Source organism: Vombatus ursinus, unplaced genomic scaffold (genome assembly GCF_900497805.2).
Source record: "Vombatus ursinus unplaced genomic scaffold, bare-nosed wombat genome assembly UNPS02014826.1, whole genome shotgun sequence".
Taxonomy (NCBI): Eukaryota; Metazoa; Chordata; class Mammalia; order Diprotodontia; family Vombatidae; genus Vombatus; species Vombatus ursinus.
Window position 1 is genome coordinate 4722286 of NW_020954604.1, and position 72089 is coordinate 4794374.

Here is a 72089-nt window from a genome sequence, read left to right on the forward strand (position 1 = left end):
GAGCCATATAAACATGAACTATTGTTAATAAAGCTGAAAGAGTGGTCTCTACCCAATATAGTACCCTCTGCTTTTTTTTTTTTTTGGTCCAGATTTGTGATTTTGTTGAGGTATAGACATCTGGGGATGAAAACTCTTTTTTCACTTGTACAGGTCAGCAACTCATCTCTAGGCTTAGAACATTAACCAGGACATTTAGAGGTTAAGTCACTTGCCCAAGGTCACACAGTTAAAATATAGGTATGACCTGAACCCAGGTGTTCCTGTCTTCAAGTTTGGCCCTCTATTGTTTACTGCATGTTGCTTTGGCTTTTGCTTGCAGTAGGTGCCTATAAATATTCAACAAATTCAATTGGATTTAGAGACCATCTAGTCATCAGATGTTAGAGCTGGAAATGACCCTAGAGATGACCCAGAACAATTTTCCTCCTTTTGTAGGTGAACAGAATGAGGACCAGACAGGTGTGATAACTTGTTCAAGATAATAGGCTAGTTCCTGGCTGAGAACTGAATATGAAGTCCAGGTTTCATGCCATATATTACAGTTCTTCTGGGATCCTAGATATTGTCTATGAAATCCTTATCCTGAATGCAGGTAGTTTTCCATTTTTCAACAATGTAGAAGAATATAATTTCATTAAAACTGAATGAAATTGGTCCTCCAAATTCATAAATAAACTGATGGAGTTGAGAGGCTAATAGCCTGCCTCATTTTCTAGACTATCCAAATCAGCTATCGGAAACCCCTTCGCCTGAAGCAGACATAAACCCATTGTGAATCATTAACTAATATAGATTTTTTGCACTTTATCAATGACTACTGATTGATGGTTGACTCTTTGGATGAAATATTCTTATTCAATAAGCACAAAGCTAGCCATCGATATGACCCTGGAAATCTACCACCATCATGACACCTGCTCCATGTTGTCCTCATCTGCTCTGGTCTGGGCAGCTTTTTAATCAAAATATCTATGTATTATTGTACTTCTTTCTTGGCACCATATCTTAAAAAGGAACACTGGAAAACTGAAGTATGTCCAGCTGGAAGATGACCAAGCTGGTGATGGGAGGGACTTGTGCCAAGTCATAATGAAATGGCCAAAGAAGTTGGAAATGTTTATCTGAGAGAGAAAAAGACCAACATTTGAAGGAATGTCATGTGGAAGAAGGAGTAAAAATGTTGTAATCCCAGAGGTCAGGACTAAGAGGAAATTAAAGGCAGGAAGATTTTAGTTAGACACAAAAAACAACATTCTAAAAGTAGAATGGGCTGCTTTGAAATGTAATGATAATGACAGCTTACATTTCTTCAAAGCTGTAATATTTATAGTTTTTTTTAAATGGCCCTGTGAGTGGTCTTCATAGGATGATCTAGAGTTAAAGGGACCCCAGAGGCCATTAGGTTCAGCATCCTCACTTTACAGAGGAGGAAACTGAGGCCCAGGGAGTTGAATAACTTGCCCAAGGTCACACAAGTAACCAGAAGCAGAATATGAACCCAGGTCTTCTAATTCCTAAGATGTATGGTTCTTTCCAGTATACCATTCCTCACATACATTTCACCAATCAGAACCCTGAAGGTCAGAGATGAAAAGTGATTGCCCAAGGTGGAAATGTCAGAGGCGAGACTTGAAAACAGGCTTTCTCTCTTTATGTCCTATATTCTCTCTACCACACCACACCACCCCTTACAACAGTGCCTTCAATTGCTTATCCTTGAAGGTTTTCAAACAAGGGCTTGTTGGCTGCTTGACAAAAAGTTGGTGTCAAAGGGCTCCATGTTTCGGGTAACAGTTGGATTCAATGACCTCTGAAGTTCTTTGAGATTCCCAGCTCTGGCATTCTAGGATTCTCTGCAGGAAGTTGTAGTGTTCTCAACAGTTCAGTCCCAGTATGATAACAAAGGTTCAGCAAAACTCAATGTCCCAACTGATTTTTATTATTAATGGGGAAAGGAAGGGAATGGAGGAAGGGAATAAGCATTTATATAGTGCCTACTATGTGCCAGGCACTGTGCTAAGAGCTTTACAAATACTACCTCATTTGATCATTTGAAGCAAATGTTACAAAACCTTGCTTGCCTTTTGAGGCTCTATAAAGTCAAAAAGCAAGATTTGCATTATTGAGCTGACCAGGGTGACCCCTTTGAGTCAACTCTATCTCACATCTTACCCAACAATCTCAGTGGAATCACAATTTAATTCACATCTGTTTCATTCTTCATAATAGACATCTCTTGCTTAGGAGTTTCACAAAGTTGACTACTCCATTATTTATCTACTGCATATCCTATCCAAACAATCCCAGATCACTTCTGAAATGTTTTTTTGTTCTGCTTATCTTGTCATTTGAAGCTCATAGACTCATAGACTGAGAGTCAGAAGGAACTTCAGAGTCCATCCAGCACAACTGTCTCATTTTATAGATGAGGAAAATGAGGCCCAGAGAAGTTAAGTGACTTGCCCAAGGTCATACAGGTCATCAGAAATAGGGTCTGAACCCAGGTTCTCTAACTCTAGAGCAGGGGTTCTTTCCATTATATTATATTTTCTTCTCCTACAGAGGAAGGCTCTTTTTGAGTGTTTGACTAACCTAAGGATAAGATTATAAAGTAAACTTTGACCAAACCAAACTTCCTGAACTTCTGAAATTACCATTCTTACCCAACTTCTTGAACTTCTGAAGTTACTATTAAGAGGTTTGTACCTGGTCAATTCTCAATCAGTGCTCTGAAGAGACCTCTTTGCCCATGGGACACACTACCTTCCACGACTAAATAAGTTTTTCATTTTTGTTTGTTTTTGCTTTTTGCTTTGGCAATCAGGGTTGAGTTACTTGCCCAGGGTCACACAGCTAGTAAGTGTTATGTATCTGAGACTGGATTTGAACTCAGGTCTTCCTGACTCCAAGACCAGAGCTCTATCCATTGAGCCACTTAGCTGCCCAATGATTAAATAAGTTTGATTGAGAGTATCCTTCAAAGCAAACTAACAGTAGTGATAACTAACATTTATGTAGGTTTTTAAGATTTTCCAAATGTTTTACATCAATTACCTCATTGTATTATCACAATTGCTAAAAGTTGTGTTATTATTAACCTCATTTTACAGATGAGAAAATTGAGGTTGGCTAAGTGATTTACCCAGAATCACATAACTTGCAAGTATGTGAGGTAAGATTCAAACTAATGTCTTACTTATTCCCTAGTCCAGCAGTCTCCCTTTTATACCACCTACCTGACCGCATGATATCCAAGTTTATCATTTAACAAGTATGAGGACCTACCCACTTTCAAAAAATCTGCACTCAAATTCTGGTCAGTTTCCACCTACAACTAAACTAGGCACTTATACTCAGGCTAAAACCATAATTTCTCCAGAGACAAACTTGAATCAGTCCTGCCAGTTAGTAAAGAAGGTGCCTTCATCATTCATTCTATTTAAGGATCTGGAGGAAAAAAATGTCTTAGTCTAATTGGGTTCCATTGTAACATGACTTGAACAAGGAAGGGAAGAGGTTCCGACCCAAGACCTGAGTGACCAAGAATCTCTTCTCCATTTTCTAGTCATAGGTAAGGATCAGGTAAGGAAGAAAAGGTATATAATAATAGCCAGCATTTATAGAGTAGTTTTAAGGCCTATAGAACATTTTATAAATATTATCTCATTGGATCCTCACAACAACCAGAAAAAATAGGTACTATCATTATCCTCAATTTACAGATGAAGAAATGGACACAACAGAACTTAAACACACTGGTTAACACAACTAGTAAGTGCTTGAGGCAAGTTTTGAACTTAAATCTTCCTGACTCCAAGTCTAATACTCTAACTACAACATCCATTCAATCCTGTACAGGAGGGAGGGATTCCATACCAGTTGTCTTTGGAGTACATCTTCAGGGAAAAAAGATTGTTATTAAATTTTGAGGGTTTCTTCTACTTATGCCATCTCCGTTCTACAGCTAGTATTGCATTCAAGGATGGGCTCCCCCCCCCCATTCAAAGGTAATGAATTCAAACACACTAGATCTGAGACTTATTTGAGATTCATAACGTTAAAGGTTTTCCCACCCATATCCACCAATTCAGGCCTTTTACTCACCCTTGTCACAGAAGGTAAAGTGGAAATAAAATTCTGTAAGGTGATAACATTTTTACTCGAATGTCTATCACTTAGAACCACAGAACTCAACTGAAGAAAGCTCAGAAGACAATATCAATTTAAAACTGCCTTGGAGTAGCAGTCTGCTTGGTGTTAATAATTTTCATTTTCATTGAAAATCATTAGTGTTGAATGATAAACTGTGTTAATTAATGGTCATGTTAAATAATGACCAAAAAAATCTTCAAGGAAAGTAAGACTGTAAATTGCTGAATATGGAATAAATGATTCCTTTCTCTCTCTCTCTCTCTCTCTCTCTCTCTCTATTTCTCTGTCTCTGTCTCTGTTTCTCTATCTCTCTCTGTCTCTATTTCTCTATTTCTCTGTCTCTGTCTCTGTCTCTCTCTCCCTCTCTCCCCCTCCCTCCAGAGCCATACTTCACACCTCCCACAGCCAAATGCATTTCTCACTTTCAGAATTTTTATTCAAATATTTCTGCATGGCAAGTCTCAGCATGGAGCTGATGCCTAAGAAGTTCAAGGTGACTTAGAAGCAAATCCAGAGGTTTTGTGTGATTGGCTCAGTCTTGTACTGCTGACTTTCAGAAATAGGGGCCTTAAACACTTCTGGCATCTTCCTCTGCCAACGAAAAAATAAAATAAAATAAAACACACACTGGCCTTTTTTGTACTTTTAGAGGGGAAAAAAAAGCAATTTTGTTGTTGTTGTTGTTGTTACATGTTACAAGCCTTATATCAAGGTTTACCTGCCAATAGCTGCTGCTTGTCATCTGTCCACACACTTTCAACCTTAGTCAAGTGCTTCTAATTGCTTGTTCCCACCTGCAGGGTTCAGAGAAGCTGGAATTGGCTCCAAACAAGACCCAAATAGAAGCCTGGATACTGGGGCAATGAACTGATCATGTCCTTGACACTGGCCTGTTTCCAGGCTTGTTTTCTTTCCTCTTTGAGCTCCTCTAGAACCTCTGACTCTTGACTACCTGCTTTGGTTTTTTACCTCCCCCACTTTGACTTCAGTTCTTGCAGGCTTTGCCATCCTTCTGGTCTTCTGATCTACCCAACTGGCCCTACTTGAATAAATTCAATTCTGTTTTATTCTACAAACACATGCAAACATCTTCTATGTCTTAGACAATGAAGATACTAAAATGAAATCAGATATGGTCCCTTCCCTCAAAGAACTTACCATCTTGTCAATTCAGTTACTAGGCAAACCCTGCTATTTTTCCATAGTAGCCCTATTGCTTTCTCTTGGAAGGATCAGAATCCTGACACCTGTACCTGCTGCCTGACCACTTTTCCTACCTCTTTATTCAACCTGCCCCAGCTGGTGCAATCCCATGGTTCCCTTGAAACTGGCACACATTGAACTCCTTTGGCATCAATCCCTCTCCCTGATCAGTGATCCCTAAACCACCTACCCTGATACCTTATCTATTTTACCATATTAGAACACTGAAAAGGACTCATTTAGCAAGGATTTCTTTCTGTGCCACCTTTCATTTTATTCAACAGAATTCTTTAAATATTATTGATCAGGAAACAATGCTCTCCATTTTCCCAGACTCATGGCCTGATCCCAATACTGATCTGCTCTATTTAACCTGCTCTGTTAGTATGATCTGGGCCAGTTTACCCCTACTTAGGCAGGCTGGTAGCTTTCCTATGCCCCCCAGGGGCTCACCATCTTGACACTAGACTTAGTAAAGACACCTGATTGACTTTAGCCCTACTGCAACTCACAGTTCCTGAACTCAATTGATCCACGAGCCTTGCTTGCTTCTCCAGCAGCAGGGATTACAGGTAAATGTTCCCAGGTAAGTTCACTGAGTGGAAAAATAACATTGTTAAATAGAAAGAAAAAGTTCCATTCAAGCTTCTCTCAGAGCTTTAAGTACTTAAACTTTTAAGATTTTGGCCAAATATATTCCAATTAAAGAGTTAAGTGAGTTTAATAAAAAAAAAGTGGGGGTCCACATATTCTACTTTCACCAGCTTCTGTGCAATTTTAGTGCTAAACTATTATCTTTTAGTCAGATTTATACTGAAATCTTAGGATTCAGAGCAGGAAGGGACCCATGAACATCATCTAATCTAAACCTTTCATTTTGCAAAGAAGGAAAATGAATCACAGAGGGGGAAGTAATTTGCCCCAGTCACAAGTAACCACAGCCAGGATTCAGACGTCCATCTCCTGACTCTTGATCTTTCCATCCCCCATATATCCTTTCCTACTCCTTTTCTACTCTTTTTTTTCCCCTAGTATTCACATTCTGTCCACTTTTTTAAAAAATTATTATTTTCTTTTTTCTTCTTTTTTTTCTATCTGTTCCAATACATCCTTTTCTTTTCGAAAAATTCCCTACTGCCTATCTCATGAAGTAAATAACCCATTGGAATACAAATAGGATGCCATCAGGGCTAATCAGTCCTGATAATTCCATGCTTATTTTGTTCATCTAGCCTAACATACATCTTCTGATTACCTGTAGTTTTCATTTGAAAGCCAGAAGAGGAAATGGAAAGGGACTGAGACAGACAGAAAGACAGAGACAGCAAGTAAGAAAGACAGGGAGAACAATGATACCAACAATGATAGCAGGTAGAATTTGATGAGAAAAATTCACTGGCGTGAAATTATCTTTGGCAAGAATTGTCGCTGTCATCTGATTCTGGGATGAAAGTGAAGTCTCCAATTGCAAAGTTAAGACAGAACTAATTTCCCCTGAGAACTACTGAATACTTTGGAGAATGGTTGCCTCTTGAGTTTGGCCCTCCGCATTGGCATGAATAAAGTATTGGCTGAATGGATGTTAAGTGTCTAGAGAATGCAGAGTGGTGCTCTAAGTATTTCATCCCATAACTACCTCCTTGCCTCCCACCATGTAAATATATGACACCAAAAATTGAAAATATATGTTTAGCTTAGATCCTTTGTGGCATAGAACTATGCAATTAGTGTTTTCTGAAAATCAAGGCAATTTAAACTAAGCTTCTTAAAAAAGCTGATGTCACTGGTATCTACCCAAGTTTGGGAAATGCAAAAAGGAAGGAGCTGGGAAGCCTAGGTCCCTCCGTGCTGTTGCAGAGATGTCTTTCTCAGTTTCTGAGACTGACTAAAAAAGGTTCAGGCCCACTGACTTTTTCCCTGGAAAAGTTGATGTCAGCAATGACCACTGGGACAGATAGCCTCTAAAGTCCCTTAGAGTTTTAAATCCTACCACCTGTTTATCTTAAAGTCTGAGGGAAAGGAAATATACCAATAAAGACCTCAATAGTGAATGGCTATCCTAATACTATAACCCAACACAGAATCACATAATTCTTGTCTCCATACTCCACTGAAGCATCCTAGAACCCTCTGATTTGAGAAAAGATTGAATCTACAGAAACCTTATGCAGAACACAAGATAAAAAAGAAATACTTAAAGACAAAGAAAAATATGTTCACAACTGAAAATATTGGTGATGATGGATCAAAGAAGTAAATAAATGTCCATAGGAGCACTTTTGCATGCTGTATGTATATCTATCTTCATACCTCTTGATGGGTTTCAGACACCGATGATGATTTCCTGATGGTGGACACGGTATGCCTCCTATGATGGGGAAGAAAAATGAAATGGTATCTCATGAAACAGTCTTGATTAACAAGAAAGCTTCTTTCACAACATTTGGAACAGATAACCATGCAGTAATAGAATCAATCAATTGATCAACAAACATTTATTAAGCACCTACTATATGCTAGGCACTACACTGTATGTTGAACATTTGGAGACAAAAAAGCAAATCAGTCTCTGCTTTCAAAGAGTTCATATTCCAGTAAAATGACTGAAATAAAGCCTACAAATATAAGGAAGTCTTTGAACAACCCTCATGAAAGACATGCACTTGTTACTACTGCTGGAGTGTGGATGTCACAGAATTTCTTGGATTAGAGGGGAGCTCAGAAATCATTTGATCCAACCCTTACCTGAATAAAAATCCCCAGTGCAATATAACTGCCAATTGGCCACCCAGGCTATGCCCCGTATTCTTAAAATGTGAAATAAATTACAGTGATTCCTCCTATTCACCAGCCTGTACTATATCAATAACCTACTTCTGCTTTTGGAAAGGCTAAGAATTGTAGATCAAAATGCCCAAAGTTATAGTTATTCTATTGTTGCTATAATATGTGATCTTGTGCATTATTTCTTCCTACTGGACACCCTCTCCTCCCTAGGTTTTCATGATTCTGCTCTCTCCCGGTTCTCCTTCTATTTTTTCCGATGATTAAATGGTTCACTCTTCATCCATTTCATGACCATTAATCATGGGCCCTTTTCTTTCTCTATATTATCTTATTCAGTGATTTAATCAGATCCTATGGTTCAACTATCATCTCTATGTATATGATTCCCAGATCTTTATGTCCAGCCCTAGTCTCTGTCTGATATTACAGTCCTACATCACTAACTGCCTTTTGGATATACTGAACAGGATGTCCTGCAAGCATTTCAAACTCAACATGTCCAACAGAACTCTTTTACCCCAAACCCTTCCCTCTTCTAAATTCTGCTACCACTGTGAGTGGTAAAACCGCCTTCTTAATTACCCTGATTCTTGTGTCATTCTCATCCTTTTCAATCACCCCATATATCCAATCCATTGCCAGATCTTGTCATTTCTGCCTTCACAATGGCCTTGTATATATATATCCTCTCCTGGTCCCTTCCTACCTTTCCAGTCTTCTTACACTTTACTCTCTGCCAACCATTCTACAATCTAGCTACTCTAGTCCAGGGCTTCTTAACTTTTTCTACTCATAACTGCTTCAGCGCTTCTTAAACTGTGGGTTGTAACATGACCCACAGTTTGAGAAGTGCTGCCCTGCTTTCTGATTCTCAAATATAACATTCCATCTTAAATCTCTCTGTCTTACCACCGGCTATCCTCCTTGCCTAGAATGCTCTCCCTCCTCATATCCATTTCTGAGTTTCCCTGAATTCCATAAAGACTCAGCTCAAAGGGGTAGCTAGGTGGCACAATGGATAGAGCTCCGGCCTTGGAGTCAGGAGGACCTGAGTTCAAATCCAGCCTCACACACTTGACACTTACTGAGTGACCCTGGGCAAGTCATTTAACCTCGATTGCCTCACAAAAGAAAAAAAAGTACTTAGCTCAAATCCCACCTTCCAATGAAGGACCTTCCTGCCCCAACTCCCCCGTCTGTGAGGACCACTTATTGTCATTCCCATTAGAACTTAAGCTTTGAGAGCAAGAGCTGGTTTTTCCTTTTTTTTTTTTGGTATTCATAGCACTTAACAGTGTTCTTGGTATAGTAAACATTTAATAAATACTTATTTACTGACTGTACTGACCTTTAATTTTACATCTCTAATGTTTATGGAACATTTTTCTCCTCCAAAATTGGCCTAAAATATGAACATTTGAATCTGGTGGTTGTTCAGTTATTTTCAAGTCATGTCTGACTCTCCGTGACCCCATTTGGGGTTTTATTGGAAAAGAAACTGGAGTGGCTTGTCATTTTCTTCTCCAGTTCATTTTACAGATGAGGAAACTGAGGCAAACAGTTAAGTGACTTGCCCAAGGTCGCACAGCTAATAAATGTCTGAGGACAGATTTGAACTCATAAAGATGAGTCTTCCTGACCTCAGGCCCAGCTCTCTGTGCCACTAAGCTAACTAACCCTTCGTTTTACATCTCCACTATTTAGGGAACAAACTTTTACCCTCCACAATTGGCCAACAAATCTGAACATTTGAATCCAATTGTTGTTCAGTTGTTTCAGTCAGGTCTGACTCTCTGTGACCCCATTTGGGGTTTTCTTGGCAAAGATACTGGAGTGGGTTTGCCATCTTCTTCTCCAGCTCATTTTACAGATGAGGAAACTGAGGCAAACAAGGTTAAGGGTCACACAGCTAATAAGTGTCTGAGGCAAGATTTGAATTCAGGTCTTGCTGACTTCAGGTCTGATGCTTTATCTACTATACCACCAAGTAGCCCCACTTTAAAGCCAGGCATATGAGCATTTGTCATGGACACATGGTGATACAAATGCAAGACGTATCATTCTCTCTGGACACAAAGCCAAAGGGACCTCTATCACATCTTAAAGTGGTCATTGACAACATTCTGCTTTCCCAGTGGAATAGACAGCGCTGCTGCATCTTCTTTAGGCAGCCTCTGAAACTGAGAATGATGCCTGTGTGATAGCATGAAGTTAATAAATAAGAGACCTAGGCCTCCTAGCTCCTTCCTTTTTTTCTTCATTTCCCAAGCCTGGATATAGGTCAGTGATCCCAGTTTTTTTCCTGCCCTTCAGGAGAATCTCATTCCAAAAGTTTAGTATAATTATGTCAATCCACTGTTATTCTCACAGTTCACTCAGCAACACCCAATACTTATTGAGCACCTACTACATAATCAGTGATGAAGCAAATACAAAGATGAAACTAGACAGGGACTTTACCTTGTCCTGCGGACAATCTTACTAACCTAATTTACATGTTAAATTTTATTGCAATTCAAAATATTCACCAAAATGCTCTCTGATTTTAATCAAAGCTGAAGAACATGAAAAACTATGGCCAAGAAAGACATCAAATTACTCTTCAGTCTTTGGCTCATGTTCTTCTCTCCTTCTGAAATGTCCTTCTTTGCTAGTCAATCTATAGAGCAAGAGGGGGCCATCTCCAGTCGTCCTGATCTGTATCTCGCCACTGGACCCAGATGGCTCCAGAGAAGAAAGTAAAATTGGTGACCTTGCACAGCCTTCCCTCACTTAAATCCAATTCATTTGCAAGTCACAGCATCACCTTCCTGATGTCAAGGTCCTCTTGGAGAACAAAGGACAAACAGCATAGAGCAACAAGCATTCATTAATCACCTACTGTATGTCAGACACTATGGTAGGCCCTGAGGATACCAAGACAAAAGTGCAGCAGTCTCTATCCTCAAAAAGCTTATAGTCTAACATAAATATATACATATGTTTATAAAATAAATAAAAGATAATTTGGAGACAAAAGCACTAGAAACTGAGGGAAGTGTACTCCAGCCATGGGAGCCAGCCAGTAAAAAGGAACTTAAAAGGAGTTAAAATGGATACTACATATGAAGAACAGTAAAAGGGCCATTTTGACTAGATATGTGCATGCTCCATAAAAGCTACATTTACTTGTAATGAGGAGAAATGAATGATAACAGCTTAAGTTTCCCTTTAATTAAGCCTTTACTTAACTTTAAAATAATAATACTACCCTTTACATAGCAATTAAAAAAGAAAAATCCAACCTGAGAATCCATCAGCACAAGAAGCCCCTGTGAAGAGGTGGAGGGGTTTTGGGGCGCTGAACCCCAAGATCTTGACGTGGGTCTGCCTGAATGAATTCAACCCCAATCTTCTTCCAGCCAGAGAAATAGTTTATTAAAGATAAATCACATATAGGCCAGGTGACCCGTGAGGATGAGCAGACATGAGATTCTCAGCCTCTGGGCATGAGAGGTTCTCAGCATCTGAATGGGGGCTAGAGTGGATCCAGGTGATGCCAAGTGGGCATGAGGATCTCAGCTTCTAGGTGAGAACAGCTCGGCCTCAGAATGGGGGTATCTGAATGGGGGAGGACAGGTGATGCTCATGCGGGCATGAGATAGTCTCAGCCTTTTGCATGTGAGGAAAATTCAGCATCTGAATAGGGGAGGCCAGGTGGATCTTAAGCCAGGTGACATGAGAATCTCAGCCTCTAGGCATGAGAACAGCTCAGCATCTGAATGGGGGCAAAGGTGGATCTTAAGGACAGAAAGACTGTGGGGGGTATCTAGGAGTGGCCAAGTAATTTGGGGTGAGGGAGGAAGGGTCTAGGGAGATCTGGATGGGAGTGGCTAGTAAGCTGGGGTGAACAGAACTCCTGGGTCCTGGACCTTGTGGTGCCTAGCTAGGATTAAGGGTGAGAAATGGCCAGGGGTCATAGGAAGGCAAAACAATGGAAGGGAGATTGGGTGTAGCCACAATGAGAGGCCAGTTGAAGCTGGGAGGAGGGGCTGGTGATTGGAAAAAAAGGGTCCAGGTGAGAATTTCCTTGGAAGGTCTGAGAGATTTGAATAAACAATGAGAATAGATAATGAAGGGAACTGGACGGGGGAAGTTTGCTTTCAAATGGAGCTGGGACCGGTAGACAAACTTCTTCAAAGGTGCTTTCAAAGAGAGATAAAGTGAGTCTACAAGGAATCTAAAGTTTAGGGTTTTTCTGGGAATTGCAGACAAACTGGAGCCAGATTCTTTTTGGGGCCAGGAAGGAAAGTGCATCTGCATAAGATCAAAAGGTCCAGGCCGGCTTTGGAAGGGAGATAAGGGGAATCTCACAAAAGGGCTTAACAATAAAACCATTAGTGGCAAAGGTCTTGGCTTCTGAAACTGAATGAAACCCTTCACTTGGGTAGAAGCTCCCTCCACTGAGGCAGATGTCCCTACTCTGCAACTTAAGAGTCTCTGGGGACACTGCAGCAAAGTCACATGTCCCAACCCACCAGGATTTGAACTCATGTTTTCTTGTTCCCATCTCCCAGGCCAGTTCTCTATCCACTAAGGCAGGGGCAGAGAACCTGCAGCCTCAGGCCACGTGTGGCTTCTAGGTCCTCAAGTTCGGCCCTTTGAGCCTCGAGGCCGAAAGTTCCCCACCCCTGCACTAAGGTATGCTATCTCTTATCCTTACTTTACTTTCACAAAATACTCTTGCTCCTCTAGTATGGAATTTTCCAGTTTCTACTTTACTTGAACCTAACAACGACCCTGTGAAGCAAAAAGTTCAGCAAAGAGAACCAGAGAGAAAGAGGATGAGGCATCAGTGAAAGAGACAAGATAATATAATAATAATGATAATAATAGCTGGCATTTTTATGGCACTTTAAGGTTTGCAATGTTTTCTCATTTGCTCCTCACAACAATCCTGAGGGGGAAAAAGGGGGCAGGTAGGTAGAGCAGTGGATAGAGCACTGACCCTGGAGTCAGGAGAACCTGAGTTCAATCTGGCCTCAGACACTTGACACTTATTAGCTGTGTGACCCTGGGCAAGTCACTTAACCCCAAATGCCTCAAGAAAAAAAAAAACAATCCTGAGAAAAAAGGGCTATTATTCGTCCCATTTTACATATGAGAAAACTAAGGCACAAAAAGGTTAAGAGATTTGCCAGGGTCGCACAGCTAGTGAGTGTCTGAAGACAGATTTGAACTCCGGTCTTCAGGACTCCAGGACCAGCACTTCAAGTCAACCAAGTTAAGTATGGTGTCTACAGATAACGTAGGAAAGAGTATTCAATAAAAGCTACAGAATCAGTAGTGTCAAAGGCAGCAGGAAAGTCAGAGGGGATGAAGAGGCAGAAAGTCATTGGATTTAACAATTAAGAGATCTTCAGTGTCCTTTGAGAGAGGACTTTCAGCAGAAGCCAGATAAAGAGGGATTCAGGAAAGACTGATGGGTAAGGTGATGGAGGTGGTAATGATAGCTATTTCAAGAAATTTAACAGGGAAGGGGAGTATAGGGGCAGAGCAGAAACTAAAAAGGGAAAAAAAAAACATTTAAACTTTGTTTAAAGGATGGGAGAGACCAAAACAACTCTGTAAATAGTTGGGAAGGAGTCAAATGGAAAAGAAAGACTGGAGATGCCTAAGAGATAGAGAATAGTTATTGAGGGAAGGAAAATGAGATCCCATAAATATAGAGGTATGGTACCTCCTTTACCCAAATTATCATGTAACTGGCCACTAGGTGGCAAAATGGATAGAGTTCAGGCTTTGGACTTGGGAAGACTTGAGTTCAGGTCTCACACACTTACTAGATGTAGGACCCTAGATACATCATTTACCACTCTGGGCTTCAGCTTCCTTATCTGTAAAATGGGAATAATAATAAACAGCACCTACCTCATAGGAAAGATAAAGTTGTTCTGAGGTTGTTTTAGTGAGAAATATATAAAGCACTTTGCAAACCTTCAAGTGGTGTATAAATGCTGTTATTATTAATTTTGTATATATTTTGCATATATTTATATAAGCATATGTTATCTACCCAGTAGAATGTAAGCTCCTTGAGGTCAGAGGCCATTTTTAATACCTCCAATGCCAGGCACACAATAGGCAACATGCCTATTGATTGATTAATTCATTGACAGGCAGAAGAATTAGCCTTAGTGGGGAGTAGAAATACTTCTGTTCCTAGCAAGAAGGAGAACAGAATGAGCCATGATGCAGAAAAGAACAGAGGAAGGGTAAGGAGAATGCTGATCTTCTTGTTGAAGTAGGAGGCTAAGTCATCAGATGGAGACAGTTCTTTAGGGGGGTCGTAGATCGTAGGATCCTAAATTAGACCCTATATAATTCAATCCCTTAATTTTACAGATGAGGAAACTGGGGCCCAGAGAGGTTAAACGAGTTGGTCAAGGTCATTGCAATTGGAAGTCACAGAGACAGGATTTAAACCCAGGTGTTCTGATTCTATATCCAGGATTCTTACCCACAAAAGAGAAAAAAAAAGTCGCCATCAGGAATACTATAGGCAATTGATAAGAGTCTAGAGGTAGAATTATTGAATAGTGAAGGGCCACCTATGTATATATCATAAATGTATAAGTAAAATCTGGATTCCACTTTCTAGCTGAAAAAAAATTAGGTCTCAAAGAAGGTTCTATAGTTAAAGGTAGAAAGGGATTAAAATCCAGATTTTCTGACTATTCCCATTATTCTATGCTGCTTAAAGAAAAGATGATGTAAGGCGCTTTTATAGTAGCCATCTGGAGGGTATACTAGTCAGCAAGCGAGCAGAGTGTTTGGGAGAATAGAGGGGAGCAGTCCCCTACTACTCCTTTGCCAAAGGCCAATCCCGAAAGGTTCTGGAATACAATCCAGTCCTGCCCTCCCTCCAGAGACTAACAATTCTGAAGTCTTCTGAGACCCCCTGGGAGATGACATGAGAGTCCCCTTGATGAAGCTAAATAAAACAGGGCCAAAGCCTTCTTATCAATTACCTATGGTATTCCTGATCCCTGACTTAAAGCCTATCTCAGCCTCTTGACTAGCCTAGAGAGGTGAGTGCAGTGAATAGAGCACCGGGCCTAGAGTCAAGAAGATCTGAGTTCAAATCTGGCCTCAGACCCTTGGCAAGACCTGAACATGAAAAGACTTAAGGCTTATTTGCCTCAGTTTCTCATCTGTAAAATAGACACACTAGAACAGAAAATGGCAAACTACTCCAGTCTCTTTGTCAAGAAAATCCCATGGACTTTGTCCACATGGAGTCAGACATGACTGAGCAACAGAACAACGGCAACAAAAAGAAGAAAATTGGTGTGATTCCGTGAGTATAGGAAGCTGGGATAGCTATGTAGTGGCTGCTCAGAAAAGAGAAGAAAAAAAAAGACTTACATAGACTCTGGTGATCTGGGATCAAAAAATTGAATGTTACTCATCCTTTCTCCCCTCCCCCAATAAAAAACAACCTCACCTCCTTACATAAACATTGCCTGATGTGCTTGACTTAATGCTATTTGGTAAGTAGTAAGCAATACGCTCACATCAGCAGAACATTTTGTAAACCTAGAACATTGCCTAGCCTGTAGTAGTTACTTAACAATGACTTGGTTACTTGATGGCAAAAGAGTGTAATGGATAGAATCCTGGATTTAGATTCTGAAAGACTTAAGTTCAAATCCTGCTTCAGATAACTATATGACTCTAGGTAAGTCATTTGACCTCTAGGAACCTCTTTTTATTGATCCACTGATGTATTAAAGGAGAGTAATAATTGCATCTGCCTCACAGGTTACTGTGCACCTCAAGCAAAATAATGGATATAAAGCACCATGAATGCCTTAAAGGACTACAATAAATGAGAGCTAACATTATGTCATTTGAGCCTCACAGTTATATAAGGCAGATATTTCCCCATTTTATAGATAAAGGAACCAAGGCTCAGAAAAGATGTCCACACTCACTTCACTTCTAAATGGCAGAGCCAGGACTCAAAGCCAGGTTTTCTGGTACCAAGTTCAGAATTCTGTTCACTATACCTATAGTAGATGCCATCCTTTTTAGTTTGCAACTTGGCTATGTTGTTTCACCAAAAGACAACTCCAGCCCAGAGTGGCCTGATCCTATCTATTGGTTTCTGAGCAAAAATTTATCTTTGACTTAAGAGGATATAACGTAGACCTTGTCAGTGCTTTATAGAAGTTACCTGTAATCCCTCAAAGATTCCTTCTTGGCTGCTTTCTGCCTACCAGATTGGCAACAGGCAAATTTGCAGTCAATGACCTGGTAAATAATTGGGTTGTACATAGCTGCTGACTTCGCAAGCAAAGTTGGCACCACTGAAAACTGAACTGGGATGGAATCAGGCTGTCCAAAAGCTGACCACACTGACACCACGGCATAGGGGATCCAGGCAATCAGGAACCCTGCACAGATCAACATTGCCACCTGGTGAGAGAAGATAGCAAACGAGAGAATCAATTGGCAGATATGCAATACTATATATGAAACACAAGGGCCCAGAATATGGAAAACTATAAAATGATTAAAAGAAACAGATGAAAAACAATGACTACACACAACCTGGAAAATCTACCTAACATCCTCTTCCCCTCCCTCCAGATAACTAGACTTTATTTTGCATGTCCCCATAGAGTGCTTTAGCCATTAATATTTCATAAGAACACACACTTATAGTTGGAAAGAATATCCTAGACCATAAAGTCCAACCCATCTTATTTTGTAGATGAAGAAATTAAAACCTTAAGACGTGAAAAGATTCGCCAAGGTAGCACACGTAGTGAATAACAGACCCCAGATTGCAAACTAGGTCATGGGATCATAGATTTATAGCTGGAAGGGACTTTAAAGGCCATCTAGCCCAATATGCTCATTTTACTGAAGAGGCAACTGAGACCCAAGGAAGTTGAGTGACTTTTCTCTAATACTGGTGGTTTACAAGACAGTTATTGTTCAGTTGTTTCAATCCTGTCCAACTCTTCGTAGCCTTTGAGAATTCAGCGTCACCTCCATGCCACCACTTGGTAGAGGCTGGCCGAGTCATTACTAATCTCTTTATCCTATTTGCCATAAGTCGCTGCCCTCTCTATATCGCATTCTTCCAGGGATACAAATGCACCCAAAGTCTAAAATGAACTGAGATGTGCTCAGTTTGGGAGAAAAGAAACCATGCCAATAAGCACACGTCTTCCTGAGTCTGTCCTGATTACTCAGCCCACATCCACTTAAAACCTACTTGGGGGATTTGTTCACCTTAATGAAACTTTCAGTGACCCAGATTTGCCATTAGGGAAAACTTTGCCCTCGTTGAAATTTCAGTACGAATCTTCTTCGGGGACGCATGTTAATTCTTCATTGGATCATAGGATTTAAAGCTAAAACGAGGGACTCCATGACCTTTGAGATCCCTTCCAGCTCTTTGATCCCATCACAATTTCACAGAATTAGACCTAGACAAGAACTTAGAGGCCATCCAGCCCAACCCTTGATTTTATAGGTAAGGAAACTGAGGCCCAGAAAGGTTCAGATCCTTGCCTAGGTTCACACAAGTCACAGTATCTGAAGGAGAATTTAAACTGAAGTCTTCATCCATCCAAACTTAACACTCAACACTGTGGCACCTAGATGCCTCACCAGCCACTTTATTTCACAGATGAGTATGTGAAAGTAACTTGCCCAAGGTCACACAAGTAGTGGGGTAATGCCTCTGAGAATCAGATTTAGGCTTTCTAAAGCCAGTGTAAATTCTACATTCCCAAATTGCCTTTAAGTTAAGGACTGGGAGCTTAAGGAACGTGGCCCAGGTCTCAGAGTGAACCATGTAGGCCCAGTAGGGGCTTCCTCACATTCCAGCGCCTGCAATGCTCACCTGTGTTTTACCAAGAATTAGAACAAGCCTAATAATCACATGCAAATTTCCTGCTGGGCTTTGCTTGCCATCTTTCTCCAGAGACCTGTTGGGTTGAAGTTCTACTCTGTTTGCTCTGTGATGATTTTTTTTGTTTTCATATGGAATGGCTGCCTAGAGGCTCTGGAGTGAATGCATTTTTTCGAAATTCCCAAATAAATAATAAATATATAAATAAACATTGCTTCAGCAGATGTCTGGGGGTTTAACATTACTCTCATCCATTCTCCTTTGGTGACTCATATGCTGATTTCACAATATCTCAAAAGCCATTTTCTATGCTATATACTTGTGCACTCCTGCCAAAGTCATTGACAGAAAATAAATTAACACTTAGCAAATAATATTTCCTACATTTTATGTATTTTTTCCTTTTATGGGAGTTTGCAATGGAATTCAGGAAGTACTTAAAACATTTGTACTGTTTTCCCCCTTTGGAAAAGGCACATTGAAGAATTAGATCCCAGACAAAGGAAATGAGATAATTCTGCAATAAAGCCCCACTCTCCCCCAGACTGATGTAAAAGCCAAATGATGTCAAGTATATTTGATTGACTATAACACGACTCTAAGAGAAAGAGAAGAGGGATGGGGAATGGTGATTAAAAGTTTTGAATATATGTATATAAGCACATGCATACATAGATGTGATCTTGTGTATATTTGCATATATAAAATACATGTGTATATATAGATGAGTATGCATATATTACGTTCTATAGAAATATACATACATGCATATACATATAAATGTGTGTATGCATATATATACATTTAGAAAGAAAGGAAGGAAGGAAGGAAATGGATGGAAAGAAAGAAAGATAAATACATAGATGCTGTGGAACCCGGGGTCAGAAAAGACACGAGTTTGAATTCCAGCTCTGCCACTTACTAGTTAAGTGACCTTGGACAAGTTGTCTCTGTAATGCATGTCAGTGAAAGCTAATTAACTGCCTTAGCCCTCCTTCTCCATCCTCTTTCAAAGGGGAAAAAAGTAGTTATGAGATACTGAGTCAGAGGGTCATAGATTTAAAACTGAATGGCACCTTGGATATCATCTATTCTTGAATGTCAAGCCAAAATATTATGTATCAAGTAATGTATGTGGGTATTAACTAAAGGCTTATTGCCTTAACCCAAAGGAATGATGCTAAGGATGCAAAATTTAGATACTGTTATCACCTGGGAAATGCAGGTTGGGGACCAGAAGCATCCTAGATCAAAGGATCAAAGATTTAGAATTCAAAGGAATCTCAATGATCATCTAGTCTAATCCTTCACTTTACAGATAAGGAAACTGACACATAGGGAACGGAAGTGACTTGCCAAATGTCATACTGGGTAAGATCATAGATCGAGAAGTAGAAAGGACTTTAGAGTTCATCTAGTCCAACCCCTCATTTTACAAATGAGGAAACTGAGGCCCAAAGAAATGAAGTGACTTGTTTAACAATATAGAGACTAAACAGCAGATCAAAGATTTGAACCCCAGCCCTCTGACTCCAACTCTGTCTTTTCATGTGTTTGTTCATCCTGGAAATGGTCGAAGTAGATAATGTTGATTTTACTTTAAAAAAAAAAATCAAAATCTCTCCTGCAGCTAATTTCTGGTTGCAATTTTCTTCACACCCAAATTTTGAAACCAAAGTAAAAGCTATAGTTGAATAGCTGAAGAAGGGATACAAATCAGGTCAGATCTTTCCATGCATTTAGGTTATTCCCACATTAGTCAGGAAATGACTTATGGCACAGGAGCTAGATTTTAAATATTTAGGACAGTGCTCCCCACCATTCTACCGGAAAGCTTTGGCCATCTACTACAGTCCAACCAGGGTCCTCAGGCAATGACCAGCGCTGTTCTGAGCATAGACCAGGTAATGGGGGTTAGTAGAGTTGAAAGCAAGGCATAGTGCTGGGTAATTTTTGACAGAGCCATCCCAAAGTAGCCATATTCACATAAGGCTCTGTTCCAATCACCTACTATAAATAGCATTTGATGCAGAAGAAAGAGGGGTGGGGGAGAGGGGACTCATTAGAGGGGAAAACATGATTGCATGTTCAAACCTCAAAGAATCACAAAGGGAAGGAACAAAACAAATAAAAAAAAATAGAGCCCTCTGTAAGTAATGAATGTAGAGTATCTAAGGTGGAACAGAATTTTCATTCTTACAGCACAAGAGGATCATGCTGGGCTGAAGCCAAGAATCAAAGGGTCACAAAATATCCAAAATCCCGCATTCCTTGGTGTTATTAGGAAGAAATATGGCTCTCTTCAGGTGCTATAGTATTATGGCAAGAGCACCGGTTTGATAGTCAAAGAGCCTGGGTTCCAATATTGTCTCCCATATACTACAAAAACTCCTTGAAGCCAGGGACTATTTCATTTAGGTCTTAGTGCCTATCGTGGTATTGGGTACATTGTAGGTACTTAATAAATGTTTATTGATTTGTATAATTTTGGGTGTGTAATTTATGATCTTTGGCCTCAGTTTCCTCATTGCATTGAACAAAATGGCCTTTGAGATCATTTCCATCCCTTCACCAATGATCCTACCTCACTCTTCTCTCTGGGTCTATTTCTTCATCTGTGATGAGATTAGAGAGACTAGGTGACCTCTAAGAACCTGGCCAGCACTAAGAGTTGATGATTCAAGGTATCTATGCATATAATTCATAGTATCTACATATTTATCTTTTTTTTTTTTGAGGTAATAGGGGTTAAGTGACTTGCCCAGGGTCACACAGCTAGTAAGAGTCTGAGACCAGATTTGAACTCAAGTGCTTCTGACTCCAGGGCAAGTCAATCTATCCACTGCACCACCTAGATGCCCCTTAGAGTAGCTGTATATTTAGCAAAATCCTCACTAACACGAGGGAAGCCCTGACTGAATTGTGGAAAGAAAAAAGAGTTTTAATATTTCTGAGTTCAGAAAGTAACAAGAACAAAGCAAAACAAATATTTCCTAATAGTCCTTTGGGGAACTGCCTTCATGAATTGATATACCTCAGTTCCTCATCTGTAAAATGAGCTAGAGAAGGAAATGGCAAACCAATATCTTTGCTGAGAAAATCCCAAATGGGGTCATGAAAAGTCAGACACAGCTAAAAAATGACTGAAAACACTGTGTGTGTGTGTGTGTGTGTGTGTGTGTGTGTGTGTGTAGGGATGTATGTATATACATATATATTATGTATACTAAGTAAATATAAGAATATACATGGAATTAGCACATACACATATATACACTTAAAACTGCATTAATGTGGGCATATGTATGTGTATATATGTATGTATGTGTACACACACACAGAGGTCTGTTGTTGTTCAATTGTTTCAGTCATGTTCGACTCTTCATGACCCTATTTGGGGTTTTCTTGGCAAAAATACTGGGATGGTTTGCCATTTCCTTCTCCAGCTCATTTTACAGATGAGGAAACTGAGACAAACAGGGTAAAGTGACACTGCCCAGGGCACAGATCTAGTAAGTGTCCAAGGCCAGATTTTAACTCAGGAAAATGAGTCTCCCTGACTCCAGGTCTGTCACTTTATCTACTGTAACATCTACATACCTGTGCTAGTCATACCTGATTTTATTAGTATAAGAAATTCTTCATAGATATAGGTATAGATCTATTGTATACGTAAGAGGGAGTCTTTAAAGACTTTTAAAGTTCTACACAATCATTTGTCCTCTTAAGTAGTTTTAAACATTTTCCTAGTCCATCTTGTGTAGACCATTAATATGTTTAGCAAATCCTTTTTTTTTTCTATGTATAGTACAAAGATCAAATTCAGCCTAGTTCCAGTCTAAATTATCTCAGCTTTCTAATTAGTGGCATCTGAATTAATGAGGTTTAACTGTACTATCCTGGACAGATGCCCAGAAAATAGCTGTTTAAGGTAACCAACCATAAAAAAGCTGGTTTGGATGGTATGCTCTTTGCCTTCATCAACCCTAATTACAATGATCCATCAAAGAAGCAATGGTGGAGGAACCTGGCTAGAAGAGTATAGGATTTGTAGCTGGAAAGGACTTCAAGGATCATCAAGTGAAATCCACCCCCTTCCTTTCACAGAGAAGGAAAATGAAGCCTACAGCTATGAGATGACTTATCAAAGGGTACACAGCTAATAAGTTGTAGGGCCAGGACCCAAACTCAGGTCTTTTGATCTCCAAACAAAACACCACCATATAACCCTGTGGCCTAAAGACCCTTTTCTGAGGACTATTAAGGCCCAAATCAATAGCATTAGCTGTTTAAAAATCATTCTTTGTCAACATGCATTTAAAATATAAAGAGGAAAAAAAATAAGAATTTAATGTCAGAAAAACAAGTCCAAATAGACACCTGCAGAAGCTGAAAAATTTGAAAGTGCTAAAGGCAACATTATTTGGAATCAATGAGATAAAGTCATAGTTGTCAAGAATTTTTTTTTCCTTATTGGGAAGAGCTTCTCTGCAGGTTTACTCCAACTCAGAGAGTCTTCCTGGAGCATTATATTTCTCTTTCTCTCTGCTTTACCATGAAGGGAAGAGTAATCCAAAAAAGATGAATGGGGTTAAACTGCCAACCTGAGGACTTTATATGCAATTTGGAGGCTGAGTGTTCCCTTGGGAAAAAAAAATTAGCAAGATACAGGTGCAGATAAGGTCTTAATGGTGGTTGTAGTAAGTACAAATGCTTCAGACACACGAATCAGAGCAAACTGGCCAAAGCAGGGTGCCAAGCCACAACAAAGCACGGAAATACCAAAATGAACTGACCCAATATAAAGGAGCTCAGTTCTATTTAGAGTTAATAACTTGAAGGCTTCTGGCTATATGGAAAGGAAAGACCTAGCATAATTTTGCCTTCATCTTAACACTGGTATGATAAAATGAGGTTAAATAATGACTGAAAAATAATTGCAGTTGAATCATTCAGGTAAGAGATTTAGTTGTAGTTAGGATTAAGGAATGCCAAGGTAAGGAAATTCCCTCTCCCGATACATGTTGGCACCTTTTCTGCGATGTGTAGTTTTAGAGAATTGGCTTGAGCAGTGAAAAGTTCAGTGCCTTGCCCAGAGTCACACAGCAAATATGCATCAGAGGGAGGACTTCTTTGCTTTGAGGGCAGCTGTCTAGACATAATGCCACACTGCCACCTATGAGGTATGCTAAGAGGTATACATCTTTTATGGAGTGTTTACGGTACCTTATTGTAAAATTTGGGTTAAGTATTTGGTCATAGGTTCTGTGTTAACTGCTGGCCTTCACATGTCATCTACAGCTTTTGCAAAACTCCCCCCCATCCAAATTCCCATTTAATTTCTTATGCTGACACTCAATATATTGAAATTGGGATGGAGAAAGGATAACTGAGGTATACATCTCCAGAATTGTTGCTTGCCAATTTTGAAAGACTTAGGAATTCTAATGAATGTAATGATAAACTATGAATCCAGAGGACTAAGATGAAACATGCTACCCATCTGACGTCAGAGAGGTGGAAGACAAAATATACAATGGGACATACATTTTTGGACATGGCTAATATGGGAATTTCATGAATGTTTTTATGAGGATTTGCTTTTATTATTATTATTATTATTCAGTTGGGAGGGACAGATAATAAATACCTGGAGAGAAAGATGATAAACAGACAATTATATACATAGTAGATAGATAGATAGATAGATAGATAGATAGATAGATAGATGATAGGTTTTTAAAAGAAAAGAAGATCAAAAAGGATAATGAAAACAAAAACAATGACCACTACTATATTAAAACCGATAGATATCTCTTGGATTAGGCTTAATAAGCACAGTTATCCCTTCCACATTGCAACTTTCACTGTCCCAATTTCAATATATTGAGGGTCAGCATAAGAAATTAAATGGGAATTTGGAGGGGGGGAGTTTTACAGAAGCTATAGATGACATGTGAAGGCCAGCAGATAACACAGAACCTATGACCAAATACTTAACCCAAATTTTACAATAAGGTACCATAAACACTCCACAAAAGAAAAAGAAAAAAATTTTAGACTTCTCTGGTATGAAGGGAAAGTGAAAAAATTTCATACAGATTTTCCAGATTGCAAGGAGGGAGGGGGGGATGGTGCGGATGGTGCCCCTAACACCAGTGATGTGGAAAGGATAACTGCCTTAAATAATAAAACCTTATGAACTCATTTAAAAATTAAATTCTTATTTACTTTACCTTATTATGCAAATGTTAGTAATTAGAAATCAATTTCTGTTTATGCTATTATCTTTTAAAGGAGCAATATTTTATGAGAGAGAGAGAGAGAGAGAGAGAGAGAGAGGTGAGAGAGAGAGAGATCTAATCAGTATGGCACAGTGTAAAAGTTTTGGATATGTCAGGTAGCCTTGTATTCAAATCCTAGCCCAAATACTTACTGGCTACATGACCCTTTAGAAATCACTTAACCTTTCTGAGCCTTAATTTCTTCACCTGTGAAATGGGGATAATTGTAGCACCTCCCTCACAGCATTATTCTGATGATCAAAATGAGATAATTTAAAGTCCATTGCCAAGTGTAAGAGTTATCTTATTGTCAGATATTGTTACTATTATTCTTAATGTCTCCTAATATTCAGCACAGCCAAGCCTAGGCATCTAGAGACAGCAACTTGAATTAAAGATATGGTGCTCGGGAGAAAATAATCATCTTCAGAAGAACTGCAGGATCATAGAACCATAGGATGGCAGAGCTGTAAGGGACTTTAGGGATCATTGAATCTAGCCCCAACATTTTATACCAACTAACATCATAAGTCATAACCAGAGATTAACAATCAACTAATTAAAAGAACTGGGGACATTGAACCACAAGAAAAGATGAAGGATGGGAGGTAAGGGGAGAGAGATGATATCTTCCTTCAAGGATTCAGGGAACCATCATGGTGACAAAGGATTATATTGTACTTGATTCCAGGAAGCAGAGCCAGAACGATTAAGTATATATTAAGTATACATTAAGCATACAGATTTTGCTCAGTATAAATCCTAACAATCAGAGCTGTCCAAAACCACGTTGGGATCCTTAGGAGGTGAGTTTCTCATTAAGGGAGGGCTTAAAATTGAGCGAGATGGCACAGTGAATAGAGTGCTAGGCCTAGAGTCAGGGAGACCTGAGTTTGGATCTGGCCTCAGAGACTTACTAGCTGTGTGACCCTGGGCAAGTCACTTAACCCTGTTTGTTTCAGTTTCCTCATCTGTAAAATGGGGTAGAGAAAGAAAAGGCAAACCACTCCAGTATCTTTGTCAAGAAAATCCCAAATGGGGTCACAAAGTTTGGACACGACTGAACAACAAAAAGTATAAGTAAGACCACTTGTCTGGAAATGTTTAGCAGGGCTTCATGCAATGTGGTATAGCAGAAAGATGGCTGATCTGGAGTGAGATGACCAGAGTGCACATCCTATCTTTGCTAATTACTACCTGTACAACCTTGTGCAAATCATGTAACCACTCTAGGATTCAGTTTCTTCATCTGTAAAATAAAGGGGTCAGACTAGATGGTGTCTAGGGCCCCTTCCAGCTGTATACTTATGATTCAATTTAAGGGGTTAAATTAGAGCATGTTGAAGGTTCAGACCTGGTAGTACAATGGATAGATCATTGGGCCTAAAGTCAGGAAGACCTGAGTTCAAATCTGGTCTCAAACATTTATTAGTTGTGTGACCCTGGGTAAGTCACTTAACCTCAGCTTCCTCAGCTATAAAATGGGATAATAATAGTACCTATCTCATCAAATGAGATAATATTTGTAAAAAGTACTTAGTACAATAAAGTAGACACTAAAAAATACTTATTCCCTTCACTTCCAATTCAATGATTCTGTGTCCAAATTAAGTGAGTACAGCAGAGATGTGTATGGGAATGGTAAATTAAAAACCTAGAGCAGTAAGATAGCATAGGACAGAGGAGAGAGTCTGGCACCATCACCATTAGTTTCTGCTGCTTCTCTACCCATTCCTTTTCCTGATCCCTTTCTCCTCTATGTCCCAACTACGTTTTTAGAGCCAGCAAAATGTATTTCCTCCAACATATGACTCCAGTACCTTGGTCAGTTTCATCTCCAGCACATGACTACTCTGGATCCGACTGTCGAAATGGGCCACTTCTTTGGTGGAGGACTTGACCTTAGCAATTATCTTGACGTAGGAGAAGACGATCACGGCCGTTGGGAGCAAGAGACAGAAGAAGAGGATGTTCAGGATGAACGTTTGTCCAGTCGCAGAGGCCTGTGCCAGCCACCAGTCCAGGGTGCAGGATGTTCCAAAGGGCTCAGGGGCATAGTTCCCCAGACCTGCCAAGGGCATGGTTGCCCAGAAGGTAGCATAGGCCCAGATGATTACCAGGCAGATGTAGGCATGGTGTCTCTTCAGCCACGTCCCTGGGTGGAAGGGGAAAAAAGCATTACTTAGAAGCTCTGAGAGTCAGCTTTATGTACAGGAGCCAACTATGTCCAGAGCATGGGAGACTCCCTGCAAAGGATTTCAGAGCACCCCCACTGGGGCATCTTCCCCAGGAGGCACCCTATTCTCTGTAGATTTCCCAACCCTCTCCCTCAAACATAGGTTAGCCAGGGGCCCCTCTCAGCTAACTCCCATAGAAAGTAATCTCATATACAAATTCAACAGCATTAACACTAAGTAAGTTATTAAGGACTGATGAGACTCACTACATTACCTTCTCCAAGATACTGGAGTTTAATAAGGTTCTCTCAGAGACATAATGCCAGAAGAATGACTTCCTAACAGTGGAATTTCATGTTCTCAAAAGACTCACCATGGTGCCATTGAAAGCACACTGAATTAGGAGTCAAGAGACATGGGTTCAAATCCCCACCCTGCCACTGATAGATCATCTATTGACTGACCTTCATTAAGTAGCCTCTCTAGGCCTCAGTTTCCTCATCTATAAAATGAGAGGATTAAACTAGTTTCCAACTTTGACAACTTATGGATCTAAGTTATTTCAGGATGGGGAAACCTTAGCAGGACCCCTCAAATTCCCTACTCACCAGGCACCCAAATGCACTCAAAGACAAGTTCATATCAGGTGAGGAAAAAAGAATAAATCATACCTTGTATTTATTGAACACCTTTCTTCCAAAAAGCTTTTGCACCTTCTTATCTCATTTGACCTCTTAATGTCCTTGTCAGGAAATGTGTATGTATGTGCAGGAGATGTTCATCATTACAATATGTTACAAAACTAAAGCAAATGTCTCTCTGTGGCAACTGGTAGCACAGCCTCCCTGTTTGCATCAGATTAACCATCTCTCTTCCCCAGCAGTCACGAGAGAGCCAGATTATCTTACAGAGAAGCTCGGAAAGCGTTGTGGATGGAATTCTCTGAGAGCATCCCTCTGTTCCCCAGTGGTAGCTTCCATTAACCAAAATAGAATCCCCCAAAAAGACAAGTCCTGTCATCTTGAAAGAGCAATAGTGCTGCACCAAGGAACATTTTTCAGGAGTTCAATTTCACTACCACAGAATAAGGGTTGGCTTAAATTATGACTTTAACTTGAAAAGAGTGCTACCCACACACACACCTACCTACACACACACACACACACACACACACACACACACACACCTTGGTTGTTAGATCCAAGGAAGTGGAATTCTGGATGTTTATCTGTCTGGGTCTAAAGTATCAGAAACTAAACATGAAGATCAATTTCAGAGAAGTTTGATCTATTCACCCTCAGACTCAGATGCTCTGCTTGTTTAATCCTCTTGGTCCCCCCTGTCTCTCACTCCTCATATCCAACCAGTTGTTTTGCCTTAGCCGCCATGCTGCTGATATTTCTAGACTGGAAGCTACGTGACACATTTCATCTAAACTGTATGTCTCCCTTAGGGCCTACCAGAGGGATCCTCAGGGTAGACAGTTGATAATTTTTTTTTAATTGAAATAAATTGATTTTCTCAACCTACCTCTCTTTTCTATTCCCACAGTCAAACCTACCTGAGGTTTTCATTATTTCTTGCCTAGGTTACCCCATAAGCCTCCTAACTATTATCCCTACTACCATTCTCTCCTCTCTTGCCACTATATCTGGCACAAGACTGCCAAATATAGGACTCCAATCACATTCCTCCCCTGCTCTTAAACCTCTCCAAATGAGAGCTAAACTCCATAGGCTGGCATTCAACCATTTTCACCTTCTGACTATAACCTACCCTTGCAATCTTCCTTCATGATCCTCTTCACATACTCTGTGAATCAGCCAAACTGCCATGCTCAGTGCCTTCCCCCAATGGGCTCCTTTCCCATCCCACAAATCTCTTCCTGATAGCTAGGTTTCTTGTGGAGAGAGAACTGGATTTGGAGTCAGGAAGATTTGAGGTCAAATACAGTCTCACACACTTACTAGCTGTATGATCGTGGGCAAGTCACTTAACTTCTCCGCATCTCAGTTTCCTCATCCATAAAATGAGGGGATTGAGCTCAATGGCCTCTAAAGTTCTTTCCAGTTCTAGATCCATGATTTTGTGACTCTTTAAGAACCCCATCTCACATGTCACTTATTCCATAAAACCTTCCCTGATCCTTCATCCCCCCAACTCCAGCTGAAAGTAATCTTCCTCCTGAAATTTCTCACAGCACTCTATAAGCGCTCTCTTTTGTTCCTACATTCTAATTTACATTATAGTTAATGTCCATGTCTTATGTTCCCTAATTGATTGTAAGCTCTTTTAAGGCTGGGCCTACATCTTATATCTCTGTGTAACCCCAGCACCTAGCATGGGGCCTTGTGTTTGGCACCTAATGAGTGTCTGTTGAGTTGATTTGAATTCCAAAAGAATAGGAAAAGAACTTGTACATTTAGCTCCACTCTGGCACCTCGTCTAGTGACTAGTGTCTATATTGCGTTTACACAATTGTTGCCATTTTAAAATCTTCATTTATCAAGCTGAATCACACTGTGAGTTGGATCAAAAGATTTAAAATTCACAATCTAGGAACAGAGTGGCTAAGTAAGTAACTCTTGTGTAGTCCACTCTCGATTATCCACCCTAGTGGAAGGGAGCATTGGCACAGATCATCCAAAACAGATAATTCAATAAAAAACATATATAAGTGACTTTGTGAGGTGTTTTGTACTTACATTTGGATATCGTGTAAAGTTGTCATATACAGGAGGGAGTAGATTTGTTCTGTGATGCTCCAGAGGGAACTAGGACCAATGGGTGGAAGTTACAGGGAGGCAGATTTTGGTTCAACAATAGAAATTACCATTTAACAACAATGGAACCAGACTGCCTCAGGTAGTGAGTTTCCCAACACGGGAGGCATTCAAACAAGATTGCTGGATGTCCTGCGATCAGGGATGCTGTCAAAAGGATTCCTGTCTTGGATAGGCAGTTGGACCAATTAACAGCTATGATTCCTTCCAATCTTAAGATTCTATGATTCTGTGATGCTATGAGTGCTTCAGATGTTCTGGGATGTCCAAACAACTTCAAACAAAACAGTGAAGCCAGGCTATAAAGAAGACTCTGAAAAGCTAGCCAGTGTCCATACCATTCCTCTGCTCAATGCCTCCCCTGTCCCCAACTGTTTCTGGGAATCAATAGCATCATCCCTTAGACTGAGGCAAAGCCACAGGCTAAAGCAGAATCTTTAGAGAAGAGAGAAGCTAACATTTAGACTCCCTCTGAACTTGTTTGACCACACCTTCCCTGGGATATAGAAGGTATTATTTTGGTCTAAAAACCTTTCTTCTCTTCTAGAGTAAACAGGATCTTGTTTACATCCATAGGACTGTTAATTGCCCAAATTTTGACACCAACTATAAAATTTAAAAGCAGTGTCCCTTCATTCAAGATGAAATAACTCAAAACACTGATTACTGATCAGCAAATGGATATCGACTGGGTTGTACTTGGCATCTTGGTTCATGTTGGATCTATTAACAACTCCAAAATGATTGTTGGGCTAGGGTTGCAGGAATGATCAAACAAGTAATCCAGTGCTCATTAAAAAAAAATATTGTGATGAAATCACAGGCCCAAATTCCACCCCTCACAAATTAACTGTTAAAGGTAAGATTCTATCACATTAAGATAGACAAAACTAGCTTGACCCATTTTTCTCCCTTGTCTGAGGTCTCAGTGCTTTAGTTGAAGATTAAAGGCTAAAAATAATTGACAGTTGAATCAAAGATGACTGATCTTGCTAAAGAGCATTGTAAACATAGTACTTACCCTGAGCATTCCAAGAGTGCCTAAACTTCAGCCTAGGGGGTTAAGTAAACTTAAGCCTAATTGGTTAAACTTAAACCTCAGAGAGTGCTCCTCTGATCCCACAAGTCCTCTGTGTCCAAAAAGGAAAAACCACTGACTGACTCAAACGTTTTCAGCATAGTGAAAGATCTACTTGAAAAAAACATTTATCAATCCCTGAAATCTTTTATCAATTTTATCATTTTTTTCCTCCTGAGTTGACATCCACAATCCCCATCCCATTCCACATTCAGGAGGGAGAAAAATGCTTTTACCAAAACACTTTAATTTGTGACTTTACATTGACTAAGCCTGGACATACAGAGATGTTCAAAGCTTTGTAGGCAAGGTATTTCCCTAGAGAAGATTTTTCATTTTGGAATCCCCTTTGACTCAACAACTGAGTGGACCTGAGCCTGAGGAGAAAATCAAGTCCATATTTAATTATAATTAGATTTTTCTCTGAGGCAGATGGACTGAGGATCTATTACCCAGGGATTCCACCAGTTAATTATATTCCTTCCCTTCACATAAGGAAGAAGCTAAGATACAAGATGCATGAGGAAAAATGATCCACTTTCTCCAGTTTGGTGGCCTAGTACCAGAAAGCATTTTGAGATAATGTTTAAAAAAAAATAGGATATGTTGGGCCATGGGAGTTTACGTGAGATTACACAGATGCCATTCTGAGGGCTATGGATCTGATTCAGTCCTCCCAAACCAATCTCCAGCCCTGCCTCCCAAGAAAGGAGAAGGACACTTCTGCAGGAACCTGCCAACTTACCGTAAGACAGGTGGCAGATTTTCAAGTATCTGTCCAGGCTGACAGCAGTCATAGTGATAAGGCTCCCACAGCCAAAGAAAAAACCGGCCCATCCATACCAGCGGCAGCCAACCCAGCCAAACACCCAGCGATGAGAGAAGCAAGAAATGATCGTGAAAGGCTTGCCTACAACTAGAAAAGAAAAACACAGTTTACCATGGGAAATGTTGGTGTTATCAAAACAATCATTTTACTCCTTCCCTTGATGCCACTCCATTCCTCCCCTTTGTTAGATTGTTTAGATGAGAGACAACTTCTGGAAAAAAAAAAACTCTAAGTGGTACAATGGACAGGGCTATGGATCTGAGTTCAGATTCTTACTCTTATTTACTACTTTGGCAAAGTGGATAGAGAGCCAGCCTTGGAGTGAGGAAGACCTAGATTTAAAGCCCATGGCTGACATATACTACATTGGTGACCCTGGAAAAGTCATTAACCTTCTAAAGGCAGCTTCCTAAGAGTGAAAATCGCAAAAGAGGTGCCAATCTGCATTGGTAGATGCAGCTTCCTAATCAGAAGCTTCCCATACCCATGAAATCACAAGTCTAGCCCCTGGCCCCATAATTCTTGGAGCTAGAAGGATGGTTAGGAGATAAACTATTCCAGCCCCTTGCTTCCAGGCATTTAAGATATTTTCATCCCCACCTTGCAAAGGAAACAATTTAAGGCAAGAGAGATTCAATTACAAAGTCAGAAGAAGACAGAGGAAGGAGTGGAACCCAGGGCTCCTGAGTTCTGTCATAGTACTTTTTCTACCACCTCAGTTCTGTCTGTTGTTCAAAATTAAGTTCATGTGAAAGTCCATAGAATCAGGCTGTGGAGCTGCAATGGTGGCCTAGGTCAGTAGTTTACATCAATGGTCCAAGGGACTCATGCTAAAAATTATTTAATGACACTTAAAGCAATAAATAGTTTCAGAATAGATAAATTAGATAGATAAATAGATAGACAGATAGATAGATGGATAGATAGATAGATAGACAGACAGATAGATAGATAGATTTACTGTGGGAGTTCACGATACATCTTGTTGTTGAAAGGGGTTTACCCAACCAAAAAAAAAATGGGAACCAATCACTGTTGAGGCAAAATATTGAAGGAGAAGGATTTTTTTTTTCAGGGCTATAGTCTTCCTCCTCTCCCTCAGATGTTCCATGCCCAAAGACTGCCTGTGCAAAATTCTAAGAGTGTACATCTGTTCTTTTGTGAGCAGGGGCCACAGTCAACAGACAAGCACAATATAAAGTTGCATTTGGTGATCTCCAGGCCTACTTCATACCTGGTCCTACCTTGACCTGTCCTTGGAATTGTTCCCGGCTCCAGGTAATGATTTTGATCTAATTGTGCTACTGGATTAGACAAGGTTCCCCTAGCACACTAGAATGACCAGTACCCTACAGTTACCTGGTGGGAAGCACCATTATCTATCCTCTGATCTATTAAAACTCCCTTCTCACGAGAGAACTTGACCCACCTATTCTGGCTAAGTTGATTAATGACCCGTTCCATACTCAGAGAATCTATTTTGAAATTATTACCCTCCAAGGACTTCAGTAGATCAATCAGTCAGTGGATAAACATTTATTAAGCACCTACTATAAGCCAGAAACTGTGCTAAGCACTGGAAATACAAAAATAAAAATAAAGGCAAAAGAAAGTTTCCTTATCTTATCTGCAAAATAAGGGTGTTGGACTAGACAGAGGCAACCAGTTGCTGCCTTGGGCAGAGCACTGGGCCTGGCATGAGGAAGACTTGAGGAGAGGGCCATCACTGGGGGCTAGGTTTAAACCCTGGCTTTTCCACAGGGTATCCACATATTTTGCTGGGCCGTGCTCATTTTTGTGTGAAATAAAGAAAAGCAATTTCAGTAAGTGCTGGGCTCAAGCTCTTTGCATCCCTCCCTGGACCTTGGAGGCTCTAGTTATTTATTCATCAGAGCTCCTTCATTTTCTCTGACTCTCTAGAAAGCATCCTTCTGCTTAGATTCATCCAAGCTTTCCTGTTCAATTACTGTATTACATTTAGTGGCCTACTCCTTCCCTGAAGGGAACATGAAGAGGGAAATGGGGGAAAATGAGTTTACATAATGTGTTTATCTAAAGAAGCTACTTTAGCTGATTAGACAGATAGAATGACCTAGTGACTGGGTTCAAATCCTGAATCTGTTATTAACTAGCTGTTCAACTTGGGCCTCAGCTATCTCGTTTGCAAAATGGGCATAATAAGATTGGCGCTACCTGCCTCACAAGATAATTGTAGAGGAAAAGCCTGTATAAGTATGAATTATTATTGCTCTAGAAATATCCTATAACTTAGACTGGGAAACTACCTAATTTTGCAGATGAAGAAAATGAGACTTGGAGAGGTGACAGAATAATTATCACTTGATAACTCCCTTCTCAAACCAGTTATGCTGTTTTCTGTGTGCCAGGGTCACTGCTACTGATTCACCATCCATAGAGCAAAAATAGACTTTCAAGTTTGTTTGTTTTCAGTCTTGGATAAGAATTCCTACCAATTCATCTGAACTCTTCTTCGTTAGCTCCCTATGTGCTCAATACCATAGGCTTGCAGGATGCTTGGCTGGAGGTTGGGGACGAAGCCTATGGCTTCATCAGAACTGCCTTCTAGCCAACCAAGCTAATAGAGGTGTTATCGATTAATCAATAAACATTCATGAGATGCTTGCTATGTGCCAGGCTCTAGAGATGAGAAAAACAAAAGTGAAACAGTTTCTGCCCTCAAGGAACTTACCATTTATTGGAAAACAACATCCATAAAAGTAAATAAATACAAAATGTATAAATGTAAAGTAAACACCAGGTAATTTCAAGGGGAAAGCAGTTGGAATCAGGAAAGGACTTCTATAGAAATTGATTTTTGAAAAACCTAGGGATTGTAAGGTGTGGTGGTAAGAAAGGAATGCATTGGGAGGGAAGGGCAGGAAGGACAGTCTTCATTAGCACCAATACTAATCTCCATGAGGACAGGGTGAAAATTTAGCTCTTCTAGTGCCTAAGTAGTACATGTTAGCTGGTTAATAAATGTTTGCTGAATTGAATTGAATTGATAGAGGCAATCAAACAACATTGAACTGAATAGTGACAAATGAATTGCTTGTTGATTTAAAGAAATAAATGAATGAGTTTCCCATTGGACCAAAGTGTGACTGGCTTCGTGGAAAGTGGGGAAGCAATCTGAAAGGATGGTTATCTCATTGCTAAAGAGCCAACATTCTTCTCAATATTCTCCCAAACTGGGCCTTATTAAGAGAATGCACAGAAAGGTTCAATACATCAAGAGCCTGTCATTTCACCACTGTGGGTGCTCCCCTTAGCAATGAAGACTCTATTCTCTTTAAGTATCAGTAAATGGATGGATTCAGACAAAATAATTATAATTCATTTGGAAGAACAAAAGGTCTAAAATCTCAAGGGAAAATACTGAAAAAAGCAGGAATAAATGGAAAATAGCATTCCCAGACCTTAAATTATGTTATAAAACAGTAATAATAAAAAAAAAATTGGTGCTGGCTAAAAATAGAGAAATAGATCGGTGGAACAGACAAGGTATGGAAGAACACAGTGACAATTAAGTAACTCAGTGTTCAATTATATAAGTATATAAATTATTTGGGAAAGAATTCCTTATTTGACAAGAACTGATGGAGAACTGGAAAGGAGTTGGGCAGAAATTAAGTTTAGATAAACATGTTTCAATATATTTCACCATAAATTTAAAATTGATATGCAATTTGAATAATAAATCTCACATTATTTTAAAAAAATAGAAGACAATAAGATCAGGTGCTATTCACAGCTATGGCTAGAAGGAAAGTGCCTAAAAAAAAGGGTTAGAAGTTATCATAAATGATTTTTTAAAAAAAGATAGTTTTGATTACACGAAATTGAAAAGCTAATATACAAACAAAATCCATGCAACTAGGATAAGTTGCTGAATGGGGGAAATGATCACTGTGTCAATATTGCTGATAAGAATCTGATGGCAAAAATATAGATAAATATATAGACAAATATTTAAGACCAAAAGTCATTTGCCAATAGATAAGTAGACAAAGTTTATGAACAAACTGCTTTCAAAAAAGAACTAAAAACTATTAAGAAGCATATGAAAGATTGCTCCAAACCGTTAATAAGAAGAAGAAAAAGACAATAGCCCCGAAGTCTTACCTCATACCCAGCAGGTTGGAAAAAATCACAATAGATGTCAGTGTTAGAGGAACTGCAAAATTGGTTCAATCATTTTGGAAGTCATTTTTAATATATGCTAAAAAGTGACTAAAAGATCCATTCCCTTTGACTAAGAATCCTACAGATAGATGACAGACAGATATATAGATGTATACAAATATATTATACATGTATATATGTATTATATATTATATACATATATATATAATCACACACACATATATACACATACACATACCCCAAGAGGTCAAAAATAATAGAGTCCTATACATACTATAACATTTATAGGAGCAGCACTTTTTTGTGTGTGGTAACAAAGAATTGAAAACAAAGAAAATGCTCACCAGTTGGGGAATGCCTAAACAAATGATGGTGGCTGAATATAATGGACTATCACTGTATTACAAAAAAATATGAATTTGATGTATTCTAAGGAGGATGCCTCACAAACTGATACACAGTGGAGTAAACAGAACCAGTCAAACAATATACCAGTGACTACAGCAATGAAAATGGAAAAAAACAGAAACACAAAACTGAATATTCTTTAACTAAAATGACCAACTTTGGACCCAGAGAAGAGAAAATAAAAGCCATCTCCCTTCTTTCATTGTAGACAGTGGGGACTGTAGGTATGGAACATTGCATATACTGCCAGTCTGCATTGATGTGTTGGTTAGTTTTGTTGAACTGCTATTTTTCCTCTTTCTTTTTAATTCTTCATTACAAGGTGAGAGATATGTTTGGGAAAGAAGGTAATGTAAATATTTGTTGTTCAGTTTTTTTCAGTCCTGTCTGACTCTTCATGATCCCATCTGGAGTTTTCTTGGCAAAGATACTGGAGTGGTTTGCCTTTTTTCTTCTCAGTTCATTTTAGAGATGAGGAAACTGAGGCAAACAGGGTTAAGTGACTTACCCAGGGTCACATAGCTAGTAAGTTTTTGAGACTAGATTTGAACTCAGAATAATGAGTCTTCCTCACTCTAGGCCCAGTACTCTGTCCACTGTGCTCCTTTGCTGCCCATATATATATAAATATGTGTGTATATCTATATTTACAAACATATATATGTATATGTGTGTATGTATAAATTATCAGTAGGTTGTCTCTGATAATTACCTTCATTACTCTGAGAACAACCTGGTGATTATCAGCAAACTGAGGACCACAAGCACTCAATCCATTACCAGGCCCATCAGTGAAGTAGATTGCTTAAATTTTCCCAAACTTTGCCCTCCCCTGGCACAGCTTAAAAACCCAGGACCACCTGCACAATCATGTTAAGGCACCAAAGTAAGGTTTCATCAAAGGAATTCATGGGATGTCAATGAGGGATGAGTCTGTCACATCTCTTCACAGGTGATGGTTATACATGCCCTTGGGGGCTGACAGTCTAACAGGGTTGAGGAAAAAGACAGAGTGTAGCTGCCAATTTATAAAAGTGTGCTGAGGAAAAAAACATGAGAGGCGGTGGACTTGAGAATGGGCTAGGTGAGTCTGAGAGCTCTGCCATTGGAAAGGGAAAGGTTTTTATTTTTGTGAGTCATTACCAGGCTAATGAGGTAGACTGCTTGTCCAAAGCTGAAGCAAGTTCTCCTAGGTGAACTCATTTTCAATGAATCAGATCAACTAGTGGACCATTTTTCAGTTAGGCTTCATCTAATTCCTGTGAGCTCATCGTTAGTCACCGGTGAAGGATGGGTGATAAGACAGGTTTTGGTCATGGACTATAATCTCCACACTGAATGCAACAGAAAAAGTTTCAAATCTTGTTTGCTGCACGCACACACCCCCAGTGCCTTCCCCTCTTAGATTACCTCCTATTTAATCTGTAAATATCATGTATTGAGCTATTTATTTACATGTTGTCTACTCCCATTAGACTGCGAGCTGCCTGAGAACAAGGATGGTTTCTGCCTTTCCTTGAATCCTCAGGGCTTGTCACGGTGCTTGGTGCATAGTAAGGAACTGAAAAATGCATGTTAAGTAACATTTAGGGGACTTATAGGATCATGGACCTAGAACCGGACAGAATCTCAGAGATGATTTAGTCCAACCCTCTCATTTTACAGATAAGAAAAATGAGGCCCAGAGAGAGTAAATAGCTTGTCAAGGTCACAAATGTAGTAAGTAGTGGAGGTGGGATTTGAACCTAAGTACTCTAAACTCCAAATCTCATACTTGTTCTACTAAACCACATTGCCTCTTAATTAAGGTTGAAATTGAGAGCGTCCATTCATGCTACAATATCGCCATCCTGTGGTCATTGCGAGTGATAGCAAGGTACGTAGGTACATAGTGCAGCCCAATGATTCCTTTGCTCTGCCCAGCAATATTTTCACGGCAGAGGATGCAGCTTTTCATTCTTCTCCTGTGTCTATGTAATTCCCAGAGGACTAATGTGATTTAAATCCACCCACTGTGCGAGGCCTACACAAAGAATTCTGGCCAGTCAAACTCTCTGTAAGAGTTCAACTAATCTACTGCTGAGCCATGAATAGTCTCACTGGGGACTTTTTTGATCCTATTCTTAAGAGATTGGCAGAGTCAGAAAAGCACACTTAGAAGGAAGAAAAGCTGATAGCACAAAGTATCATTAAAGGGTGACTTTAGGCAGAAAAACAGTGATTAAAATATGTCTGACAACTTTGGTTGTTCATGTCTCCTCTTCAAACAGTAGGCAGAAATGAACATGATTTCCGTAACTGGAATGACTTGATGGTAAATGAGACTTGCTCAGAGACAAACAGGCTAGTATGTGAAGCAGAATTCAAACCCAAATCTTCTTAACTCCAAGTCCAGAATGCTCATCGCAGAATGTCAGAGCTAAATGGACTGACCCTTAGATATCATTTAATCTGACTCTTTCATTTTCTACAGGAGGAAAATGAGACCCAGAGAAGGGACTCGAGGTCACAGAATTATCATAATGATGCAAAATTCTCATTCCAAAAGTATGTACATAGAAAGATAACAAGGACAGGAGAAGAAGCAGCTCTGAGAAGTAATGCTGAACAGCAAACTCCTAAACATTCCATATATACATATACAAATATGTATATGTGCATGTATATATACACTCACATACATATACACACTGTGTGTATATATATAAGTATTATACATATATTTACAATGCAAACTCATATATAGTATACAGACAAAATCAGTAAATAATTCACTCCAAATCCCTGCAATATACATCACCAGCTGGGCAAAGATCGCAACTTTGGGCAAGCATTCTTAGCCTAGATCACAGGGTGGTCAGTGAACTCAGATGGGGAAAATTTTTATATCTTTACTAACATTTGGTTTCCTTTGTAATCCTGCAAGGATAATTTTATTCATTTGAATCTTTATTCTGAGAAAGGGTTAATGACCCATTAAAGGCTAAGAACCATTGTCTTAGGACCTGCATTAAAATCCTCACTTTTATCCCAATCTTGTTTGTTCTCCAAGTGTTTTTTGCCTTATTCAAATATCAGACCAGGAATGGGGAACCTGCGGCTTCAAGGTCACTTGTGGTCTTCTAGGTCCTCAGATGCAGCCTTTTGACTGAGTCCAAGTTTTACAGAACAAATCCTTTTGTTAAGGGGGTTTATTCTATGAAGCTTGGATTCAGTCAAAGGGCTTCACTTGAGGACTTAGAGGGCCACATGCGGCCTCAAGGCCACAGGTTTCCCATCCCTGAACTAGACTATTCCGACAACTTTCTGACCACTCTCCTTTCCCGAAGTCTTTCCCATCAATCCACCCTTCTCACAGCAGCCAAAGTAGTCTGCCTAACGCTCATCCAACCAAGTCACTCCCCTGCTCAAAATTATTCAATATTAAGACTGAGTTGGGGTTTACCTAGGTCTCTTAATTCTGAATGCTTCCCTTACTTTACAAAGTGACCAGTACCATGGATCCCTGGAATCTGTAAAATCTGCCTTTCTACTTAGGTAAGAGTAGGATTGGGGATGAGGAAGCAGGAAGAGTTGGCATGCGATTCATGCCAAATGAATGGTAGAGACAGTAAGTGCTCTGAGTTCAGTGGAAGGGGCAATCAGGATAATCATCTATGCTTGTTTTATATGCCCCACAATACCTTAACATAGTGCTGAGCGTGCAGTGGGAGTTTAATTTATGGGATTTGACATTTGAACCCATTATTCTTTGAGTGATTTAGTAGAAAGTGTGATTAATTTGGATTCAAATTAATTAGGATTCAAATGCCGATTCTCCTACTTTTGGGTGACCTATATGACCTTGGACAAGTCACTTTATTCTAAAACCTCTATTTGAGGATGAAGCTCAGCTTATATATCCGCTCCTTTCTTAGCTGGTTACATTACTCTGGGATTTATATGATCTCCACCATTCCCTCATGTTATGTACCTTCGCCCCACGCCTTTGCAGCCCTTTGTGTTTTGTTCCCCTCCCCCCTCCCCATTAGACTGTGAGCTCTTCAAGGACAGAAACTCTGACTTTTTTATATTTGTATCTCCAACAATTAGCACAGTGCCCGGTACATAGTAGGTGCTTAATAAATGCTTATTGACTATTGACTTAACCTACCAAGGCTTCGATTCTCTCATCTATAAATTAAGAGGGTTGTATAAGATGACCTTTAAGGTCTCTAAATCAGTAACATTAAGATGGTTCTTACTCTGCTGCACACATCTCTCACGCTGCATGTTGCCAGTTCGTGATTTCTTCTCTCCTTCAAGGATGTCCTGGTTATTCATTTTAAACTCATTTCTAAACTTAATCAATATAAAATTATTAGGGGGCAGAAAGAAAAAAAGGTGTCACATAGCATCATTTTTTCCTGGCCCCAAACCTCACCAGAGACAGCCGTGTAGGCGCAGGCCTACCTTCCTATCTCTTCTAACTAGGAGTTCCCATTAACTTCAAGGGAAGAATTCTTTGTGGGGACAGAACTAGAGTAAGGGAATAAGCTCATTGGTCAATTTGGAATGGAAAAGTTAAAAAACATTGAGAAGAAATGATATTGTTGCTGTATTACCTGAAATCCCCAGGTCACAGACTGCTAAATTAACTGTCATTATTTCAGCAGGTCTCAGCTTCTTTTTCCTTTTTGAAGACATATAAATCACATAGCCATTTCCCAAGGTGGACAACACACCTAGAGGAAAAATACAAAGTTGAAGCGTTGAATGACCAAGACAACTGAATGAGTGACAGGCCACTGAAAAGTCAAACCAAGCCATGAAAACATTCTTCATTTCAGTTCCAGCCATTGCTTATAAGATAAACGAGCACTCAACTTTTGACATCCATCTGAAAATATTTTGCAGTTAGTTGGCACTACCTATACAGAGCTATCTACAAGCCTTCTTATATAAGTTGAAGTCTCAAAGGCCTTGAGTTCTATTTACTTCCTTTTTAGTGGAAAAGAAATTCTGAGCTTCCAAGTCTGAACATATGGTAGGGATTTCCTCCCCACCTCAGGGTGTCTTGCTTGATTCTGTAGCCATGTGTCCATATAATTCTAACACAGACACCCCCAAAAAGCTACCCACTGTCTCTTTGCTCTCACTCATTTCTCGACCATTTGCAATCCAGCATCTGACCTTATCACTCAACTGAAACTGTCCTCTCCAAAACTACCTGTGATTGCTTAATTGCCACATCTGACGCCCTTTACTCAGATTTTATGCATCTTGACATCTCTGCAGCATTTAACACTCCTGACCACCCTTTCTTCCTGGATATTTACTCTCCTTTCTGGATTTTCATGATATGGCTTTCTCTTGATTCTCCTATCATTTTCTATATTTTTCGTATTTATTATACATTATTGTATTTATATACATATTTATATAAATAAAATTTCTATTTTATATTATCTCCTATATATATTCCTCAGTCTCCTTTTGCTGAATCATCATCTATATCCTGGCCCCTTCCTGTGAGCATGTCACAAGGCTCTGTCCTTCTCTTCTCTCTCTGCACACTCACTCAGGGACCTCTTTAGCTTAAGTTTAATTAAACTTCTCTATGCTGATGACTCCAAGATCTATTTAGTCCCAAGTAAAAATGTGCTGATTTTGTGATGAGAGAAACAGAATTTTCTGTTTTGTCTTAACATATCTTCCCCACAATAAAAAGTGTGAAAGGGGAAACACGTTTCAATAGTTGTGATATTCCCAGAAACCTCAGTGTGCTATTAGAAAATTTCAAATCCCTGGAGTCAGGGTTGCCTGGATGGTTCATTAAAAGTAACAACTCTCTTAGGTTAGAAGAAGAGAAAAAACAGAGATGATTGTGGACCCTAAAGTCACCTAAATCAAATGAAACTCATTAAAGTAAACCAGGAAGAAAATCAAAAGTGAGAAGACAAAGTTTCAGAGACCGATTTTTTTTAATGATCAACAAAATGCACTTTTCTATTTTTCTTTCTCCAAGGAAAGTCCTTTCTCCACTCAAAGCCCTAGGAACATGGTGCAAAAAGACTTGTTAAAAACAAAATTCTTTCAGATACTCCACGGAAATTAAATACAGACCCCTAAAAAATGTTTTCAGTAATAGTAAAGAATTGGAAACACAGCAGATGTTCTTTAAGTGGGTAATAGCTTAACAAACCGTGATAAATGAATGTAATGGAATATTACTTCTGCAAAAAAAATTAACATGAAGAATACAAAGAATAGAAAGACATATAAACTGATCCCAAATGAAATAAACAGAACTCAGAAAACACATGTACACAATGACTACAACAATGTAAGTGGAAAGAACAACTCGTAATAATTGGACGTATGTGATGTGAAATTATAAGGACTAAGCTTGACCCTGAAGAGAAGTTATGAGCATCTATCTCCCTCCCTTCTTTGAAGAGCTGGGGATGTGGATGGAAAGCTGCCTATAACACTGGACTGGGATGATATATTGGTTAATTTGGCTCCAGTGCAATTTTTTCTCTCTATTCTTTTTTTGTTATAAAAGATGGTTCTCTAAATGGGATGCAAGAGGGGCATATTGGGAAATGAAGATGATATAAAAACAAAAAAAAGAGATAAAAATAACTCTTCTAATAGGAAAAAAAAGGAATAAGCCCTTTTATCTTCAGGAAGGTAGAACTCACTCTGCCCATCAGCTCTCTATTTTCCTTTTCAGTTGTCAAGTCTTATTAGTTCTACTTCCACCACATTGCTCATGCCCATCCTCTTCTCTGCACTCATATGGCCAACATCCTAGTCCAGACTGCACCATTTTTTGCCTGTACCATTGACTCCATATTGGATGATTCCTTTTATTCTGTAACAAACTAATCTGCCCCGAGCTGAAAGTAAATCATAACCCCTAAATGATCTATTTCCACCACCCATTACTACTACCCCTAGAATCAGGATGCCCAAATGGCCTACGATACCAAATCAAATCCTACTGACACATCAAATATTTTCAGTCAATGAACATTTATTGCTGTAGCTGTTTTTCTGTCATTCAGTCATGTCGGACTCTTCATGACCCCATAAACCATACTGTCCATTGGTTTTCTTGGCATAGATGCTGGAGTGGTTTGCTATTTCCTTCTGTAGTAGATTAAGGAAAACAGAGATTAAATGACTTACCCAGGGTAACACGGCTAGTAAGTGTTTGAGGTCAGATTTGAAATCAGGTCTTCCTAACTCCAGGTCCAATGCTCTATCCACTGAACCATTTAACTGCCTCCTAAACACTTACCAAGTGCCTACGATATGTGCCAGGCACCATGCTAAGTATTGGAAATACAAAAAGGGGCAAAAGATAGCCCTTGAGTCAAGGAGCTCACAATCAAATGGGGAGAGAAAACAAGCAAATAAATATGTAAAAACAAGCTACATACAGGATAAATAGGAAATAACTAAAAGAGGGGAGGCACCAGATTAAGAGAGGTTAGGAAAGGCTTCCTGAAGAAGCTTGTTTTGAAAAACAGCAGAGTACAATAAAGGGGTCCCTGGACTGGGAGTCAAGAGACATTGGGTTCAAATTCTAACCCAGATACTTATTAGTTGTATAAGCCTGAGCAAATCACTCCACCCTTCAGTGCCTCAGTTTCTTCATTTGGAAAATGAGGAGGGCTGGATCTGATAGCCTCTAATATCCCTTCCAGATCTAACTCTCTAATCTTCTTATCCTTTTTTCTTAGGAGATTCTGAGACTGGAATCATAATGCACAACTAAAGAATTATCATTCTAGTCCATTTTCCTTTTACGAAAATCATTAATTATCAGTTTTCTGAGTATTGATAATAGAAATTTTGTGAACCAGCAGCAGCATATTTGAAACATAAGACTAGCTTCCTCTCTTGCTCTGGGGCATATACACAAATATCAGCTAGGGTGAGCCAAAGGAATGCAAAGTCATTTTTTGTATTAGCCTAAGGAAAATGAGACCAAGAAAGTATCTTGGCTAAGGAAAAAAAGAAATGGGGCTTTTCAAAGATTAATATAAACTAATTGTTTATCACCATCCCTGCTCCCTTTCATGAATATGGATAATTGGAAAGCAATTATATCCATCAGTAATAAAACTAGTGGTCATTTGGGAGAGAGATAGAAAATGACTTTTGTTCTTGTTTTCCCTCCTTTGTTTTGTAATAAGCTGCCTTACATGCCTTTAATATCATCTTCTTTCTACTGCTACTTAATCTAACCACCCCACTGACTTCTCTTCCATTCCAAATAGGTATCTAAAAATGTACAGCCTTATTTTTAGTCTTGTGGGCCTTTTATTTGATCACAGCCTTAGTCTCTGTAATAGAAATGAAAAGAGAGAGAAAGAGAGAGAGAGAGAGAGAGAGAAAGAGAGAGAGAGAGAGAGAGAGATGTGGACACCTGCCCACAAAGAATTGAAGTCTATTATGCCATAACTTGGCCTGGTCCGCTAACTTTCGATCATTATCTCAGAATTACTTCAGTGATGAGCTGATTATCACAATGCTACAAAAATAATAAGATTAATAATTTCAGATTCTCTAGATTCAGAGGACCTGGGTTTGAATTTCAGCTCTGTCACTTTCTACCTGTGTGAATTTGGGCAAGTCATTTAGCTTCTCTACCTTGTGACTTTGGGTAGGTCTCAATTTCTCTAGCTGTATGATACTGGTCCGGGCACTTAGAACTCAGTTTCTTCATCTGTAACGGGTCAGTCTAGATGACCTCTAAATTTTCTTCATCTATAAAATGAGGGAATTGTACAAGATGGCCTCTGAGATCCCTTCCAACTCTAATTCTAGAATCCCATGATTAGAACATCTCTAAGGTGCAATTTAGCTCTCGGCCTATGATACTATGACTTTGACATCTGCATAGCACTTTACGTATTTCAAAGTAATTTAAATGCATTATCTTACTTGACTATCATAACAGCCCTCTGACTGAGGTAGGAAGGGCAGAAATTGTAGGTGAAAGAGCTTAGTCTCAGAGAAGTTTGATGATTGTCAGCCTTTTCATTGGACATTCTTAAGCATCTCAAAGACTCAGGGTATTCTTTGGACCGGGTATCTAGCAAGATGACCCCTAGGCATAAAGGCTGCAGGAATAATGGAATCAAAGGGCCAAAGTCCCTCCAGTTTCAATGGTCAATAGTTTCTAGACCTCCTGCTAAATATATATTTATATATCAAATATATATATTTATATATATTAGACTTTTACCCCTGACTTGTCCTCTGAGCCAAATGGATACCACCATTTAATGTGTGCCTTTCAATATTATGAGCAATTTTCATCATAGATATGGAAGTTTACTGGGCGTCTACCAATACAAATTACCTTACACTCTACTACCTTGAATCTAGTATCTTGCTGATGCAATATTCCCTCCAAAAACACAGATTACAACCCATCCATACCTGCCTTCACTTTATGACTCTCATCCACATCCTCCCATAAATTCACCACTGGGAGCTTAAAGATCATAGGTATAGAACTAGAAGCCTTCCAGTGACTTACACATAGAATGTGCTTACTAAATATTTGTTGAATTGATTTCCCGCAAGCAATCCTTCACAATGAATACTCTCTTTGTATTTATAGACACACTAGCATATATTTCGATCTGGGAAGCACCTGAGAGGTCATCTAGTCCAAATTCCTTATTTTACAGATGAGTAAACTGAGTTCTGGAGTGATTAAGTTACCTGCCCAAGGCCATATAGGCAGTAAGTGACAGAGTCCTCTGGTTCCAAATCTAGTGTTCTTTCTATTTCGCCACATTTCCTTTCCACTCTCTAAGCAGATGGGATCTTACTATCTTGGCATTCAGAGAATGAGAGGCAGAGTGGAGCAGTACATAGAAAGCCAGCCTCAAGCAGTTTGAGTCTTACCTGTGACACCTATTAATTGTGTGGCTTCACTGAATAAACTACTTAACCTCTCAGGACAGTGGGGAATTTGATAAGACAGTGTGTCTGGCACATAGTCTAATTAAAGGCTTGTTCCTAGGTCAAGTTGCAGAGTAGATTCTCATCTATACTGAGATGTTTTTTTCATCATTCCCTATACAAATTAAATCATATGTCCATTTTAATACACACATACACACACACACATACACACATGAATATCAATGGAGCCCATTATCCCTGGATATCTCAACTAGTTGTTTTTCTTTCTTTTTTTTCCCTACCACAAAATCTCTTTAATTGCATCCCTTACCCCTCTTCACTGCCATAATTCCTTGGATATGATATGTTGCCACATGCCCAAGTCCTCCACATGCCCACTTGCAATTGACTTGATGCATCACTTAGCTATGTGGTTATAATCACCCAGTTAACAAATCAACTGTTTTGCAGAGTCCTCATCTCTGAAGATTCTTGCAGAGTGCCCCTCCCCACCACCACCATTACTATTTGATCCAGTGATACCACTACTAGGTCTATAATTTAAAGAGATCAAAAGAAAAAGAAAAGAACACGTAAATATAAAAAAAATTATAGAAGCTTTTTTTGTGGTAGCAAAGAACTAGAAACTAAGGATATGCCCATCAATTGGAGAATGGCTGAATTATTGGTTATGAATGAAATAAAACACTATGGTACTATAAGAAACCATGAAAGGGATGCTTTCAGAGAGAACCTTAGGAGTACCTGTGTTAATTGATTGCAGAGTGAAATAAGTAGAACTGGATTAATTCATATAATATTGTATAACAATAACTTTATAAAGAAATCTGACTCTGAAGGACTTAAGAACTCTGACCAACTCAATGACCAACCTTGGTTCCAGCGATTAACAATAAAGCATGTGTCCCAGCCAGCCATGCCCCCATTCTTCTCCAAGCTTCACTCTTGACTCTCCAGACGTGCTTCACTAGGCCATCAGGCAGGTACCTCACCAGGGCCACCCTGTCCATTTGGAGCTTTCTTTTATGTGTTGTCTTCCCCATTAGAACATAAGCTCCTTGGAGGCAGGTAGTCTCTTTCTTTCTGCCTTTTTTATTTTTGTATTTGTACTCTCAGTGTGTAGCATAGTATATGGCACGTAATGAATGCTTAGTTAATATTTAATGACTTATTGACTCTAAAGTTGCTTCCAAATCTGTACCAATGATTCTATAAAATCACTTTGGCAGAAGAGTTGTTTGTTTGTTTGTTTGTTTGTTTGTTTTAATTCAAATTCAAGGAACTCTTTATGTTTTATCCTTGAGGTCTTTTGTGATGTTTTTTATTGATTCAAGGACCTGGAAAAGGTCCGTGTCAGCCTCCTTCCAAAACTAAATATACCTCTTAGCATCTTTGACAGTCTCAGGGGAGGATAAACCTAATGGGCACTGCCTACCCTTTCATTGTTCTCTAAACTTACAAATAATGATAGTAATTCTGAGACATCTGTGTGGTCAGCTATATGTGATCTAGATGCAGGACGTCCACTTTTCAGATTAGAACATGGCAAGTCTTTAACCTCTGAGGGCCTTCTGCTTATTTCCTACCATGCTTCTGGTTAAACTATCATTTAGTGCATACTGGAAATGCAAACCTATCATTAGTTTCTAAGCAAAAGTAATATATACTTTACTACAAGCTAACTGTGTGACCTTCAAAATACTTCCCCTAAGTTTTTTTTTTGTTGTTGCTATTCAATCATGTCTGACTCTTTGTGACCCAATTTGGGATTTTCTTGGCAAGATACTGGAGTGATTTGTCATTTCCTTTTCCAGCTCATTTTATAGATGAGGAAACTGAGGTAAACATGGCTCACTGACTTGCCCAGGGTCACACAGCTAGTAAGTGTTGGAGGCCAGATTTGAACTAAGGAAGATGAGTCTTCTTGACACCAGACCCAGCACTCTATCCACTGTACCACCTAGCTGCCCCCTTAGTTCTTAGCCTTCTAAAATAAGGAAGTTAGATTAGATGATCTCTAAATTCCCTTTTAAGCATTAATGTTCTACAATTTCCTGCCACCATGTGAACATGCTTGGATAAAGTTACCAGTACTATACAAAATTAACATGTTACTGTTATTGATAGTGTTAATATTTAATCAACCCACAAGCATTTATTAAGCAAAGTTGGAATTTGAACCAAGGTCCTCTGAGTCCACAATGGGGCGGCTAGGTGATACAGAAGAAATGCCTGAACAACAACAATGTCTGACTTTTTACCGCTATTACCATAATGCCTCTCTAGTCTAATCCTCTCCCATTAGACTAACATGTTAATTTTCTTTTTCTTCTTTTTCTAAATTATCTCACACACTCTCTCTCACACACACACACACACACACACATCCTTTCCCCCAAAATTCCAATAATACAACATAATGGAATCTTTGCAAAGAGTCTTTTGATTTGTCCCTTGAGATGTCTTATGGTCTACTTATCTGATTTTCTGCCTCCTTTTCCCCAAAGAATCAAGAAGACTTACCAATTATAGTTAAGTAGAAACCAGCTACTAAGTCAGCTTCCCAGGAGAGTTTGGATGCAAAAGGGTCTCCATCCCGAAGATAGTGTGGAATGTAGTCATCTTGAGGTGGGACACTGTGGTTTAATGCCATGTTGTTCTTGTACTAACAGTAGCTATCTGAAAAGCAAATCAATACTGTTCTCAGCAGATTAGCATAAACCAACCTGAAATGTCAAACAATCCAATGTTTCCTAAGGACTTGGAAATGCTCATCATAAGAAAAAAAGTTCCAGACATTTTCATTGGTTAAGAAACTAATGGAGAACTCAAAGGGGGCCATGAGATCTGGTAATTTTTCTAAAGTAGACCATCAAATTAGTAAGTGACCTTTTCATAATTCCAATTTACATAACAACAATAATAACGATAAAAACAGGAGGCATGATGTAGTAGAAAGTATAATGACCTAGGAATCCAGATAAATGTCATAGGATCATAGGTGTAGGGGTGGAAGGAAACCTTGAAGGAAATCTAGCCCAAACACTTCATTTAACAGGAAGAAGCAGAAGAAGAAGAAGAATAAAGAAGAAGAAGAAGAAGAAGAAGAAGAAGAAGAAGAAGAAGAAGAAGAAGAAGAAGAAGAAGAAGAAGAAGAAGAAGAAGAAAGGAAGGAAAGAAGGAAGGTAGGAAGGAAGGAAGGAGTTACATGGCTTGCCCAATGAAACCAAAACAGGAAGTCAAAGAGACAAAATTTTAATCCAGATTCTGACTCCAAATCCAGCATTCTTTCCAATGAATCACATATCACCACATATTCTATTTTGATTTCCTTTTTTTCTAGGCACAATCATGCTTCCTTTTATATACTCATCCCTGTCTGTAAGTACCTCACTGAGATAATGGGATGATAACTGAAAACACAAATGTTCAGAGCACCTTTTTGAGAATTTTTTTTTTCTACAGATCTTAACTTTATCACTGTACTTAGGGTTCTAAAGCACTTGTTTGCTCGATGGGCTATGGTGCTTCTTTTCTAGAGGACAAAAAAGGACCCTAGATATGATTTCTTTCCCAAATCTCTCTGTGAAAATCCATGTAAATGTAAGTTGTTGTTGTTTTTATAATTATTACTGTTATTATTATAATTTCTATTTGAAGTGGTGACAATGTGGCAGTAAGATTAAAAGATAGAAAATACAATGAATCAGTCAATAAAGGTTGAATTTTTCTTACCCTTCAAAAAATTGAATTAAAAAAAGCCTAAATTCTTTGGTCACATTGGGAAATGATTTAATTTCAGCTCACAAGCAAAATAACCCTTTTATTCAACAACTCAAATGCAATCAATCCTCAACTTTCCAGTTTGCAAATTATCCAGGGCCCCAGCTTCTTACAACCCGACTCAGATTGCCCACTTTAGGCCACTTCTCCACCAGAAGGTAGTCAGGGAAAGAAAGACAGTGAAACTTAAACTAATCTTTTCTCTTTTTGCTTACAAGTCTTAGAAAAGAGGGGTAGATAGGGATTAAGAGAAAGGTAGTGATTAGAAGAGGAGGGTGAGAAAGGGAGCTTGAAAGAAATGGGGTATGTGGGGGATGTGTGTGTGTGTGTGTGTGTGTGTGTGTGTGTGTGTGTGTGTGACTTGCCCAGGATTATATATCTGGTAAGGGTCTAAAATGGAATTGGAGAGGAGAGGAGAGGAGAGGAGAGGAGAGGAGAGGAGAGGAGAAAGGAAGGGAGGAGAGGAAAGAGGAGGGGAGGGAAGGGGAAAGGAAGAGTAGGGGAGGAGAGGGAAAAAAGAGCATGAGGAAAGAGGAAAAGAAGAGGAGAAAGAGTAGTGGGAGTGAGAAGGAATGGGAGAATGATCTCCTTGCCTCCAGTCCACCTAGCTGCCAAAGTGACATTCCTAAAATATAGGGCTAACCACAAAACTCTCTTGCTTAAAGAAGCTCTGGAGATCTCCAGAGCCACCTAAGATCAAACACAAACTCCTTTGTTTGGCATATAAGGTCATTCACCATCTAGTTCCAGTCTACCTTTCTAGAATTATTGCACATTATTTCTGAGCACAGACTGTTCAGTCCAACAAAACTAGCTAATTTTCCCAGGTTGCCCCTCCTCCATGACTGTAATGCCTTCCCACCTCACCTCTGCCTCTTTGGATCCCTCCAGGCTTTTGCAAAGCTCAGCTCAAGAATTATCACATAAGGTCTTTCTTGATCTTCCCCCAACTATTAGTGCCTCCTCCAACACAGAAATTACCTTGTATATAGGTTGAATATATTTAGGATCTAATATGTAGTATATTTAGTATTTGTTATATTACTATATTTAGTATCTATTGTCTCATGTTATATGTGAACATGATGTTTCCCCTAACAGAATGAAAGCTCTTCGAAGGCAGGGCCTATTTTTGCTTGCATGTCTGCAGTAGATAAAACTAAATGCCTGTTGAATGATTGAGGCTCTATGGATTGAAGAAGAGGGAAAAGAGAGATGAGAAATAAGAGAAAGAATGACAGCAGGAGAAAGAGGAGAATAGAATGAGGGAGGAAAAGAGAAGAGAAAAGAAGGAATGAGGACAAGAAGGAGGTTGAAAGGTGAGCAAGTATGTGACCTGTCTGCTAGGACTGATGGGTTTGTGGCTGACGGAAAAACAAATGATATATGTTTAAATCCTGGGATTCTCTTACTCTTTCTTGCAAAAACCAAAAGATTTGCCCCAGAAAAGGGCCCCTTCCTTTGTTAGTCTGGCCCCTAATGCAGGGGCTGCTTAGGAAAGCCAAATCACAAATCACGACTAACTTTAATCCTCCGTTTGATTGAGGCTGCAGTCTCTCTGCAGGGCAGTAAGTCGGAAAAGACGATTCTGCTGTTCTTGCTCTTAAACCAAGGCCAGCTTTGGTTTCTGCAAAATTAATGTGATGGCTGCATTCTGAATCCCCTTAATTGCTGGTTCAGTCAACTTGCCCTAAATAATCCTGGTTCTAAATAAGCCCGAGGAATGCCGCCTGGGAGCAGGAGGAGGGAGGTAGACTCAGAGTTTGAACACAAGCTGAACGTGACTCCGTGGAGGCACGGTGCAGTAGGGGAAGGGGACTCCATGCCTGGATCAGGGAAGGCAGCAGGAAAAGGATGTCACCCCCTACCAGTATGAGTTGAGGCAATTGTTCAAAAATATCTCCCTTACCAGCCTACCATAGAGCTTTTCTCTATTCCTACCTGGCCTGGATTCCCAATATTCAAATTACTAAAGATTAGGCAACAAAGATAAGGTCATTGTTTGCAGAAGGTTCCTATTAAAATACATCTATGCTACCTAGAAGTCCTATAACCCTCTTTTGCTATCCCATATTTCATTTATCACATTCACCCTGGTTGCCTTGGGCGGCACAGGGAGTCTAATGTGGGGGTTCTAAGATACAAGGCAGGAAACTTGATGTGGAGCTAAGAACACAATAGCCACAAGTTCTAGATGAACAGCAGCAGTATTGGGCCTGGGTAGGATGCCCTAGCAGGGTCCTTTAGCCGTAAGTAGTCTAGAAATACTGTCTGGGATTCAGGACAGGATGGGCAAGCAAAGCAACAATGAAGCTAAAGAAGGAAAGGGGGTGCAGAAGGGAAGAAAAGATGGTGGGAGGGGAGGAAGAGAGCATCCAGAAAGGATCAGAAATGGAAGTAAGAGGAGAGCACCAAAGACGAGCTGTTGCTCTTTTAGTTTTGTCAAGGGTCGACCCTATTGGCCAAGATGGGAAAAGGAAGATTGAGGTGGTAGGAGTCTTTTCCAAGATAGAACCAGATTAAAAAAGGAGGCTCATCAAGATGGAAGGAAGGAAGGAAAAAGGGAGGGAGAAGAAAATGGAAGGAGGGATGGAAGGAGGAAAGGAGGTTCCTTGCAGATCAAGGTCATAGAATATCAGAATTGGAAGGGACCTTAGAGTTTATCTAGTGCAACTTATCGCTGAACAGAAATTTCCTTTCCAACATCCCCAGCAAATGGTAAAGCATAAAGTATTCAATAAATGTGACCTATCAATGGTGCTTGTAGACCTCCAGTAATGGGGAACTATTTCCAGACCTGGTCATTCTATATTTAAATGGCTCTATTTGTTAGGAAGTTTTCCCTCATATCAGGTCAAAAATCGACCTCTCAGAAACATCTATATATTTTTCGTAGTTCTAGCTCCAAACAAAACAAATTTAATCTCTCTTCCTCCTGGCAACTTTTCAAATACATGAAGATAAGTTAAAAGATCTTCCCTGCCTCAGCCCCCATTCCACTGCTCACAAATCCCAAGCCTTCTCCTCTCTGGAGAAGAACTCTCCCTTCTCCCTTCAACCAATCATCGTGTTATGTTTTCCACCTCCTCAATCAGCTTCTCCACTCTCTTTTGTATATCCTCCAGTTTATCTATGTCCTTTCTAAAAGGTGACACCCAGTTATGGACTAGACCTGTGATTTAATTGGCCAAGGAAACAGCTAGATGAGGGAACTTATTCTATGAATTCAAGTCAGCACCTTCTCTTCAATGTATACTATTAGAGAGCTTTCTAATTTGTCAAAGAGAGCTTTCATTTGTCAAAATGAAGGAGTTGGATTCAAAGTCTCCAGGTTCCTTCTACCTCTAGATGTAGGGTCTGTGAACATATGATCTTGTAACATTTAATTGGACCAATCAATCCTTCGATTAACAAATATGAATAAAACATCTACTCTGTGCTTACTGTGCTACTAGAAATAAGAGAACAAAATGAAAGTCTCTGCCACAAAGGATCCTTTTTTCTCCAAATGTCTTACAATTCCAATCAAGAAGCTAATTGTACTAAATTGATTAGCATAACCCCAGCCACAAGGAGCTAACAATCTAGAAAAGAAAAGTAAAAATACACATAAGGAAAAACTACAATGCTACAGTAGAAAACTTTTAAAGAAAACAATAGAAACTAATAGAGAACTTGAATGTTGTAGCAAGGAAAAAAATTGAACTTAAAGTCAGGAAACCTGGTTTTCTCCACCACTAACTATGCCTTATAAACTTGAACACATCACTTCAAACTTCTGAACCAAAAATCTCTCTCTATAAAATGAAGCAGTTGCTTAGAGGAGAAATGTGATATAGTGGATAAAAGCATTAGTTATGAGTCAAAGGACCTTGTTTTGAAAACCAGCTCTGCCCCTGGCTACCTATGTGATCTTGAGTAAGTTATATAACCCCTTTGGGCCTGAGTTTCTTCATCTTCAAAGGAGAGTCAGAATTGGAGACCTCCAAATCACTAGCAGGGGTAGGGAACTTGTGGCCTTGAGGCCATGTGTTGACCTCTAGGTCCTCAAGTACAGTCCTTTGACATTTGTTTTGTGAAGTTTGGATTCAATCAAAGGCCAAACTTGAGGACCTAGAGGGCTACATGCAGCCTTGAGACCACAGGTCCCCCACTACTACAGGTCATCTCTAAAATTCCTTCCAACTCCGACATCCTATGATTCTACAAGTACAAATACTGCACAGATGTCCTGGGTATATGTGTCCTAACTGGAAAGAAGTGGCAAGATCCCAGGTGGGCAATGTGAAGCCCCATATTGAATCTCAAGTTAACAATTTGCCTTCCAGATTTCTTTTGAGGTTTGATTGCAAAGTGAAATACAAAATACTTCTTGATGCTAAGTTTGATGCATTGTGTTAGGATGATGATAAAGAACTCTGCTGGTATCACGGGGTGCTTTGAGAGAATTCTTACAGACAGGGAGGGGAGAGGAGAAGCAGTGTTGGAGAAACATTTGACACTTAAATTTCCTTGATTTAAAAGATATCACTAGATGGAGCTATCCAAGTCTCTCAGAGATGAATAAGATGTGATCTATGATTTTGACAGCAGATGGAACCATTGGGTTTTGTAGAAAATCGTTTAGCAATTGGTAGTGGTTAGGCAACTAAGTGTTTATTTCATCTGAAAGAAACTATTTGAACTTGCCAACATAGAACCACCGACTCAGAGAATGTTAGACCTAGAAATTTTACCGTCAGTGCTTGTGTATGTGTGTGTATACATGAATACATACATATGTATATGTCAAAATCATGCTTTTCTCAGTCACCATCAAGAAAAATTGTCTCCTCTGGTGGATAAGACATATTTAGGTTGAGTGAGACAGGAGTGAGACAGGAGTATAGCAGTTGGAGTAGCAAGCTAGTAGGAAAGTGCAGTTTAAGGAAATTTTAAATTGGTCTCTTTCATAAATAATAAATTCTTGGATACCTATTAAAAGTATAAGACATGGTACCCAAGAGGATGTTAGCAAAGTTTTTAGGGAGGTTGATCTTATAAGATTATAAAATTGAGAACTTGGAGGGGCTTTAGATAATATCATCTAGTATTTTTACAGATCAGAAAAAGAAGGTCCAGGGAGGTCCTAGGGCAGGGGTGGGGAACCGGCTGCAGGTCCCAAAAACCTCTAAGGTTCCTTCCAACTGGGACTGTGTTTTCTTTTCTTCACCACATTTGCTTTCCTTCTGTAGTTCCTCAGCAGTTCATAGCACACACTCAAAACACACACACACACACCAACTGCCCATAGTCTCTGACTTTAATATCTCAGTCACAATTGTGTTTCAAAGAGCAAAAAAGTCTCGTGTTCCAGATTGTTTCTAATTTTCTACTCCTTAACTCCTTAACCCTATCTATCAAACTTATTTGTACTCCCCCACCCCCATCACCTCAAAATATTGCTCTCAGCTAAGTGGCAAGTGATTGATCTGATAAGCAAATCCTTTGTCATGCTTTAAAGGGCCTATATTTTCACTTTCCTAGAAACATGTTTACATTTTAATAGAGGTCCTCGGGAGTCAATGCCTTAACCCCAAATGTGGTGTGGCAGTAACAGCCTAGGATTAAAGTCAAAAGAGCTGGCTTGAGGCAGCTCCACAACTTAGACATCTGTGATTTAAAATCTCTAAGCCTCGGCTCCTCCATCTAGAAAAGTTACAATAGTTGCCTCACAAGGTCCTTGCGAGTATTATATGAAACCATATATATATAAAGCACTTTCTACCTTTGAATTTGCATTCTTTCTCCATACTAAGGAAGGATGAAGCTCTTTAACCCAGTATTCAAGGCTATCTACAATCTGGCATCACCCTACCTGGTGATACCTGATATCTCTATCCTCCATCCATTGCCACTGCTTTTTGGAACTTAAAATGTAAGCTCCTTGAGGGCAGGGACTATTTTTGCCCTTCTTTGTATCCACAGTACCTGGCATGTAGTAAGTTCTTGTTGATTAACTGATTGTTTGATTCATAAAGAAGAAGCATTTAAGGGGCAGCAAGGTGGCGTAGTGGATAGAGCACCAGCCCTGAAGTCAGGAGGACCTGAGTTCAAATCCAGCCTCAGACCAAACACTTGACACTTACTAGTTGTGTGATCCTGGGCAAGTCACTCAACCCCAATTGCCAAAAAAAGGAAGAAGAAGCATCTAGCCAATAATGCCAAAAAGCAATAGGCATTTATAATGGGAGCATTTTACCTTACACAAGAGGTGCTTGAAAGACCCCTAAAAGGAATGAAGAAGAGAGGCAAGAAAAGGAAAAGAATATGTCAGTATCCCAGACACCTGAAAGACAAGGTGATATCACGATCTTCAGGCAAGAAGGAGATCTAGTCAATTCAGTCTGGGACTTGAATGAGACAACTTTGAGGCCATAGCAAGAGAAAGAAGGGATCAATGACTATGCAAGAGGCTCCCAGCAGACCCCACAACTAAATAATACCAGGCTCTTTCTACTTTCCCTTGATCAGTGAAGGCTCCCCTGGTGTCTTGCACATGACAAAGCAGATTTGCAATGCAGAAGAGGACCGAGTGTTTTGTGAAGGACAGTGCCTCACTTAGGAACATGTGATTAATTTTCCATCTGATGTAAGGAAACTGCATGATTCCAGCACGGAAGATTCATTCCATACATGGTGGAGGAATGGGGAAGCTATAGAAGGAGCAAAGCTGAGATTAATGGGTAGGGGTAAAGGAGTGTCTACAGAACAGAGATAGTCTATTGGAAAAAAAGGCCAGGCCCAGAGAATCAGAGGATTTTTTTTTCATTTTTTATTTTTTTCCTTTTTTTCTGGACTACCTGGTTCTCAATGTGGCATAGTAGCTAGACAGCCAGTCTCAAAGCCAAGGAGACTTGGGTTCAAATCAGACCTCTGAAACATACTGGTTTTGTGACCTAGGACAAGTCATTTCACTTATCTAGGCAGTTGTCAAAGACTCTAAGTTGCAAAGATGTTGACCACCATTGACAGAAGGAGTTTCCTCTCCTAAGAGTTCATAATAGTAATGAAATATCAAGTCCAGTCTCACATTTCTCTATTCCATATAGTCTATGTTTCATGGGCAGCTAGCTGAGCCTGAAGTCAGGAAGACATCTTTCTGAGTTCAAATCCAGCCTCAGATACTTACTAGCTGTGTAACCCTGGGCAAGTCACTTAACCCCGCTTATGTAGAGTGGGCTGGAGAAAGAAATGGCAAACCAGTTTAGTATCTCTGCCAAGAAAACCCCAAAAGGGGTCACAAAGAGGCAGACATGACTGAAAACAACTAAATAACAACATGCTTCAAACAAACTAGACTCATCATCTCTCCCCCCACCCCTAAACACTCTCTGTACTTTCTCAGCTCCACGCTTTTGTTCACCCAGTTCCCTTTGCCTGGAAAATTCTCTCCTTTTCTCCTCTCTCCAGCGAATTCAATTCCTATCCAACATAAACACTGTTTCTTCTGCAAACTCTACTCTGATCTTCCTAGTCAATAAGTACCTGCCCCCACCCCTCGGTACTGACTATCTCACCTAACACTTTGTACTCTTCTTAGGCACTTAACATTTATTATTATATATTACTGGTTTATGTGACAATAGAGGTGGGAAATTAATAAAAGGTGCTGAAGTGAGTCATTGACTCATATCCATTCCACCCTCCTAAGCCCCATGAGAGCAGGGATTATTTTTTTATCCAAATATTGTATCTCTCCCAACTCCCAGAACAGTTCTATGCATACAATAAGTACTCAATAATTTTTTATAGTCCCCTTTTTGGCTGAAATTAGAAATGAGCTACTAAAAGGATTTCACTTGTATCAGCATAGCCAACTCTTGGCAAAATTGGGGAAGACAGTGAATATAGTACCCTACCCAGTCTCCCTTTGTGTACCCTTTCTTTGTCATGTCCTATCTCTCCTTACCCTCCAACTGTCCTAGACTCTGCCCTCCTAAATGTCTAAACCAATTCTCAAGTAAGGACTTGACACCATAAATTGACCATTTAGGTTGATGTACCACCTTCCCTAGTGATACCTTAATCTGATAAGCAGGGCAGATGAGCTGAAGGAATGGGAAGTTAACAAGGGTTTCCCAAAACCCTAAGGAGATGCATGAGCCACTGACCCTCTCTGAGGCTGCATAAAGGCAGCATATAAAGAGAATATGAGCCTTTAAATTGATTATTAGGCTAGTCAGTCATAATATGGTAGCTATGCTCGATTTGGAAAGGCAGAAAAGCAAGGGGAGCATATGGAACTCTTAATGACAGAGCAACATAGCCTGGCTGGGGAGGAGGAGGGCTTTCCTCATGTGTCTGTGTTCCTTTGTGTTGTGTCCCTAGGCAGAGTCTTGATCATTGTGCCATAAAAAAGCATGTGTCATACAATTTCAAGCTAGAAAGTACATCATCTCATCTAACTTTATCATTTTACAGTTGAGTAAACTGAGGTCCAGAGAAGGTAATGGCTTGCCCAAAGCAAGGATCTTAATGAAGCTCCTCTGATAACAGAAGCAATGAGCACCAGTTAAGCACCTACTACATGCCAGTCACTGTGCTAGGCGTAAGGGACATAAGAAGAAAAAGAAGTTCAGTCATTTCAGATTCTTCATGACCCCATTTGGGATTTTTTTGGCAAAGATACTGGAATGGTTTGCCATTTCCTTCTCCAACTCATTTTACAAATGAGGAAACTGAGGCAAACAGGATTAATTGACTTGCCCAGGGTCACAGAGCTAGAAAGTGTCTGAGACTAGATTTGAACTCAGGAAGATGAGTTGCACTTTATTCACTGCACCACCTAGCTGCCCCATGGAGGACATAAAGAGGAAAACAAAATAGCATGGGCTCTCAAGGAACTTACATTCTACTGGGGCCTAACAATATGTCCACAGATAATTAAATATAAAACATATATAAAGTTTGAGGAAAGGGCAGTACTAAATAAGGAGATCAGGATTCAGGGCTTTTCCCTCTACACCTTATTGTTTTGTATTTGTATTTATTTTTGTATTTATATTTGTTGAGGCTGAGAAGCATAGTAGATGGCATAGTGGATAGAGTGCTGGACAAAAGATCTGAGTTTAAATCCCATCTAAACATTTATTAGCTGTGTGATCCTGGACAAATCACTTAACCACTCTCTGCCTCAGTTTCCCTATGTGTAAAATGGGGATAATAATAACATCTGCCTCCCAGGTTTGTTATGAGTATCAGTTGAGATAACATATGCTAAGTGCTTTGCAATCGTTAGAAAATCTAGCTATTAACAGTAATAGCATACACCAAAGAGCTGGAACAAAGATGACCGTCATTATATCACTTCAAGCTGGGCTCTTGACACCTTCTAAGCTCTCCTCTTTTTTTCCCAATTAATTCCCAAGCAAGGAATCTCAGACTCCTGAAAGTCAGTAGATGCAGGTAAATCTCTAACTTTAAAGGAAAGTTTATCATCTGTAAAGGAATTTCAGGAAGATAGGGGAGGTTTGTTGTTGTTGGGTTTTTTTTTCAGAGGTGGGGACATCAAAGCCTTTTTGGTATACCAATCCAATTTATTAAGCATTTACTAAGCACCTACTATGTGCAAAAATATTTCTAGGTATTGGGGATAGAAAGACAAAAACCAAAGCAACCCCTCTCTTAACAATTTTGCTGGAAAGATATACTATTCATACTATCTATGGCTAAGGCTGCCCCTGACTTGCTTCCCATAAACTGAGCCCTTTCAAACATTATGGCTCAGAACCAAGCTATAAATCCAGGGCCCCAGCGCTACAAGTCTTTTATAAGCCCTTTTAGAAAATCACCAAATGCTCTTATTTTTTTTTTCCAAAGGGCCTTACAAATACTGATTAAAATCATCCAGCCAACCGCTCTGGGGGAAAGTAATGTCGCTACAGATAGAGTTGTTTTTGAAAACCTTCTTTTGAATTATAGTGTTATATTGAAGACTGTTTTTCTTTTCCCCAGTGGAAAGGATACATTCTTCTTTATGTCAACATAAACCTGGAGGAAGAACAACTTGTGGGCACACCAATCACAAGTTAGACTTACACATTCAATGCTGCAGCTCTAGCTAAAACACAAACCAATTCCCATATAACAGGATTTGTATTTAATCTCACTGTCTTTTCTTACTATTTATAAGAATGTTATTGCTCAAGAATAAAGCATCAGATGTAGAGGGCAGAAGAAATTTAAAGGATCTGGAATTAATATGGCACTCTATGTCATTTGGGAATTCTTGGTTTATGTTGTAACTGAGAATATTTAGCTTTAAGTTCAAATAATCCCTTTGGCACCTTCCATCTCTCCTTCCCTGTCTTCTTCCTTTCCTTTGACTTTGCTTCCTTTGGATAAATATTAATGAAGAACCCCAATATAGACACAGAGCTCTTCTAGGTGAGAGGTACCAAGTTTAAATAAGATATGGGGCCCTGTCCTCTCTAGATCATACCACATCTTACAGAATAACTACAATTAAGAACAAAGCATTAAGGCATAAAAGAGGTGAGGTCTGGAGAGAGTTGTAGTAGTTGTTCAGTCATTTCAGTTATGTTCAACTCTTTGTGACCCCATTTGGGGTTTTCTTGGCAAAAATACTGGAGTAGTTTACCAATTCTTTCTCCAGCTTATTTTTACAGAAAAGGAATGAAGGCAAACAGAGTTAACTGACTTGCCCAGGGTTATACAGCTAGGAAGTGTCTGAGACCAATTTTGAACTCATGAAGATGAGTCTTCTTGATTCTAAGCTCAGTGCTCTAACCACTGTGTGACCTAATTGGAAAATCATTATTCACTAGTAGGATCAGGTAAGTTTTCGCAAGGGAGATATTCTTTGAATTGAGCATTAAAAGATAAGTAGGATTTCAATCATTTAGAATTGAGCATTAAAAGATAAGTAGGATTTCAATCATTTAGGCTGAGGGAGGGAGACATTCCATAAACAAAAATATTATAAGCAAAGGCACATATAGAAAAGAATAAGATAGGTATGAAGAACAGTGAGAATTAGAATTTTGTGGGAAAGTAGAGAATGTATAAGAGAGTAGTATGAGTAAAGACTGGAAAGATAGAGTGACACCTTATTATAGAGGATTTTGAACATCAGACTGAGTACCTTGAACCTTGTATTCAATTGTGATAGGGAACCTACAAGTTTTGAGCAGAGTGACATGACTAGGTTCCTGAATAAGAAAAATTAATCTGAAAACAATGTGAAGGATGGATTGTGTTAGAGACATAGAGACTCCAAGATAGATTAAGAGGCTATTGTAATAGAACATGTGGAAGCTGATGAAGGCTTGTGCTCTATTGCTGGCATTGGGAATAAAGAGAAGACAGATGAGGAAGAGATTGTAGAGGTGGAAACAATAGGACGTGGCAAGTAAGTAGATATGAGAAATGAAAGAAAAGGGCAATCAACTCTAAAAGGCTTGGGAACTCTGATTACAGTGACCAGTCACAATTCCAAAGGAAACATGATTAAAATATGCTATCCTCCTCTAGATAGAGGTGAGATCGACTAGAATGCACATCAAAACGCATTTTTCTTTTCCTTTTTTTTTCTTTTTTTTTTTTTAAGGGGGTGAGGAAGGAGGAAATGGTAAATGTGGGAATCTGTTTTGTATGACCATACATATTTGAATAGGTTTTGTTCTTCTTATCTTCTCAATGGTTGGGGAAAGGGGAAGTGGAGGGAAAGAATTAGGAATCGAAAATAAAAATAAAGTTGATAAAAAAATAAACATAAATGAGGGAGAAGGAAGAAACAGAGAACACCAATGTTTCAAGCTGGGCAACAGAGTGAGGACTAATGTTGTTCACACTGAATGAAATCAAAAGGGGCAGCAGAAGGTTATAACCTTACATTTTAAACTATTAGGAGAGATATGAGATTTGTTTTTCAAATGCAGTTAAATCATGTATTTGAAACTAGAAGAGACTTTAAGGGTCATTGAATACAATGCCCCCATTTTCCAGGTGAAAAAAAAAAGGTCCAGAGAAGAAAAGTGACTTTCCCAGGGTCATTCAGAGAATAAATGTCTGAGACAAAATTCAAAACTAGGTCTTTCTGACTAGGTCCATCGTTATATTCACTATACTAATCTTCTTGCATTAGATGATTTTTCAAGATATCCCATGAGTTTGTGACTTGAGCTATAGTGTGTCTCAGGAGTAATTTCTATGGGAACAGCACTGAGTGAGCCCCAGTATCCCCTAATATCTGTCTACTGTCCAGAATGAGGGACACAATAGTTCCTCTGTATTCTGCCCTCATCTGGCCACATCTGGAAACCATATTTTAGGAAGAAAATTGACATGCTTGAAGGCAACCAGAATGGCAAAGGGTCTGTAGGATATGCCATATTAGCATTGGTTGAAGGAACTAGGGATACATAGCCTAGAGAAGAGAAAACTCAGGGGAAGGTAGGGTACGTGATAATCTCTTCAAGCATTTGAAAGACTATCAGGTAAATAGGAATTAGATTTCTTCTGCTTATTCTTGCTATTCCCCACATGTGACACTCTAACACTCTATGTCCCATCTCTGTGTCTTTGCACTGATGGTCCCCTATACCTGGAATGCCTTACCTCCACCTCTTGGAATTCTGAGTTTTCTTTCAAGTTTAGCTCACACACCGTCTTCTAAGCCTTTCCTGATTCCCCCTACTTTGAGTGTGTCTCTCCATCACCAAATTACTTTGTATTTATTTTACATATACATAAATATAAATAGATAAATAGGTAGGTAAGTAAGTAAATAGGCAGATATATAGACAAAATGTAAGGTTCCCAAGAACAGGGATGGTTTTATTTTTGTATTGTATTCGTAGAGCACAGCATAGTGCATGAGGCTTTATTGGAGCTTAATCAATGTTTACCAGTTGATTGATTTCTTGGCCTTAGAGTGCTAGACTAGGAGCAATTGGGTAGAAGTAGCTGAGAGGTAGGTTCTTACTTGTTTTAAGGGGCAGTTTCCTAGCAATTAGGAATTCCCAAAATAGGAACACCCTAGGAATTTGGTGTGTCCCCCCTAGGGAAGTCTAAATGACATTCATTGGGAATGTTGTAGAAGGTATTCCTGTTCAAATACGAGTTGGAGGAGATAGTCTTTAAGGACCCTTCTAATTTTGAGATAATATGAATTCCAGTGCTCCTAAATACAGTATTCTATTCAAAGGTCTGCTAATCCCTGAAAAAAAAGTTCTAAAAATCTCAGCATCCTTTGTATCAGAGTAAGCTGCAAACCCAGGTCTAATGAAAACAGTTAGTTTGGAATCTCTCCTGGTTCTGAAATCAAGGCAACAAAAAAAATAACTAAAAACTCACTTTTGAGTTACAAGAATTAATCCAAAAACATAATTTTCCAGGTTTGGAGAATGAAATAAAGTTAACAAAATCTCATACATGAACCGATTTCTTTAACAAAACTGAATGTTCCTTCGAATTAAATATTTAGTAAATGTAGAAAAGAGGCAAATAACTAGTCTATTCCCAAGGGGAATTGCAATGGTAAGATAAAGTAAGGGAAATGGTCTAGATTCTGTTCCACTATTTAGTTTTCAAACAACTGCTGAGATGCAGTTTCCTCATTTACAAAATAATGGAATTGAACTAGATGTCTCTTCCAGCTCTGACAGTCTGTGATTCTATAAGTTTTACCCACTCACTGCCTAGCAAAAAGCTATTTCCTGAGGAGGGTGGGACATAAGAAAGGTTAGTTTGGATGGAGAAGCAGAGGTTGGGAAAAGTACGGGACATGAGGAGCTACCCAGAGAAAGCAAGACCAGCTCTGGGGACCTGAGAGTAACAAGAGGTCACTGTGGACATCATCTAAAAATGGGAAGAGAAGATCCAACAAGATGGGTAAGCACTCTGCCTCATACTCATCCCCATCCCCATCCCTGATAAAAATAAATTTTATACTTACACCGAGGACTGGCTACTTCTGCAGAAGATAAGGGATCTCCTTCCCTATCTCCCTTGAAGCTTGGTGGTATATTCCTCCCCCTTTCCAATGCCCTTTTCTGTGTTGTCTTCTTCTATTAGAATATAAGATTTTTTGAGGCCAGGGACTATCTTACTTGCTTGTATTTTATCCTCAGGGGTTATACCTGGCACATAGTAAGAACTTAATAGATACTTTATCTAGCTATTTAGCTAAGCATTTTTTATCAGAGAAGTTGGATTCAAATCTTGCCTCTGTCTTTATTACCTATGTGACTGAAGACATACTATTTCACCTCTCTAGGCCTTAGTTCCTTCATTTGTAAAATAAGATAACTTGTTTCCCTCATTAGATGACTGCTAAATGCCCTATAAATCTATGATCTTATGATTTATCCCTATTAAATTTGATTTTAATAAGACTTGACCCATGTTCTAGCCTCTCAGATCTTTCAGGATCCTAACTATCATCCCCCCAATATGTTAGAGCTCTTTCCCAAGCAAATGGGAATTGGCTATATCCCTAGATAACTTGAGAATGTTTCCTTGGTTAAGGAAAACCTATCTCTGGAATCAAAGGGAGAAGACACAAGGCTCTTTGGTACCCTAATTGATATTTTGGGGACTTTCATGAGGCTGTCCCTGGAGAGTCAAGAGCTTCAGTAAGATGTAAATAGAAGCCATGAAGCAAATACAAACTTATTAAGCATCTCGTATGTGCCAGGCACTATGATAGGGGCTGGGGATATTAAAAACTATGGTAAAATATCCCCTTCCCTCAAGGAGCTAACATTCTAATGTGAGAATCAACACATACATATCTAGGTATAAACAAAACATACAGAAAGCAGATATAGAAAGGAAAACACTAGCAACTAAGAAAGTGGATAGCTTTTGAGCTGAGTCTTAAAATAAGGTAAATATTGAGTTGAGTCTTAAACAAAATCAAGAATTCTGGAATACAGAAATAAGGAGGAAGACCATTCCAAATATGAAGGACAGTCAGTCAGTCAACAAGTACTTACTTAGTCAATACATATTTAATAATAATCAATAAATAAATATTATTAAATTTGCCTCCTACTTGCCAGTCACTGTGCTAAGCAATGCAGATGCAAAGAAAGGCAAGGCAAGTGTTGCCCTCAAGAAGCTTACAGTCTAACAGGGGAGACAACATGTAAATAACTATGCATGAATGAGATATATACAAAATAAAATGGCAATATCAGTAGAGGGAAAATACAAGCATTAAGGAGGATTGATAAAGACTTCTTGAAGAAGATGAGATTTTACCTGAGATGTGAGGGAATCCAAGGAAGCTAGGAGGCAGAGATGAGGAAGAAGAGCCTTCCAAGCATGGGAAACAGCCAGTGAAAATACTCTGGTGGAGTGTCCAGTTTGAGGATCAGCACTGAGTCCAGCATCACTGGATCAAAGAATGAGGATTGGCGGTGGGGGTGAAGGGGGTGGGCAAGGGTAAAGTGACAGACAGTGCAAAGACTTGGAGAGAGGAGGTGGAGTGTCATGTGTGAACAACAGACCAGTGTGTCAACCTTAGAGATAGCAATGTATAATAAAGCTGGAAAGGTGGGAAGGAGAGAGCTTTTAAGCATCTTTATGTTTGATTCTAGAGGTAATAGAGAGATACTGGAGTTTAGGATAGGGACTATAAGGATAGAGTATCGTGGAGCCAGAGTGTCATAGAAAATGCTAACAGATGGGCAATTTAGAATGTGTGTGTGTGTGTGTGTGTGTGTGTGTGTGTGTGTGTTTATAATTGGCTTTGCCTATGGTAGTTTCATTTGGTTAGAAGCTTTTAAGCCTTTTTCTAGCACTATTGGACAAGGAAGTGTTTATAAAGTTGAGTTGGTTAATAAAGTGGGAATATTTCCTATTTAGTATTACTTACTTTACTGAGAGTCATTTTTCTTTTTTTGGCCTTCTCTTTATCTTTTTTTTTTAATTTGGAAACAATCAGGGTTAAGTGACTTGCTCAGGGTCACACAGCTTGTAAGGGTCTGAGGCTGGATTTGACCTCAGATCCTCCTGACTCCAGGGCTGGTGCTCTGTCCACTGCGCCACCTACCTGTCCCCCTTTATGTTAAAAAAAAAAACAAAAACTTTTTACTGATACCTTTGTCTTTATCCCACAGTCATTTATAAAAAATCCCTCCTATTACCACCACCCCCACTACTATTAAATTGTCCCTTTAAGCAAAGAAAAAAAAATTAAGCAAAAACATACAAAATAGTAACCACATCTGATAAACTATACATCATGCTGCCCTAGTAGCCTCCAACTCTTTGAGGTGAATAGTGTGTGTCTTAATCCATTCTTCATTGGTTTTTAAATTCCTCCCTCTGACTTCCTTCTAGCAATTTTTTAAAAAATTTACAGGGTTTTAATCATTACATATGTGTATATATATATATATAGTGTGTGTATTAATTATATATATACATATATATGCATATATACACATATATATGTTGTTATTTGAGGTCTGATCACTTTACACAAATCTCATGTTTCTTGGGATTCCTCATATTTCCTCAGAATTACAGCACAATAATGTTCCAAGGTATTCAAGGTTCAGCCATTTCCCAATCAATGAGCACCCACTTTATTTCCAGTTCTTTGCTACCACAAAGAGTATAATACACTCTTTAATCATCCAACTTGTAAAGCCAGCATTCTTTTCACTTGACCAGAGGTGTCAAACACGTGGCTCCAGGCCACATTCAGCCCACAATACTCCTAAATGAAGCCTGGACCAGATTGAAAAATAATTGGGAAATATTTAACAACAACAAAAATAATAAAAATACAATAAAACATAGATAACATCAATATGTGGTTTTCTAAGTCAATATGAGCCCACAGGGATCCTTATGTACAGTATAGTGGTCCGTGTTTCTATTTGAGTTTGTTACCACTGCATTAGAACACATTATCTTCTCTGGACAAAACTTTCTTCCACGCATTATAAATTACATACTTGCAAGTTTGGAATTAGTGCCATCACACTAGGCATCCAATTAAAACATTTCCCCAGGTTTTCTGGGTGGAACAGTGTGTTACCTCCTAACATTAACCCTGGTCCTTTGTGCTAAAGGCACCCCTGCCAAAAGGGTTACAGAAACCAATGGAGTGGGAAAGTTCCTATATCTGAAGTCAGAAAATCTGGATTCAGGTCCCCGCTTACTTAGCTACCTATATGACCCTAAGCCAGTCACTTCTCTTTGGCCTTACTTTCCTCATCTATAAAATAAGGGTGTTATGGCAAATTACCTTTTAAGTCCTTTTCAGCTCTAAATCCATAGGGATCCTATGATCCCTGGAGTCTAATCAAGCAGAAATCAGAAAATAAATTCATTATGACACTCTCTTTAAAGTTGACTGAACACTATTTGAAAAATTATTTTTAGATACAAAGTACTCTGAACCAGGACTCTGAAGAGGTTGGATAGTCTTTATCTCTCACTTTATAGCAACGAAGAAAAAAATGTCATTACAGATGAAGAGTACCCATCCACACCATATGCTAGCAACAAGAGGTAGATGACTTGAGCTATAAATGGAAATGCATGTACACTCCTCATCTTGGTCAGTGACACTGGGTACAGTAAGGGCAGCATCATTTTCCCCCAAAGAACCAAATGGGAAAGACAACTACTAATTAAATTTGCCAAGTTTTCCTAAATCATGCATAAGGAGGGCAGAGCCTAAATTAGTAAGGAAAACATTCAAGAAAATTGGAAGAGCAGAACATGGCAAATGCAATCAGAGCTTTGATATCCTTGGATTGTTATTTTTAAGTGTAATGTAACTCACTACTCTTTCAAACCTTGTTTAACCCCTCAGGAACTTCCAAAGACAGACTTTGAATTAAATCCCTTTTCTCTCCAGTTTACTTTCCAGACAAAAGGAAGACCTGCTACTTTAGCTTCTAGCCTTCAGGAAAGGGATATACTTATCTCTTACATTGCATATAAGTACAAGGTGACAGATGGAGAATAGAATCATAGATTTGGGAAGGATTTTTGAGTTTATCCAATCCAAACCCTTCATTTCATGGATGAGGAGATTAAGGTCAGAAAAGGGAAATGATTTGGCTAAAATTTTGCTATTCCTTTAAGCCCATCAATATAAGATTTCCACCTTCTTCTTCTTCCTCCTCCTCCTTTTTCTTCTTCTTTTTCTTCTTCTTCTTCTTCTTCTTCTTCTTCTTCTTCTTCTTCTACTACTACTACTACTACTACTATTACTACTACTACTACTACTGACACTACTAATAATAATAATAATCATTGTTAATAACAAATAATAGCTAATTAATAAGTATATATAATATATATGTGTATGTATTTATAATAAATATATGTATATATCTATCATCTCATTTGACCATTCAAGACTACCAAATGCCAGGACAGATAACAAATAACAATAAGCCCCAGAATTAAAACCAAGACTCCAGAACTCCTTATTGCTGTGGGAAAAAAAGCCACTATATCTAGAGACTCTGCTTAAGCTAGAAGTAGTCTTTGGTTGGGCATACGCTATGGTAATTATACCTCCTTCCTCATCTCTCATATTTTGGCTACAAAATGAGGTTGGACAAAGATGAAATCCATGAAATAGGATCCAAAACTTTGACCTTACATGGGCCTGGCTCAGCTATGAGACCTTCTACAATATTTATTTTTGGCTCATGCCCTCATCCAGAGTTGTCCCTTTGAAACTCAGAATTTGGCTTGTTTTGACCCTACTCAGGCTTCTATAGAATATATTTCCCATCAAGGATCATAGATTTAGAGCTAGACTGGCCTTAAAGGCTATGTGGTCTACCACCTTCATTTTACTGATAAGGAAAGTGAGGTCCAGAAAGGTAAGTGATTCAGCTAAGGTCACCCAGATAGAGAAACATCATGGCACAGTGGATTGATCTGACCTTGGTGCCAAAGACACTTGGGTTCAAGTCTCACTTCTAACTTATGCTGTCTGACTCAGGGCATTACTTCACCTCTCAGTACTCAGCCTACTGTGCTCAGTACAGTAGGCAACTCACTGCATCTATGTGGCAGATAAAGTACTAACAAACATACATTGGTAAAGGAAATTACTGGAAGCACTCAATGCCACTAAAATTGTTTGTTCCATCCCTGTCTCTATTCACACAGATAAAAGTGGTGGGCAGGATTTGAACCCAGTTCCTCTGACTTGAAAGTCAAGTACTTTTTTCATTGTCCCACACTGCCCTTCTCAATAGATATGGATAAAAGCATGCAAGCCAACAATACTGGATATTTCAAGGAATATCAGAGCAGTTCCCTTGTTTCACTCTCTTCCAAATTTGAATTCAAATTCTATAACTGAATAATTTCCTCTACCATAGCAGTTTTCACAGGTGATCAGGATGATGCCCTGGATAAGGATGGTCAACATGAAATACTTTGAAGGATTTGGAGCCACTGAGTTTCCTTGTTTCTTCTCATAAGGAATAATAACAACCTTTCTCTGCAAAGATAAAACAAGCTATTGAGCTAGGAATAAACTGATTGTAGAAGGTGACAAATATACTTTGGTAGGAAAATGGAAACCCTTCAGGAAGATTACTTCTGACATTTTGATAGCCTGGCACTTTGCTAAGTGACTTGCCTTACTCTCAGTTTGAAAGGGAAAAAAATGTCATCACTGCCTTAAAGTTGATTGTTAGAAGCAAACCCACCCCAAACCTAGCATTCAGGCAACAGGAAAAATATTTAATTCCTTGGTCAGTTACACACTGATATTTTGAATGCCAGTCCACAAAAACTATGCCTACATAGGATCATACCCAGACTTACAGCTAGAAAGGACCTCAGAGGGCATCAAATAAAAATCCCTCATTTTATAGTAGAACAGAGAAGTTAAGTAATATGCCCAGGTTCACACAGATAGTGAGTGACAGAGACAGAATATGAATCCAGATCTCTGGATTTTAAAACTAGTGCTTTTTCTACGCCTGAATCCTCTTACAAGGACACAAAGTTAAATATGATATAAGAAAGTAATTTCCAGGCCCTTAGACATGCTTCCTGCCTATATCACAATGTTGGCCATCCATACATAAATAATCCTTCCAAAATTTTAAATCCAAGCATTCTGTTCCTCTTAGTTTCCTTCCACTCTCCCCCCAGTTTAAACTTACCAGTATGAAGGACTTTCAAAACCAAAGTTTGTTTCTCTGAGTTTCTAACTCCATTTGTTCAAGATTCATCAGATTTGCTTTATTGGGTCTTCATTTCACAGATCAATGTTAGAAGTTGTCAGAGCATCGGCTGGTCTCAGACTTTATCACACCAAAGATGTTCATTTTCTCATCTTCTTTGCTCTCTCCTCCCTTCCCCTGGCAGACTTATGAACAGCCAATCACATCTTCAGAAAAAAAATCTAATCTCAATGAATTATGGAAAGGGATGCAATTTTTGGAAACCGAACTAATCAATGATAAACACACACACACACACAACCACGTGTTCATTTCAACCATAAGAAAATATGTGTAATGCTGCCTATTTGGGCAAAAAAAAAAAAAGAAAAGAAAAACCACTAAATGTACTTCTAATGAGTCAAAGTACAGGGTTTTTTTTAATCCACGAATTTCAAATAATTGAAAATTGAAGCCTAAGAGTACTTGTGGGTTTTTTTTAAATTTCTTGGGGTTTCTTTAAAGTTCCAAGATACTTTCTTCAATAAGTCAACACAAAGGCTTTTTGAAGACTTACTTTCAATATGAAAAAAGACAAGTCCACAAAGATTTTTTAAATTTCAAATCAAATGTCCATTTGTTTCTTGCATCCAACTCTAACCATTTCTCAGAATCCATTATAAATTGCTACTTCTCTCCTCAGCACAAGTATTGCACTGTTTTCAGAGGTAAAGTTAGCAAGGCTAAGGGAGAGAAAAATAGGAACTGAAAAGGATTTTGTAACATTTCCTTAAGAAATGTTATTTTCTTTTTCTTCTCTTTAGTTGTAACTATTTATTAATAAATTTAGGAAAACGAATCAAAAGTTAACTGGGTTTTTTCCAGGCCTTCCTGAAAAGAGGTGGTGTAGCATATGTCTTCTAATCTGGACCCAAATCCCCATCCAAGGATTAATCTAAGTTCCCAAATTCCCAAAGTAGGCAATAGAAATGGCTTTTTTTTTCCTAGTGTTCAAATTAAATCTTTTCTATCAACATCTGTTAAAAGTTCCATAATGAGGCAAGAGATGAGACAATAAGGAAAATGATATGGTAGAACATCTACTTCTTTAACTCACTCAGAAGTAAAAAACATGATTTCTGTCAATTCTCCATCAAACACAAATACAGTATACTATAGTAGAAAGATTAGGAGACATAAGTCCTGGGTTCCAGTCTTGCTGCCACCATTCACTAGACATGTGAACTCAGCAAGTCAATCCAACCCTCTCTGAGTCTTAGAGTTCTCTTCTGTAAAAGAGACAGAAGTAAAGACAGTGTTGATAGAATGCTAAGCTTAAATTCAGGAAGATCTGAATTCATATCCTTTCTCTGTTACTCACTCCAGCAGAATAAAAACTCCTTGAGGGGAGCTATCTCACTTTTCTATTAATAGTACCTAGTGCACATTACCTGATATATAGTATGAACTTAATGACTGCTTGATAATTGACTAACTAGTAGCTATCCGACCTGGGCAAGTAACTTGATGTCTACGAGCCTCGAGTGTATCCCTAGGATTTTTCCACTAATTCATAAGTTGGCATCTACTTTGGTAGAAAGAATTCCCACATCCTGAATTCCCAACAACAACTCCACTGAAATCCTAGATGTTTCGTATGTTTAAAATACTAGCAACTTCACAAGATTATCTAGAGGCTTGAATATGGGTCTAAGTCCTTTATAAATTTTAAAGCCTTATACAAAAGTAAAGTTCCTCTTTGACCAATAAAGCTCATTTCAAAAACTTCAATCTTAATCCTGAGATCTACTTATAATTTTGAAGTCACCCCAGGATTAGACTCAGTGAGAATAGAAATCACCTGCTGATTTGTGCAAAGAACAGACCTTGAAGACTGCATCATTCTGAGGATACCCAAAATCCTCACATTAAAGATGCCTTGTTGGATTGGCACCCCATCCTCTTTCCAAAGATCAAGTTCAGCAATATCTGGTTAACAGTAAACTCTGAGCCTGTGATTGGATTTGATGAACACTTTCATTGATTTTTACAAAGAAAGAAAACAAGAGCATAAGTGCACTACATAAATGCACAAGAGCACTATTCATTCATTTAGCACTCATAACATGAAGAGCAGTCTGTGCCAGCCACCAGGTGGCACTAGAAGCTTGAGATACACCAGCTCACTCCAAACTGACTATACACTGTCTCTCCTGCTCCATGTATCTATACACTCCTTATGCTGTTTGGTTTTACATTTAAATCTAAGTTTATGAATTAATTCCCTAAAGAAAAAAAAATTATTGTAGGTCAGCCCTTACCCACTTGGGATCCCCAATTTTGTTTCCCTTCTTAGCATAACAATTTGATGGATATGTTATAATAAAGATTGCTTTCATGGGTTGAACTAAATGCTTA

General features: G+C 39.1%; 1 protein-coding gene across 1 annotated transcript; it reads right to left on the reverse strand.

Moving 5' to 3' along the window:
• Window positions 1-7662: 7662 nt before the first annotated feature.
• OPN5 (opsin 5) lies at window positions 7663-48370 on the reverse strand. The gene is made up of 6 exons (XM_027838317.1): window positions 48241-48370; window positions 40386-40505; window positions 31123-31293; window positions 26160-26494; window positions 16364-16605; window positions 7663-7726 (listed from the first exon to the last, which is right to left on the reverse strand). Exons 1-6 carry the CDS (start codon window positions 48368-48370, stop codon window positions 7663-7665), a joined length of 1062 nt encoding a protein of 353 aa, XP_027694118.1.
• Between the last annotated feature and the right edge of the window lie 23719 nt (window positions 48371-72089).

What these genes read in the sequence shown, in the direction of transcription:
- OPN5 (XM_027838317.1), bottom strand. Translation starts at nt 48,370, where the DNA reads ATGGCATTAAACCACAGTGTCCCACCTCAAGATGACTACATTCCACAC. An exon ending in CTGTGACCTGGGGATTTCAG is followed by an intron (nt 31,294 to 40,385) that starts GTAATACAGCAA and finishes TTTCTTTTCTAG; the next exon opens with TTGTAGGCAAGCCTTTCACG. An exon ending in GAATCTTTGAGGGATTACAG is followed by an intron (nt 7,727 to 16,363) that starts GTAACTTCTATA and finishes TCCCCATCATAG; the next exon opens with GAGGCATACCGTGTCCACCA.